Source organism: Mustela erminea, chromosome 9, assembly GCF_009829155.1.
Source record: "Mustela erminea isolate mMusErm1 chromosome 9, mMusErm1.Pri, whole genome shotgun sequence".
Taxonomy (NCBI): Eukaryota; Metazoa; Chordata; class Mammalia; order Carnivora; family Mustelidae; genus Mustela; species Mustela erminea.
The window spans coordinates 98438291-98510379 of record NC_045622.1 but is presented as its reverse complement, the minus strand read 5'-3'; the positions used below and the strand labels follow the sequence as shown (position 1 = coordinate 98510379).

Below are 72089 nucleotides of genomic sequence, written 5' to 3'. Positions count from 1 at the left end.
AGATCAGGAACAAGACAAGGATGCCCACTCTCACCACTCTTGTTCAACATAGTATTAGAAGTCCTAGCAACAGCAATCAGACAACAAAGAGAAATAAAAGTTATCCAAATTGGCAATGAAGAAGTCAACTCTCTTCGCAGATGACCTGATTCTTTATATGGAAAACCCAAAAGACTCCACCCCCAAACTACTAGAACTCATACAGCAATTCAGCAACGTGGCAAGATGCAAAGTCAATGTGCAGAAATCAGTGGCTTTCTTATACACTAACAATGACAATAGAGAAAGGGAAATTAGAGAATTGATTCCATTTCCTATAGCACCAAGAACCATAAGATACCTGGGAATAAACCTAACCAAAGAGGTAAAAGATCTGTACTCAAGGAACTACAGAACACTCATAAAATGAATTGAAGAAGACACAAATAGATGGAAGACCATTCCATGCTCTTGGATCGGAAGAATAAACATTGTTAAAATGTCTATACTGCCTAGAGCAATCTATACTTTTAATGCCATTCTGATCAAAACTCCACCAGTATTCTTCAAAGAGCTGGAGCAAATAATCCTAAAATTTGTATGGAATCAGAGGAGACCCCAAATCACTAAGGAAATGTTGAAAAACAAAAATAAAGCTGGGGGCATCACGTTACCTGATTTCAATATTTATTACAAAGCTGTGATCACCAAGACAGCATGGTACTGGCATGAAAACAGACACATAGACCAGTGGAACAGAATAGAGAGCCCAGATATGGACCCTCAACTCTATGGTCAACTAATCTTTGACAAAACAGGAAAAAATATACAGTGGAAAAAAGACAGTCTCTTCAATAAATTGCGCTGGGATAACTGGACAGCTATATGTAGAAGAATTAAACTCAACCATTCTCTTACACCATAAACAAAGATAAACTCAAAATGGATAAGAGACCTCAACGTGAGACAGGAATCCATCAGAATCCTAGAGGAGAACATAGGCAGTAATCTCCTCGATATCAGCCACAGCAACTTCTTTCAAGCTATGTCTCCAAAGGCAAAGGAAACAAAAACGAAAATAAACTTTTGGGACTTCATCAAAATCAAAAGCTTCTGCACAGCAAAGGAAACAGTCAAAAACACAATGAGGCAACCCATGGAATGGGAGAAGATATTTGCAAATGATAGTACAGACAAAAGGTTGATATCCAGGATCTATAATGAACTCCTCAAACTCAACACACAAGAAACAGGCAAACATATCAAAAAAATGGGCAGAAGATATGAACAGACACTTCTCCAATCAAGACATACAAATGGCCATCAGACATATGAAAAAATGTTCATCATCATTAGCCCTCAGGGAGGTTCAAATTAAAACCACATTGAGATATCACCATACACCAGTTAGAATGGCCAAAATCAACAAAACAGGAAACAACATGTGATGGAGGATGTGGAGAAAGGGGAACCCTCTTACACCATTGGTGGGAATGCAAGTTGGTGCAGCCTCTTTGGAGAACAGTGTGGAGATTCCTCAAGAAATTAAAAATAGAGCTTCCCTATGACCCTGCAATTGCATTCCTGGGTATTTACCCCAAGGATACAGATGTCGTGAAAAGAAGGGCCATCTGTACCCCAATGTTTATAGCAGCAATGGCCACAGACGCCAAACTATGGAAAGAACCAAGATGCCCTTCAAAGACGAATGGATAAGGAAGATGTGGTCCATACACACTATGGAGTATTATGCTTCCATCAGAAAGGATGAATACCCAACTTTTGTAGCAACATGGACGGTACTGGAAGAGATTATGCTGAGTGAATAAGTCAAGCAGAGAGAGTCAATTATCATCTGGTTTCACTTATTTGTGGAGCATAACAAATATGGAGGACAGGGGTATTAGAGAGAAGGGAGTTGGCATAAATTGGAAGAGGAGGTAAATCACGAGAGACTATGGACTCTGAAAAACAATCTGAGGGATTTGAAGTGGTGGGAGGGTGGGAGGTTGGGGTACCCGGTGGTGGGTATTATAGAGGGCACGGATTGCATGGAGCACTGGGTGTGGTGAAAAAATAATGAATACTGGTTTTCTGAAAATAAATAAATTGAAAAAATTAAAATATATATATATATATATATATATTTTTTTTAAGAAAATATAGTGTCAACAGCTCAATAACTGTTGGAAAAAGCACCATTCTTGGCTTTTTGAAATAGCACCAATAACTACAAACATCAACATTTAAATACATTTGATCCTAAGATTTCACTTTTAAAAACTCATGCTTTAACAATTTCAAAAGAACTTTATTGTAGTTATTGGCTATAACAAAGTAAAATTAGTAAAATATGACACGGACTAGAAACATGAATTTTGCTGTATCTTCAGAAAGAAGATTTAAGCACGTTGAGTAAGCTGAGAATGTTTTACATCTATATAGACTAGTATGGAAAGATCTTCAGGAGACTGAGTCGTAAATGCAAAAGTTATACATGTAGACAAAAACACACATATATTTTATTACCAAAGATTACTAACTGAATAATCTTAGAACAGAGACTCTGGTGTGGGATGGGTAAAAGTTTATTCTACAATGTTTCTCACTTTGTATGGATTCAATTTTTAATATTTACTACAACCTATTATAATTTCTTTATTTAAAAGCAAAATACACTAAGAATTCCATATATCATGCAAACAAAATAGAATAAAGAGAGTAGTCTACAAAACATTCAGGATGTTAACTAGTGCTGTAAATAGAACAAAAATAAAACAGGAGTCTAAAGGGCTAGTATCCAAAATATATAAAGGACTTATAAAACCTAACACCCCACAAAACACAAAAGCCCAGTTTTAAAATAGGCAAACTACAGGAATGAATATTTCTCTAAAAAAAATACAGATGTCCAGCATGAAAATATGTTCATCATCACTTACCTTCAGGGAAATGCAAGTCAAAACTACAAATTAGATATCACCTCACACCTGTTGGAGTGGCTAAAATAAAAAACACAATACAGTGTGGAGATTGCTCAAGAAATCAAAAATAGAACTTCCCTATGACCCTGCAATTGCACTCCTGGGTATTTACCCCAAAGATATAGATGTAGTGAAAAGAAGGGCCATCTGTACTTCAATGTTTATAGCAGCAATGGCCACAGTCGCCAAACTGTGGAAAGAACCAAGATGCCCTTCAAAGGACGAATGGATAAGGAAGATGTGGTCCATATACACTATGGAGTATTATGCCTCCATCAGAAAGGATGAATACCCAACTTTTGTAGCAACATGGACGGGATTGGAAGAGATTATGCTGAGTGAAATCAGTCAAGCAGAGAGAGTCAATTATATGGTTTCACTTATTTGTGGAGCATAACAAATAGCATGGAGGACATGGGGAGTTAGAGAGGAGAAGGGAGTTCGGGGAAATTGGAAGGGGAGATAAACCATGAGAGACTATGGACTCTGAAAAACAATCTGAGGGGTTTGAATTGGCGGGTTGATGGGAGGTTGGGGTACCAGGTGGTGGGTATTATAGAGGGCACGGATTGCATGGAGCAATGGGTATGGTGCAAAAATAATGAATATTGTTAAGCTGAAAATAAATAAAAATTAAATTTAAAAAAAAACAGACTTTAGGAGAGCCAGAAAAGAAATAATTCTAATAAAATGGAATATGATGGTGAAAGCCTGAGGCTGCCAAAAGCCAAGAACAAGGCAGTTAACTTGAGATTCTTTCAGAACAAGAAGCAGGGACCGGATTGCTTGGGCCTGGTTGATAGGAAAGAGGTTTTAATTTCTTTCCTAATAAACCTTAGAAAGCTAAAATTAACCCTCAATAAATATTTGTGTGATAAAAAAAAAAAAAAAACACAAGAAACACACGTTGGCAAGGATGTGGAGAAATAGGAATACTCATGTACTGTTGCTGAGAAAGCAAACTGCTATAGCCTTTTAGGAAACAGTATGGCAGTCCCTCAAAACAACCTAAAAATAGAATTAGCCAACAATCTAACAATAGCACTAGAAGGCATTTACCCAAAGAATACACACTAATTTAAAAAGATAAATCCATCCCAACATTTGTACCAGCTTTCTTTAAAATAGCTAGATTATGGAAGCTTCCAAGTGTGTGTGTCTGTGTGTGTGTGTGTGTGTGTGTGTATTACTCGAATATAAAAAACAAACAAACAAACAAACAAAAAACAGGGAAATCTTGAAATTTGCAACAACATGGATGGAACTACTAAGTATAATTCCAAACAAAATAAGTCAGTCAGAGAAAGACAAATACCATATGACTTCACTCCTATGCAATTCAAGAAACTAAATGATGAGAAAAGGGAGGAGAGAAAGACATCAAGAAACAGACTTTTAATTATTGAGAATAAACTGATGGTTACCAGGGAATAAGGGGCGTGGATTAGATAGGTGATGGAGATAAAGAAGTGCACTTGTTGTTGTGAGCACTTGGTGATGAATGGAACTGCTGAATTACAATATTGCACACATGAAGCTAATAAAGCACTCTATGTTAAAAAAAAAAGGAACCCAAAGAAATATAAAAAAATAATAATGAGAATATAAGTAAAAAATTAAATATAACAACTAATTAAAATTAACGTAACTATAAAAATTCATCAATATCCAACACATAGGGAGAGTAAGAGTTTACTCATGATGACCACTATGTATAGAACTGTTAAAACATGCTATTGTGTATGTGACAATAGCAAAACACTGTATATTAATTTAACCAGAATGAAAAAATTAAAAATAACAATTCATGTAACTATAAAATTGCATTTCAAATTATTCAGTCAGACTATAAAGGCATTTAAAGCAAAATGGATCTTAACATTTGAGGTGATTGGCTCTAATGATAAACTACGATCTTGACGATGCATTTATTTGCTATTTGATATGACATTTCTCTTCCAGACATCTTCATGGAATTTGTCATCTCAGAATTTCTCAGAGTGTAGATCAGTGAGTTCAACATGGGGGTTATGACTGTATAAAACACAGTCAATGATTTGTCAGTAGGGAAGGTCTTAGCAGGTTTTGCATACATGAAAATACATGGGATGAAGAAGACCACACAGTGATGTGGGAACCACAATGATGTGGGAGGGCTTTCCACCTCCCTTCTGAACTAAAGTTCTTTAGAGGGTGCAGGATGACACCATAGGAGATGAGCAAGAGCACAAACACAATACTGCAGATCAGTCCACCATTGGCCACCGCTAACAGGCCGGCTGCACACATATCAGTATAGACCAGTTTCAATAAGGGGTACATGTCACAGAAAAAATGATCAATGACATTGGGGCCACAGAATGGGAGCCCATAAATAGTGCTAACATGAATTACTGAATGCAGAAAACCTCCCACCCAGGACACTGCCAGCAGCATAACACACACCCACTGCCTCGTGATCACCAGATAATGTAAGGGCTTGCAGATGGCCACGTAGTGGTCATAGGCCATCACTAGCAGAAGAAAGACGTCTGAGCCACCAAAAAGATGATCTATAAAGAGCTGGGTCATACAAGATTGAAAGGATATGGTTCTTTTCCCAAAGAAAATCTCTGAAATCAATCTGGGGGAAATACAAGAGGAATAAATGACATCCATAAAACGTAAGTTAGCAAGAAAAAAATACATAGGTGAGCCCAGGGTCTTACTGACACTTACAGTTACCACAATGAGCAAATTGCCCACCACTGTGAAAATATAAAAGACTAAGAACATAACAAAAAGGATCTTCTGTTCCTTTGGATCCTGGGTAAGGTCCAAGAGGACAAAGTAAGTTATGTTGTTTGGTGGTTCCATCTAGTCTGCATAGGAGCTGACTTCTCATGTTAGAAGCAGGCTGATCTACAAAACAAGAGAGAAAACTTTTTTTTTTTTTTTATAAACATGTATTTTTATCCCCAGGGGTACAGGTCTGTGAATCGCCAGGTTTACACACTTCACAGCACTCACCAAAGCACATACCCTCCCCAATGTCCATAACCCCACCCTCCCTTCTCCCAACCCCCCTCCCCCCAGCAAACCTCAGTTTGTTTTGTAAGATTAAGAGTCACTTATGGTTTGTCTCCCTCCCAATCCCATCTTGTTTCATTGATTCTTCTCCTACCCACTTAAGCCCCCATGTTGCATCACCACTTCCTCATATCAGGGAGATCATATGATAGTTGTCTTTCTCTGCTTGACTTATTTCGCTAAGAGAAAAAACTTTTAAATGTATTTTAAGATTAATTTTTTATTGATTCATTCAATTAAAGAATGTGGCGGGAGTACCTGTTTGTTGTTGTTGCTGTTGTTGTTTGTTTTGTTTTCATTTTATATTATTCTATTTCTTTTTAGTGTTCCAGAATGCATTGTTTATGCACCACACCCATTGCTCCATGCAATATATGCTCTCCCTAATACCCACCAATAGAAGTACCTGTTTTTGTCCGATGTTTCATAGAGGTGATTCCCAAATGAATAAGCCATGGTTTCCTACATTCAGTGATAGCATACATAGTAATCACCAATGTTACAAGTGTCATTATAAAAACAGTTGCACATTGTAAAGTTCAGAGGTAGGAATATGCCAAACAAAAGCATCAGAGAAGTCTCCCCAGAGGAAGAAATGCTTCCACTGAGTTTTAAAAGAAAAAGTGGAAAGACAAGAAAAGAGGACAAGGGAATGCCATGAAAAGGTACACAGTTTATAAAGTCACAAAAGGGAAATACTTGAGACTGATTAAAGGTAACTGACATTTTCAAACTGAGTGGCTTAAATTAGGAGTGAAAGATCACCACCCTGGATTGTCTTCCCTCACTGAGACTTCTTTCTTGGGATCTCTGGCTGAATATCCCTTCTTTTCCTAACCAAAAATGTAGAACCTTTCCAATGTTGGGTCTCTCTCTTAATTTTCAAACTTCACATATGCAACATCTTTAACTCTGAACATCTCCAATTCAATATTAATTCAGAACTAATAAGACTAAGTTTTTAATTTTTAGTAACAAACACAGGTGTTCCCCATCTAACTAAATGATAATACCTTCCAGGTCATTACTCAGACAAGAAATATCACAATGTTTTTCACACCTTTCTTGCTTTCATGTCACATATTTGTATTTTTAACATATCTTACTAAACCCCATTTAAAATAGTTCACAAACTTGATCATTTTCCTCTGACTATGAATTCTCCAGCCCACTAAACTAGCCTCCTGCCACATCTCTTCCCTTTCATTCTGGCCTCGATCAATTTATTCTCATAAGGCAGCTCAAATGATCTGTTTATAAGGATGATTTTAATCACTCCACTGCTTACAATGCTTACAGTGGATTCCAATCACACACTCACACCTTAATGAATCACATTTCCTATTTACAGTAAGAAGAACTGTAGTCTTCATTTCATAGTTGAACAGACTGAGGCTCAGAGCATCTTCTTTTTCCTAGGTCACTTATTTTTAATGGAATGGAATGGAAACCTAGGTTTCCTTTATTTCAAAGTAATTTAACTTTTATATAATTAAGAAAAATACACACACTTAGAAGCCTGATTCCCAATATTTACTGTTAGTCTTACCTTATGACGATACATCCATCCACAAGTTGAAGGAAGACTTTTTAATCATTCCTGGGACTGGAATTTTTCCTTTATCCAGTATGATAAGAGAGTGCAAAAGGCTGCATTTCTACCTGATGGTATACTTTATTCCATTTGCTATCAGTCCATTTTCCTCATGGGGTACATTTTATATCTTTGGTTATCAGTCCATTTCCCCCCTGATTATTCAGGACATTGCTTTTATTTGCACTGTAGATTATATAAAAAAAATTCCATGGTCCACACAGAAAATAAGAGTTTACTACCTTTGGATAATTTATCTAAAAGACAAGTAATCTAATTTTACATAAGAAGATAGCAACCAGCCATTTCCAAGGAGATTGTTCTCGGGTAACTTCTTCCCTACTAACTTCAAAATAGAAAAATAATGTTCACTTGGTTCGTTCTCTCATTCTATCCTATTGGTATGACCACACCATTTGAGTTCAAAATTTGAAAAGAGATGTTCTTGTGCTTTTTTGGGAGATGTGCTTTCAGCCTAGCAAAAACCACCTAAAAATTTATCAGCTTAACCCTTAAGAGGTTAACATCTTCTTCCCAATAGGGAAAGAGATCATGAGACATTTCATCCCATCTGACCACAAATGTCATTAAGTCAGAGTTGGAAATTGTCCAAGACTGATTCTTGCTTAAATTCACTAGAAATTTCACAAGTGTTTTAAAAATATCTATACATAATAGTACTACTAGACCAAATCACATAATTAAGGTCTAATGGATGTAGCATGAAGAAAAAAATAGGTTTGGAACAATTATGATACTATTGCCAGGCATGAAAAAAAACCAACCAAATCATTTTACTACAATGAGGATTATTTTATCATGCATTTCCCCACTTGTCATAGCAAGGTCTCCTTTCATTTTACTAACACTCATTTTATTATCAGTCTTAAAGTGTGAATAGATACATTAAATACTTATTTACTAATATAGATGTAATAAGTATTAAATTACTAATTATTGTTTTTATATTAGAGCACATATTTAATGCCAGGAACCATGCTATGAGTGCTGACACAATAATTAATAAACAGGGGATAAAACACATGTAAAGTCCTTCCTGCATGGATTTTATTTCTCATATAGTCACAGAAAATATAAGAGAACAATTGAATAAAATAAGTATAGTCTTCCTCAGATGACTACTAAGAACTAACCTAATTAGTAGAAATTAGGTTAGTAGAATTAGTAGAAATACATGGCCAAGTATATTATTTGTCCTAAAAATACTAAAAATAAAACTCAGTAAAGTTAGGAAACTACAGTGTCCTTTATTTAGAGTATTAGGTTACTGTTCATGTCCCTGGACATTAACCTTCTCTTTGCCAATTAATACAAATGCTGTAATTTAATTTCCTGAAAGACCATGACTGATTAATCTCTCAGGTAGTATAAATCTTTACCTGTTCTGTCATTCAAAATGTATCCCTAGTAGTGCAATTTCTGGGTCATAGAGTAGCTCTATTTTTAATTTTTTGAGGAAACTCCATACTGTTTTCCAGAGTGCCTGTACCAGCTTGCATTGCCACCAATTTGATAAGTGGATTCCTTTTTCTCCATATCCTCATTAATGTTTGTTGTTTCTGACGTGTGCTACTAAGTATTTACCCAAAGGATACAAACATAGTCATCCAAAAGGGCACATACACCACAACATTTATAGCAGCAATTTCCACTATAGCCAAAGTATGGAAAAATCCCAGATTTCCATTAATAGATGAATAGCTACAGAAGATGTGGTATATAAATGAATGGAATATTATGAAGCCATCAAAAATGAAATCTTGCTATTTGCCATGATGTAGATGGAACTAGAGGGTATTATGCTAAGCAAAATAAGTCAGTCAGAAAAAGATAATTACCATATGATTTCACTCATATGTTGAATGTAAGAAACAAAACAGAAGATCATAGGAAAAAGGAAGGAAAAATAAGGTAAGATAAAATCAGAGACAGAGACAAACCATAAGAGACTGTTAACTATAAGAAACAAACTGAGGTGGGTGCCTGGGTGGCTCAGTGAGTTAAGCCTCTGCCTTCAGGTCAGGTCATGATCTCAAGGTCCTGGGATCAAACCCGGCATTGGGTTCTCTGCTCAGCAGGGAACCTGCTTTGCCCTCTCTTTCTCTGCCTGTGTCTCTGCCTACTTGTGTTCTCTCTCTCTGTCAAATAAATAAATAAAATCTTAAAAAAAAAAAAAAAAAAACAAACTTAGGGTTGCTGGAGGGGAAATGGGTGGGGGGTGGGGTAACTGGGTCTTGGGCATTAAGGAGGGCACCTGATGTAATGAGCACTGGGTGTTATATGCAATGATGAACCACTGAACTCTATCTCAGAAACTAAGAATGCACTATATGTTAATTAGTTGAGTTCAAATAAGTAACAAAAATAAAAATTAAATTAAATAGAAAACATATCCCCAAGGCCTCTTCCTACCCAATGGAAGGGATGTTCTACTTTTCCCCAGCATCATCCCAGAAAATTGGACCATTTGACATGTTTGTGCAAGCAGTGAGGGATGTCTATACACAGGAAAACTATCAAGGAAAAATCTAGGGGATGAACAGAACCTCCAACCTGGGCAGGCCATTGTATCAGGAAAATAAACCTTCCAGTTATATGTGCAGACACAGCCTATGGCTTTCCACATCACTACTGATTTCACTGAAAGAGAATGTAAGGCCATTATAGATTAACTTATTAGAATATTTGGAACAAATTCAAAAATTAAACTGTTCTGAATAGTATTCTCCCCTAGAACAAAGACTAGAGAAAAAAAGACTATGTTCTTGCCAAGAAAGAGTGGCAGACACCCAAATATGTGTCTTAGAACTCTTAGACTAAGTCACATTATTAAGGTCTAAAGGATGTAACATGAAGGGAAAAAATAGGTTTGGATCAATTATGAATTATTGCCAGTCAAGAATGAAATACCACCCAAAGCATTTTAGTTAAGTGACGATTGAATCATCATGTATTTCCCCACTTGCCACAACAAATTTTCCTTTTGTTTCATTTAACATTCATTTTATTATCGACCTTGAAGTGTGAATAGATATATTAAATAATTATTTACCAATATAGATGTAATAATTATTCAATTATTAATTGTTGTTTTATATTATAGAACATATTTAATGCCAAGAACCATACAATGACTAAGGACACAACAGCTAAGAAAATGGGGGGGAAATCGCATGAAAGATCCTTCCCATATGGACCTTATTTTTCATGGAGTTACACAATAAATATAAGGACAATTGTACAAAGTAAGAATAGTTTCTTCAGATGACTATGTAAAAACGAGACTAATTCATAGAAATTAACTTGGCCAAGCCTATTATTTGCCCTACTTTTTTTTTTTTTTAAATCTCAAATTAGTTATTTCAATGTATCTCTCCTTGGTCCATACAATTAGGCACCCAAAAAGTCTTTTACTTATATCATTAGGATAGCATTCATGTCCCTGGACATTGTCCTAATTAGATAATTGCTGGAATTTAAATTCTGGGAAAATCAATGACTGAACAATCTCTCAAATAGTAGGAGAAATTTTTACCTGTTCAGTCATTCAAAATGTATCCCTAAGGCGACTTCTTCTCTAATAGAAGGCATGTTTCTACCTTTCCCCAGCTTCACTTCAGTGAATTGGGTCTCTGCAGATGTTTGCACAAGCAATGAGGGATGTCTATACACAAGATAATATATGAAGGAAACATTTAGAGGGTTAAAAGAAACTCCAGCCTGGGCAGACATTTGAATTTTCAGAAATATCTTGGACCATTGAATCAGGAAAATAATCCTTTCATTTATATGTGCAGACACAGCCTATGGCTTTCCAAATCATAACTGTTTTTCAATGAAAGAAATTACAAGACCATTCCAGATTAGATTAGAATATTTGGAATAGATTCAAATAAAGTATCCTTCTCTGTACAGTGTTCTCCCCTAGAACAATGACTAAAGAAAAAAAGACTAGTCTTTTGCCAAGAAAGAGTGGCAGAAACCCAAATATGTGAGAAATCTCTAATTTGAACAGAAAAAAAATGTTAAATTATAAACTGAGTTTCTTATGACAAAACAATTTAATTAAGGCGAATGACATTGAAGCCACAGTAAAAGGAAAACCAGTCTGTTTCACCTATCAATCATGTCCTCAGCCAAGGAAGTCCTGTCTCTAGCTGTTAGCATTACTATAAAGAGTCCCTGAAGTTCAGAGGCAGAAGGCCTTAGGATGAGGGAAGTTACTGAGGTTGAATTTGCAATTCACAAAAAGATACATAGTCACAGTTCTGTAGTTCTGTGTTGGAATGGATGCAGTTGAAGGTTGGATGTGCGGAGAGGTGAATCCAAGGCGATATTTAGGAAGATAGACTGCATTGGGGGAAGGAGCCTCTGCGAGCCAGCTGCCAGCAAGAGATGAAGCAATGGAGCACAAAATTGGAACTTTTACAAGTCTGCACCACTGAGGTATGCCATTCTAGTGGCTAAGCATGGGATGGAATCCTCTCTGGGACAGTGTGGTCTCACGACCCTCAGGGTCACAGAACAACTGGGGGTGCCTGAGAGCGGCAGAGCTCCCAAGTTTTGGAGCGCAGAAGCTGACTGCAAAGATGGAGCCTAGGAGTGGGTTCTCAGCTTGGGGCTGCCATACACCATGATGTACAGCACAGTTGGACCACTACTCTTTGAGCCCAGAGACCCAAACACCAGGCAACCCAGGGAGTCCCCCTTCCTCCCCCAGAGGAAGGGCACAGAAGTGCACTGCAGGAATCTGCTGGGTTTGGAGACTCCAAATGGGATCATGTGCCAGAGATAGAAATGCTCGGTTATAGGCCATACGAGCACGGATTGCAGCTGGAGACCAGAGAGAAAGGAGGGATTAACTGCTTTTCTCTGCAGGCTGACTGAGGAGTAATGCACCCCAGCTCTTGGTGCCTTCAGGGCCAGAGATTGGGAGGATGCCATTTTCATTCCTGTTACCCAAAGCTGTACAGAAAGCTTGCAGGGAACAATAGCTACAGAGAGCAAATCTGAGGAGAAGAGAATACTTAGTGTGGTCCCTGGAGAGACTTGAGAATCACTGCAACAGGCTGCTCATCCATAAGATTAGCAAGAACATCCAGCCAAGACCAACTTTACTGATCAATGAGAACTGCTAAACTCCAGCAATATGCTGTAAGGGAATACAGCACATGGAATTCATGACTTTTTTCTTATAATTCTTAAGCCTTTCAAAGTAGATTTTCTTAACTTTATTTTTTTCTGTTTCTTTTTTTTCTTTAATTTTTCTTCTTTCCTATTTTAACCAACATCTTATCTTATCAATTCCTTTTTTTAAATCTTTTTTTAATTTTCATTTTTATACTCATATTCTATCCCTTCATTGTATTTAAACTTACGTTTTATATATAACTATATAAGCATAGATTTAGACTTATATTTATACAAAAACATAAATATAGAAGTATATATTTTTATATAAAAGTTTCTTTTTTTCTTTCTTTAAAATACAGTTTCTTCTAACAGACCAAAGTATACCCCAAATCTAGTGTACGGTTTTCTTCTAGTCTCCAACCTGATCATATTCTCTCTTTTTTTCTTTTTTCATTTGTTTTCCTTCTTTTTCAACAAACTTAGCTCATCCATTCCTTCTTTAAAATCTTTTGTAAATTTTCATCTTTATAGTCATATTTGATCCCTTTAACATATTTACCCTTATTTTTGTACATACATACAAGGTTTATATCTTTAAAATTTTGGGAGGCAGTTATTTCTAGCAGACCCAGATACACCCAAAATCTAGTGTGTGGCTCTGTTCTATTCACCAGTCTGATCATATTTATTTTTTCCTTTCTTTTTCCCACAATTACAGGGCTCTTCTGATTGGTGTACTGTATATTTTTTTTGGGTCATTCTTACTCCTAGCATTTTTTTCTCTCACTCATCTATTCTTCTCTGGACAAAATGATGAAATGGAAAACTTCACCTAAAACAAAAAAAAACAAAAAAAAACAAAAAAAAAACAAAAAAAAAAAACAAGAGGCTGAGAAAAAGAGAGATAAACAACTACTGGGTCACTACAGGAGAATTCAAGAGAGAAGAAATACCATAAGACAAATCAATATTACAATCATTGGGATCCCAGAAGAAAAGAGACAGAGGCAGAAGGTATAATGGAGCAAATTACAACAGAGGACTTCCTTAATTTCAGGAAGAAAGTGGGCATCAAAATCCAGGAGGCACAGAGGACATTCCTCAAAATCAATAAAAATAGGTCAGCACATCTTCTAATAGTAAAACTTACAACTTTCAGTGACAAAGAGAAAATCCTGAAAACAGCTCAGGACAAGAGGTCTGTAAAATACAACAGTAGTAATACTAGATTGGCAGCAGATCCATCCACAGAGACCTGGCAGATCAGAAAGGACTGGTATGATATATTTAGAGCACTAAATAAGAAAAATATGCAGCTGTCATTGAAATTAGATGGAGAGATAAAAAGCTTCCAAGACAAAAAATTAATAAAATAATTTGTAAACACCAAACCAGCCCTACAGGAAATATGAAAGGGGTTCTCTAAGCAAAGGGACAGCCTAAAAGTAACATAGACCAGAAAGAACAGAGACAATATACAGTAACAGTCACCTTACTGGAAACACAATGACACTAAATTCATAAATTCATATCTTTCAATAGTTACTCTGTATGTAAAGGGACTAAACACCTCAATCAAACCTCAATCAAAACCAAGATGCCCTTCAACAGATGAATGGATAAGGAAGATGTGGTCTATATGCACTATGGAGTATTCTGCCTCCATCAGAAAGGATGAATACCCAACTTTTGTAGCAACATGGATGGGACTGAAAGAGATTATGCTGAGTGAAATAAGTCAAGCAGAGAGAGTCAATTATCATATGGTTTCACTTATTTGTGGAGCATAACAAATAGCATGGAGGACATGGGGAGTTAGAGAGGAGAAGGGAGTTGGGGGAAATTGGAAGGGGAGGTGAACCATGAGAGACTATGGACTCTGAAAAACAATCTGAGGGTTTTGAAGGGGCTGGGGTTGGGAGGTCGGGGTACCAGGTGGTGGGTATTATAGAGGGCAAGTATTGTATAGAGCACTGGGTGTGGTGCAAAAATAATGAATACTGTTATGCTGAAAATAAATAAAAAAATAAATTTTAAAAAAAGACACGGTATCAGAATGGATAAAAAAACAAAACAAACAAAAAAACAAACAAAAACAAAACAAAACAAAACAAACAAGACCTATTGATATGCTGTCTGCAAGAAACTCATTTCAGACCCAAAGATACCTCCAGATTTTAAGTGAGGCAGTGGAAAACAATTTACCATGCTAATGGACATCAAAAAAAAAAAACTGAGGTGACAATCCTTATATCAGATAAATTAGATTTTAAAATAAAGACTACAATAAAAGATGAGGAAGGACACTATATCATACTTAAAGCATCTGTACAACAAGAATACCTAAGAATTTTAAAAATCTATGCTCCAATATGGGATCAGCCAATTATATAAACCAGCTAACAACCAAATCAAAGAAACAGATCAACAATAATACAATAAGAGTAGGGGAATTTAAAACACCCCTCACTGAAATGGACAGATCATCTAAAAAAAAAAATCAACAAGGAAATAAAGGTTTTAAATGACACACTGGACCAGATGGACATGTATATTCAGAACATCCCATCCCAAAGCAACAGAATACACATTCTTCTCTAGTGCACATGGAACATTCTTTAGAATAGATCACATCCTGGGTCACAAATAAGGTTTTAACCAGTACCAAAGGACTGGGATCATTCCCTGCATATTTTCAGACCACAATGTTTTGAAAATAGTATTCAATCACAAGAGGAATGTTGGAAAAAACTCAAATATATGGAAGCTAAAGAGCATCCTATTAAGGAATGGGTTAACCAGGAAATTAAAGAAGAATTAAAAAAAAATATGGAAACAAATGAAAATGAAAAACAACTGTTCAAAATCTTTGAGATGCAGCAAAGGTGGTCCTCAGAGAAAAGTATATAGCAATACAAACCTTTCTCAAGAAACAAGAAAGGTCTCAAGTACACAACCTAGCCTTATACCTAAAGATCTGGAGAAAGAACAGAAAAGAAAGCCTAAACCTAGCAGTAGAAGAGAAATAGGAAAGATCACAACAGATCTCTGATCTCTGCGCATAATATGTTCTTACAACTGTATTTCTTAGGTATTGGTTGTGATTACTCCTCTTTAATTTGTGGTTTTACTTATTTGGGTCTTTTCTTTCTCCTTGATAATTCTGACCAGGAGTTTATCAATCTTATTAATTCTTTCAAAGAACCAGCTCCTACTTCTGTTGATCTGTTCTACTGTTCTTTTGGTTTCTATTTCCCAGAAGGTTGCCCCAGAGCAGAAGGTTAGAGGGTTGCCCTTTCTCCACATACTTGTCAACATGTACTGGTCCCTGTCTGTTAATTTTCGCCATTTTGACTGATGTTAGATGGTATCTTATTGTGGTTTTAATTTGCATTTCCTTTATGATTAGTAATGTTGTGCAACTTTCCATGTTCTTCTTGGCCATTTGTATGTCTTCTTTGGAAAATGACTATTTAGGCCCATTGCTCATTTTTTAATCAACTTTTGTTTTGATTTGCATTTTCTATTTAGTTGTATAAATTCCTCATACATTTTGAATATTAACCCCTTATGAGGTATATGACTTGCAAATATATTTTTTTTTTCTGGTATTATTTAGCCTTTTTTTTTTTTTCCCAGCATAACAGTATTCATTATTTTTGCACCACACCCCGTGCTCCATGCAATCCGTGCCCTCTACAATACCCACCACCTGGTACCCCAACCTCCCACCCCCCGTCCCTTCAAAACCCTCAGATTGTTTTTATTTTATCTCATTCCACAGGTTGCCTTTTCCTTTGGTGCCAAAGTAGTCTGTATTTAGAACTTGAAATCCTGAACTTCAAGATCATGTCAGGATGGGATGAGATCTTCACTGGCCTAATTCCTTTTGTGTCATCCTTCTGGGAGCCCTGAATTGCCATTTTACAAGTCTGACTTACTCATTGGAGAGATAGGTTACATGGAGAAGGAGCCAGAAGATTCCAGCCTTCTAGCCATCTCTGCCAAGGCACAGCTCACATGAGTAAAGTCATCCTAAACACTCCCTAAAAGCCCCTAATCAGCTGAATACTAGAGAGGAACCTCAGTCCATGTCACATGGAACAGAATAACAGAATGGTTCAGTCAAGCCCTCCCAAAATTCATATGTAGTTAGACAAAGACTTGTGTATGGCAAGATATAGTGCTGTATATAATCAGATACGCTGTGTGTGATCATATCAAATACTTATATATACACATAAGCATTCATATGGGGAGTCAGATACTTATCCATATGTTGTTGGTAACAGACTTCTCTATGTTCACATATAGAAACATATATGAAATTGGTTATATACCTACAGATTATTGAACAATGTACCTATATATAACCTGTGATTATACAGAGCTACGTGAGGTCAGATAGAGATCTCTGTGGTTGAATACCTACTTGTGTATTGTCAAATGTAAGCCTATGAAGTTTTGCATGCAAACATACAAAGATGCCTTTGAGTATTGTGCTATAATTCATGCCAGCAAAACACACTGAGCCCTTTCTGATCAGCTAATTGGACAAGCTGAGGGTTATGGAAGGGAAGTTCAGTGGGGGGATGTGATAACTGGGTGATGGGCATTAAGCAGGGCATGTGATGTGAAGAGCACTGGGTATTATATGCAACTGATAAATACATCTGAAACTAATGATGTACAATATTTTCACTAATTAAATTTAAATTTAAAAAAAGAAAATGTGAATCAAATGCAAATAATACATACTACTTTTTTTTTAATTAATTTTTTATTTTTTATAAACATATATTTTTATCCCCAGGGGTACAGGTCTGTGAATCACCAGGTTTACACACTTCACAGCACTCACCAAAGCACATACCCTCCCCAATGTCCATAATCCCACCCTCTTCTCCCAAACCCCCTCCCACCAGCAACCCTCAGTTTGTTTTGTGAGATCAAGAGTCACTTGGACATGAACAGACATTTCTGCAAAGAAGACATCCAGATGGCCAACAGACACATGAAAAAGTGCTCCATATCACTCGGCATCAGGGAAATACAAATCAAAACCACAATGAGATATCACCTCATACCAGTCATACTACTTTTTAATTAATAAAACCAAAAGTCAAGATTTATGTACATTCTATGGAAATGATTACAAAATTTACTGAGACATTGATCAAGCCTTCACAATGTATGTCTCATTCTGTATGGGAAAACAAGATATGAAACATGCCATTTTCCTCAAAATCAATGTGGAAGGTCATGAAATTCTAAGTATAGATTTACGAGAAGGTTTCAAACTTCACAAAATAATCTTAAGGTTTATCAGGAAAAATAAATATTTAGAAATTGCAAGAGACTTGAAAAGGCTGAGTAGTTAAGAGAGATTAGTCCTACAAGGTATAATACACCTTAAAATCCTTGACTACTGACATAGAATGTTAGTGGTAGGGTAGAATGTTAGTGGTAGGGAAATACACCAAAGGAAAAGAAGGAGGAGAAGGAGGAGGGAGCAGCACAGGAGGAGGGGAAATGGACCACAAATCCAATACACTAATTGTATAAAATTTAACATATTAAATAGAAAATTTTAAATTATTGCTAAAATTAATAACCTTGGAAGATTATTTTTTCCTATTTAAGGAAAACAGGCTTAGATTTGTCTTTATTACAAACAAAAGTAAATCCTTGATCACGTAAAAGGAAAACTTTTTTGGGAGTTATTTTTATTTTTTAAAAAGATGATGAAATTTATAAATTCACCAAAAGAAAATAAATGAAATTTTCCAAGAGTGATGGGATAGAAGAAATCAAAAGAATATGGGAACATCATTATAGAAAACACCCATAATTAAAACATAAATAAGTTAAATGTTTTAAGCAGATATCAAAGAAGACTATTGTAGCAAATGTACATATTTAATGTAGAAAGAGTTCATAAAAATTCATCAGTAAAAACTCTTCAAGAGATCAAGAATTCAAGAATGCAAGTAACTGACAAAGTTGATGGAGTGGATTCTATGTCATACATTGTGCAAATACAGAGTATAAGGAAGGTTAAGTAACTTTTCATGGCTTAAAGGAACTTATAGAATAATTAACACAAAATAATGGTACAGATTTGGAATTAACTAAATGTCTAAGTCCATTTGGGCCACTTCAACAGCATACCACAGACTGATTGGCTTCAACAAAAGTCATTTATTTCTCACAGTTATGGGGTCTGGGAAGTGCAACATCAAGACACTTGCAGATTCTATATCTGGTGAGAGCTTGCATCCTAGTTCATAGATTACTGTCTTTGCTGTGTCCTTGTATTGCAGAAAAAGTAAGTGGGGTCTGTGGTCTCCCTCTTTCTCTCTCTCTCTCTCTCTCTCTTTTAGGTAATTTATGTTGCTTTTGTTTAGAATAAGAATGTTTCATACAGTTCTTTAACAGTGAATTTGTTTTATCATTCATAGTATATGCTTATGTTGAAATTACTATAGATTTTTTCTCTTTTTTTTTAAATTTTATTTCTTTTCAGTGTTCCAGAATTCATTGTTTATGCATTACACCCAGTGTTTCATGCAATATGTGTTCTCCATGGTACCCACCACCAGGCTCACCCAACTCCCCATCCCCTTCCTCTCCAAAACCCTCAGTTTGTTTCTCAGGGTCCACAGTCTCTCATGTTCGTCTCCCCCTCCAATTTCCCCCAACTCCCTTCTCCTCTCCTCCCAATGTTCTCCATCTTATTCCTTATGCTCCACAAGTAAGTGAAACCATATGATAATTGACTCTCTCTGCTCGACTTATTTCACTTGGCATAATCTCTTCCAGTCCTGTCCACGTTGATACAAAAGTTAGGTATTCATCCTTTCTGATGGAGGCATAATACTTCATTGTATATATGGACCATATCTTCTTTATCCATTCATCTGATGTCACAGTTTGGTGACTGTGACCATTAATACCTATGAACACTGGGGTACAGATGGCCCTTCTTTTCACTACATTTGTATCCTTGGTGTAAATATCCAGTAGTGCATTGCAGAGTCAGAGGGTAGCTCTATTTTTAGTTTTTTTGAGGAATCTCCACACTGTTTTCCAAAGTGCTATACCAACTTTCATTCCAACCAACAGTGTAAGAAGGTTCCCCTTTCTCCACATCCTCTCCAACACTTGTTGTTTACTGCCTTGTAAACAACACATGCCTTGTTGCTTTGTTTTGTTGACTAGTGTCTCTTTTTTAAAGAGAGAGTAGTCACATTCAGAAGAGCTCTACCTTTATGACCGAATCAGCTCCCAAACACCCCACCTCCAAATATCATGTATTATAAAGAATTTAATGAACTTAATGCATTTTGGAGGGAACACAAATATTCAGTCTATAGTAACATCCAAAAGTAGTTGACCTAATGATATAACTTCTGTTTACTATTATTTAATGATAATGTCTTATTTGGGAAGACTTTGAGATGACATAAGAAATTTCCATAATTATTTTCACAATAATTGATATAAGTTGGGATATAAAGTTTCTCATACACTGAGACTTACCAGTAAAAAGTCTCTATTCCCCATAGCCAGGGCACCCCATGAATCCAGACTAAATAAGGGAGGCAGAAACATGAGTTTCTTTGATCACATCTTCCTATACTATTGGAGTCAAATAACATTTTCTTTCAAATTTCATTCAGAGAGAAGGAGACTTACGAAAGAGATCTCTGTTGAAGAAATCAATATATATTGGGGCACCTGGGTGGCTCAGTGGGTTAAGCCTCTGCCTTCGGCTCAGGTCATGATCCCAGGGTCCTAGGTTCGAGCCCCACATTGGGCTCTTTGCTCCCCAGAGAGTGTTCTTTCTCCTCTCTCTCTGCCTGCCTCTCTGCCTACTTGTCTCTATCAGCTCTACAGAGCTCTATCTGTCAAATAAATAAATAAAGTCTTTAAACAAACAAAGAAATCAATACATATCATGACCTCAATATTAATATAATCTACATTCCTTTAAGGGGAGAGGTAAAAGTGGCATGCCATATTGTCAACATCTTTCTTACAAATGATATCACCCAAAATATCTGGTGTCAGGTTGTGTATTGCATATTTGAAGCTCATGAAGTATGGATTATGTTAATTCCATATGCGAAATTAAGGTCTAAGGTCCCTAAAGAAGGCTATGAAACACTATAAACAACATAAGAGATGGAGATACTGAAAAATGGCAGAAATATTATCAAATATCCTAAACTACAAGGGAAGATTAATGGACCATCTCAATAAAAATATAACACAAAACAAAGGTGCTCCCCATGAGGAAATAATAGAATTCCCCAATTAGAAAAATAAGTAAATCTTACTTATCATATCCAGTCTTTTGTTCAGATATTTTTCTTACCTTAATTTCTTTATCATTAATATTATAACTTGGAAGTAGAATTCTTTTTCAATCCTATTAGCTAAGCAATATGAACAAAATTAATACTTCAAGTATTAAGTATGAGTTGTCTTTGTATGGGAGAAGTGCACTAAGTGTTTATGCCCCATTTCTGAAAATCTTTCTCTGAAATATATAATGAGCACTATTAATTCTGAAAAAGAAAAATTGGGCAAAAGAGAAGCATGTGAAAATTTTCCAGTAATGAAAATAAAGGTAGAATATCTATTATAGCAAAACTCATCATATAGAACACAAACCTATAGTTTCAATAGAAACATTTTATGCCCAAAAGCTACAGACCTACTTTCCTAACAAATTATGAAAATCTTAGAAATCTTTTTTGATCATTATAATATTTACAATTTAAATGCTTTGATCATACCCAATTTCATTAAACCTGAAGAGAAATTCATTACAAATAAATAATCCTTTCCTAAATGGAGTAACTCTTCATTGAAAAAAGGTGAAAATTTCTCTTCAGCATCATTTTCTTCTTTGGGTCCACAGCTTTTTCATAGCATTTTTCATCTCTCCGTTTCTCAGAGTATAGATCAGAGGGTTTAACATAGGGGTGATAACTGTGTAAAATACAGCCAAGGATTTATCAATGGGTAAAGTAGAAGGAGGTCTCACATATGTAAAAATGCAAGGGACAAAGAAGAGGACCACCACTGTAATGTGAGAACCACAAGTGGATAAGGCTTTGCGCCTCCCTTCCTGACTAAGAGTCTTCAGAGAGTGCAGAATGACCCCATAGGAAATGATTAAGATTGTGAAGATGACCACACAGATTGCCCCATTATTGGCAACTACAGTGAGACCAATAAGATAGGTGTCAGTGCAGGCAAGTTTTAATAATGGATACATGTCACAGATAAAGTGGTCGATGACATTGGGACCACAGAAGGGAAGGTTGTAAGCAAAGAGAAGTTGAACAATAGCATGCAGAAAACCTCCAACCCAGGCCAACAGCAGCAACAGAAAACACACCCGTTGATTCATGATTGTCAAATAATGCAAAGGTTTGCAGATGGCCACATAGCGATCATAGGCCATGGCCACCAGGAGCAAAATCTCAGCACCACCAAATAAGTGCTCTATAAAAAGCTGGGACATGCAAGCTTGTAAGGAAATGGTTTTCTTCTCATAGAGTAAGTCTATAATCATATTTGGAGTAATTGTAGTAGAATAAACAGCATCCATAAAAGATAAGTAACCAAGGAAGAAGTACATAGGGGTATCCAGGGATGGGCTGACCACCACAGTCACCACAATGAGTAGGTTGTCCACCATCGTCACAATGTAGATGATCAAGAACACAACAAATAGTATTTTCTGACCTTGGAGGCTCTGGGTGAGCCCCAAGAGGACAAACTCAGTCACATTGTTCCTGTTTTCCATATGTTCTTTTGAATCTCCTTTTCTTACAGTTCAAGAGAAAATTAGCTATAAATATAATGATTATGGTGAATTCCTGAAATCTAACACAATCTGTTTATTCATTTACCTACTAGGCATTATAGTTTCTTATGTTCAGTACTTTCAGAAATTACAAGAATACAAGATGAATGAAAACATTCTCCCTAACCTCACTCAGACAGATATAAGTCACTAAAGACATTGTGGGAAAAGGACAAAGTAATAAATAAATGGAGGGGCACAACCAACTTTCCAACTGGAAGGTAGTAAAATTGTACATGTAGTGAATTCTTCATATACAAATTTTTAAAAGCATTGTTTTAATCAAAAACTACAGCAAGATTTGTATTTACTTCCCAGTTAACACAAGAGATGACTTTCTAACTTCTAGAATCCTCTTAACTCATAAATTAAATTGATACATTTTATGATATCAAAACATCTCAAGGACTTTGAAAAGACACCATGACATCAATGGATAAAAATAGATGGGGGGAAAAACTTGCATTTCAAAGGACATACACAATGTTAATATCAAAATACACAGAGCTTTAAGCAAATAAAATACAGAAGAAAAAGAAACCAATGGCAAGTGGCTAAATCACATAGAGAAGCATTGATAGGAATAGCTAACAGTCATATGGTATGATGTTGAAACTCATCTGTAAACAGAAACATAGGAACTGAAGTAAGAGCTTGATTATGAAAGTGTGACCTTGAATTCTTCAAAATCACTCGTTCAAGTTTCTGGATGCTACAGCATCCTCTAAACTTTCACAGATCAGCAAACAATGCTCAGAGAACATATCAATTGAAACCATCTGTAGAATTAGAAATATCTTGCCCATTAAAATATCCCTAAGCGTGAAACTAGTTTCTAAAAATACTGTTAGAAAAGTACATTTATTCTGTATCTTTATAAATAAAAATCACCAAAAAGAGTATTACAGAACTGAGCCAATTCCCATATATTCTAATAGCCATAAAGAATCCCTAATATAGCTGATTATCAGATTCACACAGCAGATCTTCTAAAAGACTGAATCCCAGAACCACCAAGATGTAAAATATAAAGTCTACTTTGGAATCCCACATCTAATTACACTTCCCAGGTGAAACAATTTTCAATTCAAGGTTGCATTCCTTCTCCCTTCTCTTTTGTGCACTGATACCATCTCTGTGCACACAGACCAAGAAAACACATGCATCATCACAGGATCTTGAACTGTTTCCATGTGAACAATGCTTTCTGTGTTTGCAGAAAGTCTTATTCATTTCAGTCTTCCAGAAAATGGTTACCTCAAATTTCTGTGATTTTCAAATGAACAGAAAGGCCCTATAACCTAAACAAGTCTAAATACTGGCTGTGAACATAGGGACCCAACATCTTCATTGATAGCAGATTTGTCTCAATAACAAAAGAATGTTAAACTAATATTTTGAGATTAAAAAAAAAGAAGAAGGTCGAGTGGGCACCTGGGCAGCTCAGTCAGTTCTATCTTCCTTCTGCTCAAGTCATTATCCCAAGGTCCTAGGATGAAGTCCTAAGTAGGCCTCCTGGTTCAGAGGAGAGGTTTTTTGTTTTTTGGTTTATTTTTTGTTTTTTTTGTTTGTTTGTTTACTTTGTGTGTGTGTGTGTGTTTTCCTCCCTCTGCCTCTGCACCCCTCCTTGTGAGTTCTCTGTCTCACTCACCCACTAGCTCTTTCTCAAACAAATTTTTTTAAGATTTTATTTATTTATTTATTTGACTGATAGAGATCACATGTAGGCAAGGAGGCAGGCAGAGAGAAGAGGGGGAAAGCAGGCTCTCTGCTGAGCAGAAAGCCCAATGTGGGGCTCAATCAGAGGACCCTGGGATCGTGACCTGAGCTGAAGGCAGAGGCTTTAACCCACTGAGCCACCCAGTTTCCCCATCTCAAACAAACTTTAAAAAAATATATATATTAAAAAATAAAAAGTTTAACTTCACAGGAGAGAAAGTTGTGAATTGTTAGAAAAGTTTATGTGGTCATGTGGTCAGTTATACTGGTCTGTCTTCACAAAGCATAGTTAAACCTTGGATTCCCTGTATGGAGAATAATTTCATATACATACTTCATTATGCTTTGAGTCCTTCCTTTCAATTCCTGATAAAGCCGGTCATTGAACACTAATCCAAATACTCCTAGGTCGAGACAATGGTGTGTAAACAGTTTATCTGCATTTGAACTACAACACAGATTGTTGAGTCATTGAACTGGTACATTTCCAAGACTGATTCTTCCCTAATTAAATTCATTGGGATCTTCATCATAATTGTGAGGGTAGACCTGCATCTCCAGAGATGCCACAAGGATAATAATCATGTACAACAGAACTTAAACTTTTCCTCTTGGGGAGAAATCACAAAAGAACTTGAGATTGAATCACCAAAATAGAAATGTCCAGTGTGGACAGAAATGAAATATGTAAAAACTCTATTCTTTCAAGCATGACTTTCAAAATAGGCATAGCTGTTCTGGTTACACTTAAGCTATGTCTTTGCACACAGACACCTAAACTGACTTCCAGGGCATCACAAAAGTAAATTGTGTATGACCCATTTAAAAGTTGTCTCAAATGTGGATAAAGCAAGATTCTCTCCTAAGGGAAGAGTCTTGAATTTGTCACATAGGGCACACAGACAATATGATAGAACCTGTGTTAGTATGGGAGTGGGGAGGGAGAAAATACTGTGGGAGGTTTCCACTTTTCTCAGAGTGCTCAGAGAATGTTCACCAAAATACACACTACACTTGGCTGAAAAACAAACTGCAATGCATTTTAAAGGGCTTAAATCATACAGGATATGTATAATGAAATTCAACAGAAATATAACACTGTTTCCCAATTATTTACAAATTAAACAACATAAATTTAAATTACCATAAATTAGAGAAGAAATATCAGTGAATAGTTTTTATTTATTTTTATTTTTTAAGATTTTATTCATTTATTTGCCAGAGAGAGAGAGATAGCATGCACAAGCAGAGGGAGCAGCAGGTAGAGGTAGAAGCAGAATCTCCACTGAACAAGGAGCCCAGTGAAGGACTAGATCCCAGGACCCTGAGATCATGACCTGAACCAAAGGCAGATGCTTAACTGACTGAGACACCCTGACATCTCAGTGAATAGTTTTTAAAATAAAGTTTCAACAGAAAGATAATGAAAAGGGTGTGTGTGTGTGTGTGTGTGTGTGTGTGTGTGTGTCTACAGGGTGTGGTTAAAGGAGTGCTTAGAAAGAAATGGATAGCTGTAAATAGAAGTATTAGGAACCAAGAGACATTACATGAAATGAATTCAAGCCTCCATCTTAAGAACCTGAGCAAGGAAACCAAAATAAACCCAAATAACATTGGGTAGAATGGAAATACTAAATAAAAGATAAAAACCATGGAGTGAGAAATTAATTGAATAAAAACTGGAATGCAACATAGAATAGAGAAAATATATAAATCCAGGAAATTGTTCTTTCGAAGATTCATAAAACTGATACATTCCTAGAAAAATGGATTAAAAAAAAACTAAGAGAAAGAACAAAGGATAAGAATCAAGAATGAAGAGAGCTATATCCCTCCATTCTATTGATCTGAAAAGGATAACAAAAGAGCATCATAAATGAATTTATGCCACCTAAGAAAGTGGAGCTCTGTTATGAAAGTTACAACTTTCTAAAGAGACACAAAAATAATTAAAAACTGAAATAATCTGGGGTGCCTAGCTGGCTCATCAGTGGAGCATGTGACTCTTGATCTTGAACTCTTGAGTTCAAGCCTCATGTTGGGTATAGAGATTACTTAAAAAAAAATAATAATATTTTTTAAACTGAATAATCTAACACTGTTAAATTAATTAATCAATTAATTAATTAATTCTTTAAAATCCTTCCCCTCCTAAAACAAAAAACTTCACTCGCATACAAATTTATCAATTATCCCATATAAAAATTAATCAAACCATAGTACCAATCTTAAATAAATATGTTCAAGAATAAGGAGAAATTAAAATACTCCCTGACTCATCTTATTCATCCAACATAACCCTTACACTTGGAAACAAGAACATCACAAGAACAATAATCATACCAATCATCTAAAATTTCCCTATTCAAAGACAAAATAGTTTCATACCTAGAAAATCTCAAAGGATCTATAAAAAGAGTTACTAGAATTAATTAGTGAGTTTAGTAAGGTCATAAGATACACACATGATCCAAAAAAAAATTAATCATGTATCTATAAACTAACAAAAAACAACTTGAAATTGAAACTTTAAAATGTGCCATTTAAACTAACAATAAAAATCATGACCTCCTTAGGCATAAAATGCATAAATATATGCTGTAGAATACTTAAACTACAAAATATTAATGAAAAATGTCAAAGGAAAAGTAATTACTTGGAGAGATATAACACAGTCAGGAATTGGAAGTCTCGTTACTGCTAAAATCTTAGATCTCCTCAAAATGATATATTGATTCAATGCAACGCTCAACAAAATCCCACTAATCTTTTATGTGTTATAAAAATAAGTTCATCCAAAAATTTATCTATAAAGGTAAAAATAACAGGATTCCCATGTGGCTGGTTGGCTAAGCATCTGCTTTCAGCTCAGGTCATGATCCCAAGGTCCTAGAATCAAGTCCAGTTTCAGGCCCCTTGCTCAGTGAGAAAACTGCTTCTCCCTTTGCCTGATTCAGTTCCAAGGAAGATAAAATTGACATAGTGGTTAATTATGGCTAACTCTTAAGTCAAGGGAGTAATTAAAAAAGATAACTCCAAAGAGACAAAAAGGTGGAAATACCATTCCATGCTCATGTATCGGAAAAATAAACATTGTTAAAATGTCTATACTGCCTAGAGCAATCTATATTTTCAATGCCATTCCAATCAAAATTCCACTGGCATTTTTCAAAAAGTTAGAGCAAACAATCCTAACATTTGTATGGAATCAGAAGAGAGCCCGAATTGCTAAGGAAATGTTAATAAAGAGAAACAGAACTGGGGGCATCATGTTGCCTGATTTCAAGCTTTACTACAAAGCTGTGATCACCAAGACATCATTCTACTGACAATAAACAGACACATAGACCAGTGGAACAGAGTAGAGAGCCCAGATATGGACCCTCAACTCTATGCTCAAATAAACTTCGACAAAGTAGGGAAAAATATACAGTTGAAAAAAGATAGTCTCTTTAATAAATGGTGCTGGGAAAATTGGACAGCTATATGTAGAAGAATGAAACTCGACCATTCTCTTACACCATATACAAAGATAAACTCTAAATGAATAAAAGACCTCAACATGAGACAGGAATTCATCAGAATCCTAGAGGAGAACATAGCCAGTAACCTCTTCAATATCAGCCACAACAACTTCTTTCAAGATATGTCTTGAAAAAAAAAAAAAAAAGATATGTCTTGAAAGTCAAAGGAAACAAAAGAAAAAATGAATTTTGGGGACTTCATCAAGATCAAAAGCTTCTGCACAGCACAGGAAACAGTCAACAAAACAAAAAGTCAACCTACGGAATGGGAGAAGATATTCGCAAATGACAGTACAGACAAAAGGCTGATATCTAGGATCTATAAAGAACTTCTCAAACTCAACATGCACAAAACAGATACTCATGTCAAAAAATGGGCAGAAGACATGAACAGACACTTCTCTAATGAAGACATACAAATGGCTAACAGACACATGAAAAATGTTCATCATTCCTAGCCATTAGGGAGTTTCAAATCAAAACCACATTGAGATACCACCTTACACCAGTTAAAATGGCCAAAATTAGCAAGACAGGAAGCAACATGTGTTGAAGAGGATGTGGAGAAAGGGGAACCCTCTTTCACTGTTGGTGGGAATGCAAGTTGGTGCAGCCTCTTTGGAGAACAGTGTGAAAATTTCTTAAGAAATTAAAAATAGAGCTTCCCTATGATCCTGCAATTGCACTACTGGGTGTTTACCCCAAAGATACAGATGTAGTGAAAAGAATGGCCATCGGTACCCCAATGTTTATAGCAGCAATGGCCATGGTCGCCAAACTGTGGAAAGAACCAAGATGCCCTTCAACGGAAAAATGGATAAGGAAGGTGTGGTCCATACACACTATGGAGTATTATGTCTCCATCAGAATGGATGAATACCCAACTTTTGTATCAACATGGATGGGACTGGAAGAGATTATGCTGAGTAAAATAAGTCAAGCAGAGAGAGTCAATTATCATATGGTTTCACTTATTTGTGGAGCATAACAAATAACATGGAGGACATAGGGAGATGAAGAGGAGAAGTGAGTTGAGGGAAATTGGAGGAGGAAGTGAACCATGAAAGACTGTGTACTCTGAAAAACAACCTGAGAATTTTGAAGGGTCGCTGGGTGGGAGGTTGGGGGAGCCAGGTGGTTCAAAATCTACAAACATTTATTTAAGAGATGAATGAGTTCTGGGGCACCTGGATGGCTCAGTCAGTTTAGCCTCTGCCTTTGGCTCAGGTCATAATCCCAGGATCCTGGGATCAAGCCCCTCATCAGGCTCCTTGCTTAGTGTGAAGACCGCATCACCCTCTCACTCGGCCCCTACCTGCCCCCTGCTCATGCTCTCTATCTCTCTCTTCTGCTAACTATTTCAAATATATAATTTTTTTTCAAAAGATGAGTAAGTTCTAAGGCTCTAATATACAGCATGGTGGCTCTACTTAATAATACTGTATTGTTTACTTGAAATGTGCTAAAAGTAAAATTTACATGGCCTTCATGAAGTGAAAAAAAATTATGTGAGGTAATAGATGTCCTCATTAGCTTCGTAATGATAACCACTTCACAATGAATAGATATATCAAATCATCACACATTGCATCTTAAATATATACAATTTCGATTAGTCAATTATACCTCAAAAAGCTAGAATAAAAAAGAATTTTATACTGTAGATTCAATTTATATAACATTCTGGAAAAGATAGAATGATAGGAATAGAAAGGGATCAGCATTTGTCAGCATAGGGTTAGAGGCTAGGGTAGAAGGGGACTACAGTGATGCATGGGGAATTATTTGGGGTGATGAAACATTTATACATTGGTTTTGATGTGGTTACATAACCGTATGTGTCAAAATGTGCAGAAATTAGACTAAAAAGGATGAATTATGTACTATGAAGATTACATCTTATATAAGACTGGGAAAAGGCAGATTTTCTACATTGAAACAACAGACACTTGGAAAGTAGAAGATAAGATTCTATTTGCAAAACAACTTAAAATAAGTTTACTCAAAAAAACTAAATTTACAAAGAAATATACTGGGTCTATATAAAAACCAAAAAAGCTTCTTAGGTGAAAAGAACTACCCAGCTTTTGGATGAGAATTCTTAATTCTCTAAAGCTATTAACTATTTCTAAATCAAATCATACTGAAAACACAAAATAAACATAACTTTTACTAGAGTGGCCTATTAAAATTTTATTTTCAAACATAAATATGTTTAAAGAATAAATACGGCTCTGATAAGGAATGGTAAGGAGTACTAAGCTTTTCACATATTTAAGTGTCTTACAAATTAAGTGTAATTTCATTATGTCTTAAACGGTAGGAAAAAATAAGTATATACCTCAACAAATGCCCACCTAGAAAAATAAATAAAATTTAATCCCTAATTAAATGGTTACATCAAAGTGTAGATAGATCAAAAACTTAGCATAAAATATTAAACCATGGGACAATTAAACAATTAAATGTTGAAAATCATGTGGAAGAATATTTTTAACATTGAAATAGGGAAGTCTTTCTGAGAAAGATACAAAGGTCAAAGAAATAATAGATTTGATTATGGGGGCACCTGGGTGGCTCAGTGGGTTAAAATCTCTGCCTTTGGCTTGGGTCATGATCCCAGGGTCATGGGATTGAGCCCCGCATTGGGCTTTCTGCCCAGGGGGAGCCTGCTTCTCCCTCTCCCCTCTCTCTTCCTGCCTCTCTGCCTACTTGTGATCTCTTTCTCTCTGTCAAATAAATAAATAAAATCTTTAAAAAAATAGATTTGATTATGTATATGTAAAATATTTCTACATGACCAAATATATTCAACACAAAATAAGAACATCCAAACTAAATCTTAGGCTAGAAAAATACTTACACATGGTGAAAGGGATAATGTCTTTAATGCATGATTAAGTCATAAAAATTCATATGGAAAAGAGCAACAATCAAACAAAACATGGAAAAGTCAATAATAGATAATTTACAAAAGATGAATACAAATAATTTTAAGCATGTGAATCAAATTCAATTATATTTTCTGAATTTCAATTACAGTAAAAAATGAAATACAATGTTTTTAACAATCAGAATCTCAAATACTATAAATATTCATCGAGAACTTGTTGAGAATGTGCACAAACTCTAAACTGAGGGATGTATCGTAGTTTGGTACTTGCTTATGGATGGCAATTTGGCAATAACTGTGAACGTCAATGATTTTAAATATACCTACCAATTGGTCAAACAATTGCACTGCTAAAAACTCATAATTAGAGAATCTGTAAAAGACTTCACTACAAAGCTATTTATCATAGAAAAAGAATCAGGAAAATGTGACAAATACTGGAAACACTAATTTAACTATATCTTTATTAAGAAGTTTTAGGCAGGGGCGCCTGGGTGGCTGGCTCAGTGGGTTAAGCCTCTGCCTTCAGCTCAGGTCATGGACTCAGGGTCCTGGGATCAAGGCCCACATCGGGCTCTATGCTCAGCTGGGAACCTGCTTCCCCTCTCTCTCTGCCTGCCTCTCTGCCTAATTGTGATCCCTCTCTCTGTCAAATAAAAGAATAAAATCTTAAAAAAAAAAAAAAAAAGAAGAAGTAGTTTTAGGCAGTAGGAGTAACGTAAGTATGAGTTACATCTATATACCGGTATGGAAAGATTTTCAGGAAGCGAAGTAGTAAATTCAGAAGTTAGACAGAAAGGAATACACATACATGAAAATATGATTTTTGTAAGCAAAGATTATTAATTGAACAATCTTAGGAACAATAGCAATCTCAGTACAATGATGCATATGGAAGAACAGGGAGACTCTGGTGAGGGACAGATAGGATGTTCATGCCACACCATTTCCTTTTGGTAAGGATTCTATTTTTAAGATTTATTTTATCTATTTTTTGCCTAGGTATATCTTAAAAAGTAAAATGTTACACAAAAAAACTTCATATGAAAAGAAATTAAATAGAGAAGATAGACTATATAAAAGAAATATTTTAAAAATGAAAAGAATAAAGATAAAAGACAAGAAACTGACCAAAAATAGAATTATGAATGAGATAAAAAGTAACAAAAGTAAAAGTAGCAATTAATTATGAATTAGTGTAACTCTATAAATATTTGACTCTTTCACTGCACATTATTTGTTGACTATGACTGCAAATGCATTTACAGTAAAATGGACTTTAACATTTGAGGAGATTGACACTAATGTTAAATTGCTTCATTCATGATAGATGATGCACTTACTTATTTCATAGCATTTGTCATCTCAGAATTTCTCAGAGCATAGATCAGTGGGTTCAGCATGGAGGTTACAACTGTATAAAACACACTCTATGATTTGTTAATGGGGAAGGTCTTAGCATGTATTACATACATGAAAATACATGGAACAAGGAAAAAGACCACCACAGTAATGTGGGAACCACAGGTCTGGAGGGCTTTCTGCATCCCTTCTAAACTAAAGTTCTTTAGAGAGTGCAAGATGACACCCTAAGAGATGAGCAAGAGCACAAACACAATAGTGCAGATCATCCCTCCATTAGCCACCACTAATAGGCTAATGACATATGTGTCAGTACAAACCAATTTCATTAAGGGGTACATGTCACAGGAAAAATAGTCAATGATATTGGGACTACAAAATGGGAGCCCATTAATAGTACTAACTTGAATTACTGAATGCAGAAAACCTCCAATCCAGGACACTACCAGTAGCACAACACATACCCACTGCCTCATGATCACCAAATAATGCAAGGGCTTACCAGATGGCCACATAACGGTCATAGGCCATCACTAGCAGAAGGAAGACCTCTGAGCCACCAAAAAGGTATTCAGTAAATAGCTGAGTCATACAAGATTAGAAGGATATGGTATTTTCTGCAAACAACAAATCTGAAATCAATCTGGGGCAAATGCAAGAGGAATAAGTGACATCCATAAAATACAAGTTAGCAAGAAACAAGTACATAGGTGACCCAAGGGTCTTACTGACGGCTATAGTCACCACAATGAGCACGTTGCCCACCACAGTCAAAATACAGAAGAGCAAAAACATAACAAGAAGGAGCTTCTGTTCCTTTGAATCCCGGGTGAGGCCCAAGAGGTCAAAGTAAGTTACACTGTTTCTTAGGTCCATCTAGTGTGGTTGGGAGTGACTTCTATTAGAACCAGGTGATCTACAAAACAGGAGAGAAACTATTTAAATGCATTATAAGGTTAATCTTTTATTGATTCATTCAATTAAGACAGTGTGTAAAAGATTGTGGCAGGAGTACCTATTTGTGTCACAGACATTGTGATTTCCAAGTTGAACAAGTTGTGGGTTCCTACACTCAACGATAGCATATATAATAATATTCAATAAAATAAGTGCCAATATAAAGGTAGTCACACAATGCAAAGGTCAAGGGTAAGAATATATCAACCAAACAGCAATCAAAGAAGGTTTTACAGAGGAAGCACTCCTTCCTGAAATTTAAAGGAGAAGTGGAAGGACAAGAGGGCAAGGGAATTGCATGTAAGTGTGCACAGTTTATACTTGAGACCCATTTAGGGTAACTGATGTATTCAAAGTGAGTGGGATAAATAGGAATGGAAAGTCACTGACCTGGATTGTCTTTTCCCTCACTGAGACCTCTTTCTTAGGGTTTTTGGTTGGATATGCCCCCTTTTCCTAACCAATAAATGCATCCAAAGTACTTCAGAGTTTCTCTCTTCTTTAATTTTTAAGCTTTATATAGGGAACTTCACCAACGATAGATATTTCCAACTGGATACCAACTCAGTACATACAAAAGTATTTTTTTAAATCTCACCATAATTATAGGGTTCTACATTTTATTAAATGGTACTACCTTCCATGTCATTGCTCAGACAGGAAATATCACTGTGCCTTCCATACCTTTCTTGTTCTCATATCACATATTGATACCTTTAACAAATCTTATTATCCCCCGTGAAAATAGATCACAAACTTGGTCATTTCCCTTCTCTCCACACTTCTTCTGGCCTACTGCACAAGCCATCTCCAATGTCCTTTCCCTTTCATTCTATCCTCCACCAGTTTGTTTGGATGCAGCCCAAATAATCCCTTTTGAATCTGATTCTGATCTGATCATTCCCTGATCACAACATCTAGAGTGGATTCCAATCTCTCAATCATAATTTAATGAATCACGTTTCATATTTCCAGTAACAGGAACTATAATTCCCATTCTGTAGTTGAACAAACTGAGAATCTGAACATCTAAATAATTTTCCCAAGTTCACCCTAAGTGATAAAACTAGAATTTGAAATGGTGCTCACATTATCTCTGCCTTTGGCTAACGTCATGGTCCCAGGATCCTGGGATCAAGCCCTGCATCAGGCTTTCTTCTCAGCAGAGAGCATGCTTCCCTCTCTTGCTCTCTCTGCCTGCCTCTCTGCCTACTTGTGATCTCTGCCTGTCAAATAAAATCTTAAAAAAAAAAAAAAAAAAAAAGATAGTCACACAATTGCAAAGCCTGGCTTCCACTATTTACTGTTAGTTTTACCTTGTGTAGGCATATCCACAATCTGAAGGAACATGTTTTACTCATTCACAGGGACCTGGAATTCTTCTGTCATCCAGGTTGATAAGAGAGGACAAAAAGCTGCATTATTACTTGAGGATATATTTTATTTCATTTGTCTATCCATTGTATCCTTGGAGTTTTCTGATTATTTAGATTTCACTTTTATTTGCACTGTAGATTACTTCATAGGAATTCCATATTCCACACAGCAAAACAAAGATTATCACATTAGGAAAGGTATCAAAAACAAAAACAAAAACCACTACAACGACAAAACAACAACAACAACAACAAAAAAAAAAAAAAAAAAAAAAAAGACAAGGAAATCCTATCCTTACATAAAGAGATAGCCACCAGGAATTTCTCAAAGAGACTTTTCTCAAGCAACTACTTTGTTACTAATTTCTAAATAGAAAATACCATTCAAGCAGAAAGAGTCAATTCTCATGTGGTTTCATTTATTTGTGGAGCATAACAAATAGCATGGAAGACATGGGGAGATAGAGAGGAGAAGGGAGTTGGGGGAAATTGGAAGGGGAGGTGAACCATGACAGACTATGGACTCTGAAAAACAATCTGAGGGTTTTGAAGGGGTGGGGGTGGGAGGTCAGAGTACCAGGTGGTGGGTATTATAGAGGGCACGGATTGCATGGAGCACTGGGTGTGGTGCAAAAATAATGGATACTGTTATGCCGAAAATAAATAATAAATAAATAAATAAATAGATAGATAGATAGATAAATAAAAAGGAAAAAAAAATACCATTCAGTTCGTTAGTCCTTCTCATTCTATGGTTATCGGTTTGACCAGAATTCACTTGAAATTTCAAGAGGCTTCTCATTTTTCATAGGTAATGCTTTAAGCTTATGAAGGACCTTCTGAAAATTTTATCAGTTCTTTAGAGCATAGTGTCTTCTTCCCTATAGGGTCAAAGATCAGTAGACTTTTCTTCCTTTCTAATCCCATTTATCATTAAGTCCTAGAGTTAGAAAGTGTCCAAGACTGATTCTTGTTTAATTGCATTTACTGGAATTTTCACAAAAATCTGAAAGTACATTTAAATGTAAAGATAATACTAGACTAAATCATATAATGAAGGTCTGAAAGACATGACATGGAGAAAAAAAATAGTCTTCAAACCATTATCAGACCTTTGCCAGTCAAGAATAAAATTTCAGCCAGTCATTTTTTCTGGTAGAGATAATATTATCATTTATTTCCCCACTTATCAGAGTAAGTTTTTATTTATTTATTTATTTTTAGATTTTAGTTATTTGACAGACAGAGATCACAAGTAGGCAAGTAGGCAGAGAGGCAGGGAAGGGGAGGGAGGAGTGAGCAGTATCCCTGCTGAGCAGAGATCACATTGCGGGTTTTGATCTCAAGATTCTGGGATCATGACCTGAGTCAAAGGCAGAAGCTTTAAGCTATTGAGCTACCCAGGTGACCCCATAGTTAGTTTTCCTTCATTTTATTTAATACTGAATCTATTCTGTCTAAAAGTGTGGTTACATATATTAAATATTCACAAATTTAAATGTAATGTCTATGCAAGGTTTTGTTTTTGTTTTTCAGTTTTTTTAATTATTTTTTTTAGTATTTTTTTAATGGAATATCTATGTTAACAAGAAATGTGTTATGAGTGAGGATACAGCAATTAATGAACGGGGAAAAAATCACAAACAAGGTCTTTTCTGCAGGAACCTTATATTCTCATAATAAAGTCAGTAAATAAAGGAACAATTTGATAAACTAATTACAGTCACCATCTAATAAGAGAGAAAAGAAAGTACTCAGGGAGAATTCTTCTATGGAGAAGGTGATCAGAGAAGGCCTTTCTTCAAATGTCATGTTAAAGCTGAGTTGTAAAGGAAAGAGAGTGGCTACCACAGAATCACTGTTATAGGTAGTAAAATTAGGTAAACATTCTAATTAACTTGTTCTCCTTTCACTGACGGCATGACCTATATGTAGAAAAAGCTAAATTTTTCACAGATATTTTTATTCCAATGGTATTGTGAAATGCAGTGGTGCGCATGGACACTCTTTTTCTTGATTAGAGTGGAAAAGCTTTCAACGTTTCATGCTGAGTTTGGTGTTAGTTGTGGATCTATCATATATGACCATTACTATATTAAGTTACATTCCGTCTATGAAAGTTTTTTTTAATCAAGAAAACATGGAATTTCTGTTGCTACCAATTAATAATCCATAGAGGATTAAGAAAACAATCTTTTACCTGAACATCAAAAAAAAACAAAATACTTAATAATAAGCTTAAACAAGGACCCAAAAGTCTTCTATGCTGAAAAACTGTAGTATAGTTGAAAGATATTCTGGAAGACACAAATAAAAGGGAGGGAAAACATTCATGAATTTATATGGTTCATGCTATTAAGTTGTCAGTGTTAGTTAAAGTGCTCTACAGATTCAAAGCAATTCCTACTAAAATTAAAAAAAAAAAAAAGTTTTCTTCCAGAAATAGAAAAATCCATCTTAAAATTCAGATGGAAAATCAAGGCATGCCCAGTAGCCAAATAATCCTGTGGTAACAAACAAACAATTGGAAGACTTCCTGGTTCTAAAAATAACTAAAAAGTACAGTAATCAAAACTTTCTGATATCGGCATAAAGGCAGACACAACAATGGAATAAAATACAGATCCTAGAAATAAACCTTTGCCTGCATGTTCAAATGATTTTCAACAGATAACAGAGCATTCATTGGGAAAGGACAGATGATTCAAAAAATAGTACTGTGAAACTGGACATCCACATGCAAAAGAATGAAGTTCAACCTTTAATCACATACACCATACACAAAAATTGAATCAAAATGGATCAGAGACCTATACTACCACCTAGAACTATGAAACTCTTAGAAGAAAACTTCGTAATTTTGGATTTGGTAACGATTTCTTGGGTAGGACACCAAAACTACAGACAAGAAAATAAAAAAAACAACCTCATGAATTACACTTTATCAAATTAAAGAACTTTTCTACATCAAAACACACTATCAACAGAGAGAAAAGGCATCCCACAAATGAGAGAAGATATCTGAAATTGATTTGTTTGATAAGCTGCTGGTATCCAGAATACGTAACAAATTTATACATCTTAAAAGCACACATAACAATAAAAAGAAGAAGGAGAAGAAGAAGAAGAAGGAGGAGGAGGAGGGGGAGGGGAGGAGGGGGAGGGGGAGGGGAGGAGGGGGAGGGGGAGGAGGAGGAGGGGGAGGAGGAGAAGGAGAAGAAAGGAAGGGAGGGAGGGGGGAAGGAAGGAAGGAAGGAAGAAAGAAAGAGAGGAAGGAAGGAAGAAAGAAAAAAAGAGAGAGAGAAAAAAAAGCATCCTGATTAAAAAAGAGCAAAGGACTTCAACAGGCATTTCTCCAAAGAAGATATGTGATGCCAAATAAGCACATGAAAAGATGCTCAATGTCACTAATCATTAGGGAAACACATTTCAAAACCATAATGCAATAATATTTTACACAAAACAGGAGAGCTATGACCACAAAATGTTAAAATTGTGACACATGTAAGACAGTGTAGAGATCAGAACAACTCTCCATTGCTGGTGGGAATGCACAATGATGTAGTTGCTATGGAAAATGCTATGATACTTCCTAAAAAAATAAGCAGAAAAATATATGAGCCACAATTCCACTTTGTGGTATATACACAAAATAATGGACATCACAGTCTCAAATAGGTACTTCTATACCCATTTTCATGGCAGTATTATTCACAGTAGCCAGAAAGTAGAAGCAACCAAAGTGCGTTCAAAGTGTTGTAAATGTATGAACAGAATGAGGTATATTCACAGAATGGATTATTATTCACTCTTAAAAAATGAAGGAAATCCTGACATGCGTTAAAACATACATATCCTGTAATTCACTCTGCCAAGTGAAATGAGACAGTCACAAAAAAACAGATATTGTATGATTCCATACACATAGGTACTTAAAGTAGCCAAATTCACAAGCAATAAGAAAACAGAATGGTGGCTGCCTAAAGCCCAGAGAGAGGGAATGGGGAATTAATGTTTAATGAGTTTGGAATTTCAGTATGGGAAAATGAAAAATCTCTGGAGATGGATGGTGCTGGTGCCCACATTACAAAAGTCAATTAATTTAATTAACCATCATGACATCACTGAATTGACATCATCATTGAATTGACTCAATGCCACTGGACTGTACATTTACAAATGTAATTTTACTTTAAAATTTAATTTAAAAAGTAAACATTTAATTAAAAAAATTTTAAATATGATTTTTGTTATTTGTATTTTACTACAAGATAAAAACTACTTGAAAAAATAAGTTGCCTTTATTAACAGGTGAATTATGTCAACATAAACTACAGCACAATGGCTAGAGTATATATACACATCATTGGCTTTACATTCACCTGTTGATGGTACATATAAAACCCAACAACTAAACAAGTAAATTCAAATCTCCAGAGCTATGTGTCCTGACAATCTGCTTTGTGCAAGAAATCTAACTAATCCTCACAGGACATTGAACTTTGACCATGAACTAGACAATAGGTAAATCTAAACAGGATATTTTTATAATGACAAATAATCCCCCTCTGGATCTGTCTTCCCAGTGCCTATATGTCAAAATCAACATACTTTGGACAAATACTATTCATGTGCTTCTGTACAAATTATCTTCTTTTCTCATTCCATTTAATAGACAAATTTATTTTAGGAAGTGGTGGATATCTCTCAAAGTTACATCTTCTACTTCAGAACTTCCTCATGGCATTTTTCACCTCCAAATTTCTGAGTGCAGGTTTAAGTTTAACAAGGGAATCACTATGCTATACAACCCAGTCAGAGCTTGATCAGTGGACAAGGTGGTGAATGGGTGCAAATACATAAATATGCAGGACACAATACTAAGACCACAGCAGTGACATGAGAGACAATGCATGGATTTGTGTATCCCCTCCAAGTTACAGGTCCTCAGTGAGCATATGATGAGCAACTAGGAGGCCATCAAGATGAATATTTGCACAAGCAGATGAACCCACTTTTGACAGAAACAGAGATACCACAGGTATGAGTGCCCATGCAGATGAGTTTCAGCCAAAGGTTTATGTCATGCACAAATGGTCTATGACAATGGAGCCACACACAGGCAGGCACACTGTGAAGAGAACCGAAATGGTTGCAAGGACAAAGCCTCTAGCACATGCCAACTGAAAGAGGAAGACATATCCCTGTCACTTGTGATGATTTCATAGTACAGAGCTTTACAGATGGCTGCACAGATGCTCAGCAAAGACTTAAGTCACATACTCCCTGAAAGAGATGGTTTTTCTTACAGCAATGTGCCAAGTAGCATTTCGTGGTAGGTGGGGTGGGGGCAGTGTCATGGATGAATAATAGCATATATTTAGAAGGGATGAGTCACATAGGAAGAAAATGGAAGCAGTGCCCAAGGTCAGGAAAGATGTCCTGTTGAAAGAAAACCCCTTTCATGGATAAGAGTTTTTAGTAGGCAAAAGGTGTAAACTCTTCCTAAATTAATCCTCCTAAAATGAATCTTCTTAAAAATAGTAATTGTTTTTTTCTTTTAACAACTAAACCATGATAAACTTATTGAAATTCATTGTAAGCTTATTTTAAATGTTAAATTTATTTATCTTAGTTAAATGCAAACTAACTATACCATTTTACACTTGATTTGGAAATGTAAATATGCAAGACTATGCATAATTCTGAAAAAGGAGAGTAATGAGGGACTATTAGTCTTATCATATATCAAAATGTGTTATATATCAAAGCAATTATATTACATATCAGTTGGAACATGAATAAAGAGACCAATTGAACAGAATTGAGTCCTGAATCAGATCCAAATATATATGGGTAGTTAAAATATAATAGTCAAGATTTTAAGTTAATGATACAAAGAAGATTATATAACTATTAAAAAAACCCTAAATTTTAGAATAGCAATTAAAATTCTATCCCTCTTTAGCTCCTATATCAAATAAAATGCTTATGATGCAAAAGTTCTAATGTATGATATACAACATCAAAAATGTTTTCTTTTTTAAAGAGTTTATTTATTTACTTGACAGAGAAAGAGACAGAGAGAGGGAACACAGCAAGTGGAGTGGGAGCGGAAGAAGCAGCCTCCCTGCTGGGCAAGGAGCCCCATGCAGGGCTCAATCTCAGGACCCTGGAGATCATGATCTGAGTCAAAGGCGGATGATTAATGACTGAGCCAGCCAGATGCCCCAACCTCAAAAATGTGTTGTTGTTGTGGTTGTTTTTTAAGATTTTACTTATTTGACAGAAAAAGAGTTCACAAGTAGGCAGAGAGGCAGGCAGAGAGAGAGGAAGGGAAGTAGGATTTTTGCTGAGCAGAGAACCCAGTGCAGGGTTCTATCCCAGTACCCTGGGATCATGACCTGAGCCAAAGACAGAAGCTTTGACCCACTGAGCCACCCAGGCACCCCTCAAAAATGTTTTAAAAATTAAGTAATTAGGTACTAAAATACAGTTGAAGAATATTTTGGTATGACTGAAAAGCCCTTAAAAGAAAAAAAAAAAGTTAAATGAATGAGAAATATTTTTCTATGCCCAAAGCATTCTACATACTCTTCAAAAATTAAAAACATACCACTAGCCAGAAAAGATCAATGATTGAATTAAAAATATATAAGTATTAATAGATGATCCATAGAAAAAGAAATACAAATCATAGATAAGCTCAATAATATGAAAAAGATTATAATTTAATCATTGTCTTAAGCTATAAATATTTATCAGGTATGGTTTGTTAAGAATGTGGAACAAAATCTCTGACAGACTTCGAGAGGCAGTTTAGCTACTGCTACAATCCAAGGATGACGGTTTGACAGTAACTATGAATACTGACATTTAACTATCTGACCATTGTTTCAAATACATATATCAACAATTCCACTCCTTGGAACTCATACTTGCACATGTTCACAAACATAATTACTGCAAAAATTTTTTTGTGGAAAAACATTAGTAATAACATGAACAGAAATTAATACATTTAATTTAGTAAATGTTTATCAGTGAGTAATATGGAATAGAAACAAAAAACTTAATGATCTGTATGGACTGGTATGGAACATTTTCAAAATGCGGCAAAAGATTTCCCTTATATGTGAAAACTTTAAAAACAAGCAAACAGAAACCAGAAATGGGTTCATACATACGGAGAACAAATTTGTGTTTGCAAGAGTGGAGGTGGATGGAGGGATAGGCAAAATAGGTGAAGGGAATGAAAGACTCACAATTTCAATGACAAAATAATATGTCACAAGAATGAAAAGAACAGGGACACCTGGGTGGCTCAGTCAGTTAAGCATCTGCCCTCATCTCAGGTCATGATCCCAGGTTACTGGGATCAAGCCCTGCATTGGGATCCCTCCTCAGCAGGAAACCTGCTTCCCCCCTGCCTCTGCCCCTTCCCCCTGCTTTCTCTCTCTCTCTCTTTCTCGCTCCCTCTCTCTCTCAAATGAATAAGTAAGTAGGGGAGAAAAAACATGAGAGACTGTGGACTCTGAGAAACAAACTGAGGATATTGGAGAGGAAGGGGGGAGGGATGTGTGAGCCTGGTGGTGGGGATTATGGAGGGCACGTATTGCATGGAGCACTTGGTGTGGTGCATAAACAATGAATTTAGGAACACTGAAAAAATTAAATTTAATTTAATATTTAAAAAAAGAATGAAACAGTCAAAAGCAATGTATCAGCATTGTATGGTAACACATCAAAACTGGATTTATCCACATCACACTGGATAAAAAAGAAAGAGTTATAGATATGTTGTCTGCAAGAGACTCATTTTAGGCCTATCACAATGAGCATCTCTTATTGTATGTGATTGTTGACTCCCTATGTTGTATACTGACACTACTCTAATGCTGTATGACAATCATACTTCAATTAAAAAATTTAAAAATAAATAAAACTATCTTAATTTAAAAGTTTAGTTTTTTTAAAAAAGAAGTAGTATAATAAAGGCAAACATTTATATACCCAGAGAAAAATTCACATACATATACTTAAATCCAAATGCATTTGTAAAGTTGTTACTTTAGGAGTCTTAAACAGATTAAGTGGCTAATTCAGGAAAGGGACTAGAGACCATGCTGAGAGAGAAGTATGCAATTTATGGCAAAAGAATAGGAGACTTTAGTTTCATCTGGTTCCAGGAATTCAACTAGATAGCTATGAAATCATCCTGAAAACCTCTGAACTCAACCAGAGATCTAAGAAAAGAATGGCTCCAACTCTGCAAATAGAAGAGTGACAACTGTCTGCAAGGTTTAAGAGGTGCAGAGAAATAACCCTAAGGTGACGTATGGGGCAATAGGCCGCAAGGGGATGGACCCTCTGTCAGCCAGCTATCAGGAGGTGATATAGCAGCAGAGTGCAAAATCAGAACTTCTAGAATTCTGCTCCAATAAGGGATGTTGCTCAGGTGGCTAACCTGGGGTGAAACCCTTGCTGGGACAATGTGGTCCCAAGACCCTCAGGGTCACAGGAAGACCAGGGGTGCCTGAGCATGGCAGAGTTCCAAGGAATAGGAGTGGGCTCTCATCTCAGAGTTGCTATAAACCATTAACCATGGCACAGTCAGGCAAATTCTCTCCAAACAGGGGCCCAACAAAGAGCAGAAACGGCAAGACTCCCCTTCCTCCCCCAGGAGGAGTGGTGCAGGAGACACTGCAGGAGTCTGCAGAGTTTCAGACTCAAAACAAGGCCATGTGCCTGTGATAAAACACTGGTCACAGGCTGGGGAGTTCAGAGGGTAGCCAGAGACCAGAAAGACAGGAGTGATTGACTGTTTTTCTCTGAGGGTGCACTGAGGAGTGAGGTCCCAAGCTCTCAACTCCAGGGCTACACATAGGGAGACCCATATTCATGCTCATCTTCCAAAGCAGCATGGAAAGGCTTCAAGGAACAAAAGCCACATAGAGCAAACTGGAACAGGTTACTTATCCTGGCCCCCTGGCAAGGGCAGTGCAATTCCTCTGGGGGCAAATACACTTGACAATCAAAGCAACAGACCCCTCCCACAGAAGATCCTCAAGAATATCCAGTCAAGACCAATTTTACTGATCAATGAGAAAGGCAAAACTCCAAGGCAGGGGGGAAACAGCATCTAGAATTCAGGGCTTTTTCACACTAATTCTTCACCCTTTCAACTATATATATATATTTTTAATTGTATTCTCTTTCCTTTTGCAACCATTTTCTTATTTTATCAACTCATTTACCTTTTTTAATTTTCATTTTTATACATATAGTCTATCCCTTCATTGTATTTAATTTTATTTTTGTATATATGTTCTTCTTTCTTTACACTTTTGATATGTACTTTCTTCTAACAAATTAACTGAAACGCACTCAGGATATAGTGTATTGCTCTGTTGTATTTACCTGTCTGTTTATATCCTTTCTTTTTTTCCTTTTTTTTCCCCTTGTCTTTTAATTTTCTTTTCTACAGTTATATTCTATTCTTTTGTCACATTTAATCTTATTTTTTTGTATATATATATATATATATATATATATATACACACATTTTTCTTTCTTTATAATTTTGGGAGTTTTCTAACAGACCAAAGTATACACAGGATTCAGTATATTGTTCTATTCTGTTCATCTGTCTGATTATATTCTCTATTTTCTTTCTTTTTTTTTTTTATTTTGGTTCGATTTGGGGTCTTTTCAGAATTGTTTAATGCATATTTTTCTGGGGTTGTTGTTTCCATTTTAATACTTTTTTCTCTCATTTATCTATTCTTCTCTGGAGAGAATGACAAGATAGAAATCTCACCTCAAAAAAGAACAAGAAGAAGAACTGACTGCCAGGGTCCATATCAGTATGTACCTAAGTAAGATATCAAAACTAGAATTCAAAATACCAATTATAAAGATACTAGCTGGGATTGGGAAAAAAAAATAGAAGACAATAGAGCATCCCCTTCTGGAGAAATTAAATAACTAAAACCTAACCAAGTTGAAATAAAAAAGGCTATTAATGAGATGTAATTAAAAAATGGAGACTCTAATTGCTAGGATGAATGAGGCAGAATAAAGAATTAGCGATACAGAAGACAAAACGATGGAGAATAAAGAAGTTCAGAAAAAAGAGACATAAATAACTACTAGATCATGAAGGGAAAATTCTAGGAAAAGGGACACCACAAAAGAAACAATATTAGAATAATTGGGATCTGAGAAAACGAGATAAGGGGGGGCAGAAGGTACATTGCAGCAAATTATAGTGGAGAACTGCCCTAACCTGGGGACAGAAACAGGCATCCAAGCCCAGGAGGCATAGAGGAGCCTGCTTAAAATCTATAAAAACAGATCAACACCCTGACAAATAATAGTGAAACTTACAAATCTCAGAGACAAGGAGAAAATCCTTCAAGTAGCTCAGGACAAGAGGTCTGTAATATACAAGGGTAGAAATATTAGATTGGCAGCAGAACTCTCCAGAATCCTCGCAGGCCACAAACGATGGGCATGATATATCCAGGGTGCTAAACAAGAAAAATATGCAACCAAGAATACTTTATCCAGGTAGGATGTCATTCAAAAGAGAGGTGATAAAAACTTCCAGGACAAACAAAAACTGAAAGAATTTGTGATTAGCAAACCAGCCCTACAGGAAATATTAAAAGGGACCCTCTGAGCAAAGGGAGAGCCCAATAGTAACCAGAAAGGCAGAGACAATATACAGAAATGGTCATGTTACAGGTAATACAATGGCACTAAATTCCTATCATTCAACAGTTACTCTGAATGTAAATGGGCTAAATGCCACAATCAAAGGACATAGGGTATGATATCAGTTGGATAAAAAAAGCAAGACCCACAGATATGTTGTCTGCAAGAGACTCATTTTTGGCCCAAAGACACCTTTGGATTTAAGGTGAGGGGGTGGAAAAGTATTTACCATGCTAATGGACATCAAAAGAAAGCTGAGGTGACCATCCTAACATCAGAAAAATTACATTTTAAACCAAAGAATGTAATTAGAAATGAGGAAGAACACTATCATAATTATAGACCCTTTGGTCTATCCAACAAGATGGTCTAACATCTGTAAATATTTATGCCCCTAACAAAGGAGCAGCCAATTATATAAGTCAGTTAATAACAAAAGTAAAGAAAAACATTAATACTAATACAATAATAGTATTACATTATTATAATAACAATAATACTAATACTAATACAATAATAACATCCCCCTCATTATAATGGACAGATCATCTAAACAGAAGACCTACAAGGAAACAAGATTTTGAATGACACACTGGACCAGATGGACTTCACAGATATATTCAGAATGTTCCAACCAAAAAAAAAAAAAAAAAATCCACATACTCCTCAAGTACACATGGAGCATTCTCCAGAATACATCACATCCTGGATCACAAATCAGGTCTCAACCAGTACCACAAGACCATGAACATTCCCTGCATATTTTCAGACCACGGTGCTTTCAAACTAGAACTCAATCACAAGAAGAAAGTTGGAAAAAACTCAAATACATGAAAGCTAAAGAGCATCCTACTAAAAAATGAATGGGTAAACCAGGAAATTAAAGAAACATTAAAGGAAAAGTCATGGTAACAAATGAAAATGAAAACACAACTGTTCAAAACCTTGGGATTCAGCAAAGACAGTCCTAAGAGGAAAGTATGTAAGAATACATACCTTTTTCAAGAAACAAGAACAGTCTCAAATGCGAAACCTAACCTTACATCTAAGGAACTGGAGAAAGAACAGAAAAGAAAGCCTAAACCCATCAGGAAAAGAGAAATAGAAAGATTAGAGCAGGAATCAATGAAATAGAAACCAAAAGAACAGTAGATAACAAAACTAGGAAGTGGTTCTCTGAAAGAATTGATAAGATTGATAAATCCTAGGCCAGATTTATCAAAAAGAAGAGAGAACAAACTCAAATAAATAAAATCATGAATGAAAGAGGAGAGATTACATAACACAAAAGAAATACAAACAATTATAAGATCATATTATGAACAATTATATGCCAAAAACCTAGGTAATCTGGAAGAAAAGGATGTATTTCTAGAGACATATAAACTACCAAAACTATTTGAGCATTTTATCCCACTGTTTAAGGTTTGCTTTTTTATTAACTTTTATCTATTACACATCAATCTTCCTTATAAAAACAGAAGTGTTACACTTTTTATTTTATATCTAAGGCAAGAGAAATTTAATGAGCAAAACATTCCATGAATCATTAAATATCACAAATAATATAATAAATATAATTACTTTATTATTTTAAGTTTTTTTAATTCTTTATTTGAGAAAATCAGAGAGAAAGCAGGGTAAGGAGCAGAGGGAGAGAGAAAAGCAGACTCCACATTGAGCAGGGAGCTTGACCCAGGGATCATGACCCTGAGATCATAACCTGAATCCAAACCAAGAGGCAGATGATTTAACCAACTGAACCACCTTGGTGCCCCAAAAAGGATTACCTTAAATGACAAGAATATAATGAAAATAATGCTAGTTATCAGAAGAAACTTGAAAATACAGACTTATTAAAGCTTAGTAAAACCATATAAAAATTTCTCCACTGATTTTTATCTATTTTTGAATCCTTGCTATAAAGGCATTACAATGCCTTTAAATGAAGTCTTATAGGTATTATGAACCTTACATTCTGGCAGGAAGGGAAACTGTTATTATAACACAATCATCTAGGTCATCTTCAGTTATAATTAACTTAAATTCTTTGGAAAAAAATGGAGCTCACAATCATTTTAGGAATACTTCTGCACTCTCAGAAAATGGGTCCAATGTAAAGGAATTTTCCTTGTGGTAGATAATACACTTATCAACTAAAAGATATAACATTTCTATTCCAGAGATTCTTCATAGCATTTGTCATCTCAGAATTTCTCAGAGTGTAGATCAGTGGGTTCAGCATGGGGGTTATGACTGTAAAAAACACACCCAATGACTTGTCAATGGGGAAGGTTTTAACAGGTCTTACATACATGAAAATACATGGAACAAAGAATAAAATCACCACAAGGATGTGGGAACCACAGGTCTGGAGGGCTTTCCGTCTCCCTTCTGAACTAAAGTTCTTTAGAGAGTGCAAGATGACAACATAAGAAATGAGCAAGAACACAAACACAATAGTGCACATCATCCCTCCATTGGCCACCACTAACAGGCCAATGACATATGTGTCAGTACAAACCAATTTCATTAAGGGGTACATATCACAGGAAAAATGGTCAATGATATTGGGACCACAGAATGGGAGCCCATAAATAGTGCTAACTTGAATTACTGAATGCAGAAAACCTCCCAACCAGGACACTACCAGCAGCACAACACACACCCACTGCCTCATGATTACCAAATAATGCAAGGGCTTACAGATGGCCACATAACGGTCATAGGCCATCACTAGTAGAAGAAACACCTCTGAGCCACCAAAAAAGTGCTCTGTAAATAGCTGAATCATACAAGATTGGAAGGATATGGTATTTTCTGCAAACAACAAATCTGAAATTAATCTGGGGCAAATGCAAGAGGAATAAGTGACATCCATAAAGGACAAGTTAGCAAGAAACAAGTACATAGGCGAGCCCAGGGACTTACTGACTGCTATAGTCACAACAATGAGCACGTTGCCCACCACAGTCAAAATATAGAAGAGCAAGAACATAACAAGAAGGACCTTCTGTTCCTTTGGATCTTGGGTGAGGCCCAAGAGGACAAAGTAAGTTACATTGTTTCTTGGGTCCATCTAGTCTGGATGGGAGTAACTTCTATTAGAGCCAGATGATCTACAAAACAGGAGAGAAAGCCTTTAAATGCATTATAAGGTTAATCTTTTATTGATTCATTCAATTAAAAGATTGCGTAAAAGATTGTGGCAGGAGTACCTATTTGTGTCACAGACATTGTGATTTCCAAGTTGAACAAGTCAAGGTTTTCTATACTTTCTACACTACACTCAGTTTTCTACACTACACTCAAGGTTTTCTACATAACAGTATTCAGTGAAATAAGTGCCAATATAAAGAGAGTTACACAATGCAAAGGTCAGTGGTAGGAATATATTAATCAAATGGCAAACAAAGAAGGCTTCCCAGAGGAAGCACTCCTTCCTGGGATTTAAAGGAGAAGTGGAAGGACAAGAAGGCAAGGGATTCCATGCAAGGGTGCAGAGTTTATAAAGTCACAAAAGTGAAATACTCAAGATCCCTTTAAAGTAACTGATACACTTCAATTGAGTGGAGCAAATTAGGAATAGAAAGTCACTGCCCTGGATTGTCTCTTCCCTCACTGAGATTTCTTTCTTAGGGACTTTGGTTGGATATGCCTTCTTTCCTTGACCAGTAAACATGAAACCTTTCCAATGTTGGGTCTCTCTTTAATTTTTAAACTTCATATATGCAGCATCTCCAACTCTGAACATCTCCAATTGGATAATAATTCAGAAATTATAAAACTAAATTTTTAATTTTCAGCCACAAAGGTAAGTGTTTGCCATCTGACTAAATGGTCCCACCTTCCAAATCACTTCCCAGACAAGAAATATCACCGTGCCTTTCATGCCTTTCTTACTCTCATATCTCATATTGATACCTTTAACAAATCTTATTAGACCCATTTGAAATAGATCACAAAGTTGGTTATTTCCCTTCCCTCCCCACTTCTGGCCCACTACACTAAACATCTGCATTGTCTCTTCCCTTTCATTCTGGCCTCCACCAATTTTTTTTCTCCTAACACAGCCCAAGAGACCCTTTTTAAATCTGATAGTGATATGATCAGTCCACTGCTCACAATATCTACAGTGGCTTCTACTCACTCACTAACAATTTAATGAATCACATTTCATATTTACAGTAATAGAAAATATAATCCCCATTCCACGGTTGAACGAACTGAGACTCTGAACATCTATTTTTCCTAAGTTCACCCATTTTGAAGTGACAAAACTAGAATTGGAACCCAATTTTGTTTTATCTCAAAGTGATCTAACTTTTATATAATAAAGATGCTCACACAATAGCAAAGCCTGGTTTCTGCTATTTACTGTGAATCTTACCTTTGGAAGACAAGTCCACACCCAAGGAACACTTTTTACTCATTCACAGGAACCTAGTCTTTCTGTCATCCAGTTTGACAAGAGTGGACAAAAAGCTACATTGTTATTTGAGGACATATTTTATTTCATTCAATTTTCTGTCCATTCTCTCTGTGGAGTCCCCTGGTTATTCAGAAGGTTGTTTTTATTTATATTGTAGATTACTTCCTAAGAATTCCAGGTTCCACAGAGAAAAACAAAAATTTAGCACATTAGGATAATTTATCTAAAAGATAAGGAAATCCTATCCTTACATAAAATGAGAGCAACCAGACATTTCCAAGGGAGATTTTTCTCAAGTAATTTCTTTCCTGTTAATTTCTGAATAGAAATATCATTCCACTCTTTATTCATCTTCATTCTGTCTTTTGCTTAACTCAAATTGGCTTACCTGGTATTTTTAAGAAAGATTCTTGTGTTTTTCATTAGCTAATGCTTTAAACCCAACAGAAACCACCTCAAAAATGTGTATCAGTTTTTAGGATCAAGGAACACTGGACATATTATCCCTTCTGGCCACATTCCTCATTAAGTCCTAGAATTGGAAAGTGTCCAAGAGTGATCCTTCCTTAATTAAATTCACTGGGAATTTCCACACACACACACAAAACAAAACAAAACAAAACAAAAAACTTTAAAAAATGTCTCTGTAAAGATACTAGGAGGCCAAATTACATAATTAGAGTCAGAAAGATGTAACATAAAAAAATAGCTTTAGAACCATTGTAAGACTACTGCCAGTCAAGAATAAAATTTTAGCCCATTCAGGCTGCATTAGGGAAAAAGAATTTCATGTATTTCCCCACTTGTCAGAGCAAGTTTTTCTTTCCTTTCATTTAATAGTAAATTTATCCTGCCTTAAAATGTGGTTAGATGTTCTAGATATATGTTTATATATAAAATAACTATTAAACTATTAATTTCTTTAATTTGAAGTGCCAATCTACTGCCAGAAACCATGCTATGAATGGGGACACAGTAATTAAAGGAATAGTGGGGAAAATTATGCAAAAGTTCCTTCCCGCATTGACCTTATATTCTTATAAGAGTTAGACAGCAAATATGGGGACAATTTACTAAACTAAATATAATCTTCACCATGGCTAATAATACAGCAAACAAGGCAGCAGCAAAAGCAGAAAAAGGTGACCAGGGAAGCCCTTTCTTCAAAGGTAATGTTTAAGCTGAGATATAAAGCTAGTAGCTACCAACAGAAACACTATTTAGGTAGCAAAATTAAGTAAACGTTCCAAGTAATGTGTTCTCACTTCATTGATGCCATGATCTATATGTAGAAAGGCTAAAATTTTCACAGGGATTTTTATTCCAGTGCTATTGTGAAATAGAGTGGTGAGCATGGACACGCTGATCTTTTTCCCGACTATGGTGGGAAAGTTCTCAACCTTTCCATGCTGAGTTTGATGTTAGTTGTGGCTTGGTAATATATGGCCATTATTATATTGAAGTACATTCCTTCTATACCAAATTTGTTGAGAAGTTTTGTTTTGCTTTTTTTTTTTTTACATGAAAACATATTAAATTTCTTTGCCACCATTTAATAATCCATAGAGGATTAAAAAAACAATTTATTTTACTAGAACATTGAAAAGAACAAAATACTTAAGAATAAGCTTAAACAAGGACCCAAAGTGTTCTATGCTGAAAAACTGCACAGTGTTGTTGAAAGATATTCTAGAAGACACAAATAAAAGGGAGGAAAGACATTCATGAATTTATATGGTTCATGCTACTAGGTTTTCAGTGTTAGCTAAAGTGATCTATACATTCAAAGCAATTCCTACTAAAATTTAAAAAGTAATGTTTTTTCCAGAAATAGAAAAATCCATCCTAAAATTCAGGTGGAAACTCAAGGCATGCTAAGAAGCCAAAATAACCCTGGGGTAACAAACAATTGGAGGACTTCCAGGTTCTAAAATTAGCTACAAAAGTATGGTAATCAAAACACTACTTCACACCCAACAGGAGAGCTATGACCACAAAATATAAAAATTGTAACACGTGAAAGACAACGGAGAGATAAAAAACAACTCCCCATTGTTGCTGGGAATGCACAATGATGTAGCTGCTATGGAAAATGCATGGTACTTCCTAAAAAAAATAGCAAAAAAATATTATATGAGCCACAATTTCACTTTGGGGCATATACACAAAATACTATGTGTTTATTATGTATATGTAACGTATATGTAATGTATATGTATATGTAATGTAATGTATATGTAATAATAGGTATTTCTATACCCATTTTCAGGCAGTTATGGAGAGGGGAGGGATTGCTGATTGGACAGAATGGTGAGAGGGAGTGGAGCACACAGGAATACACACAAGAATCAAAGCCATTGGAATGGATAATTAGAGTGGCTGATTTTGGTAAGTTTTTGCAACCAATGGGCCTCAACCACTGGAGTTTCAGAGGTCCCTGGGCTTGGCTAGGACAGAGATCTGAGGATGTTGCCCTACTCCTGTAGATGAGGCAGACAGGTAACCTGGCCAGACAGCACACTCTGAGGATCATGTAGAGGACATGGGGAGATTTTTTTTTTTTTAAGATTTTTTATTTATTTGTAAGAAAGAGAGAGAGAGAAAGCACGCAAGCAGGCAGAGAGGCAGGCAGAGGCAGGCAAAGAGGCAGGCTCCCTGCTGAGCAAGGAGCTCGATGCGGGACTCAATCCCAGTAACCTGGGATCATGACCTGAGCTGAAGGCAGCGGCTTAACCCACTGAGTCATCCAGGTGTGTGGGGGGGGGGATTATTTTTATCTTTTAGTGCATATCTCTGAGAGATTGAATTGCCTCTCTGGGGACAAAAGACTCCGTGATGGGTCCGTGATCAAAGGATCACGGGAGCCTGATCAAAGATCCGTGATCAAAGAAGCGCTCTGACTTAACAGGCCCTTACACTCTGCAGGCTCCCTTTCCTTTCTCCGCCCATAAGCAAAGGCACAGAGACACCTGCTAGATGTGGCTACACTGGACACTGGCCCTTTAGCCTGCATTTCTCTAAATCTCATGCCCATGCATTCTGTCATAATTTTCCTTCTGAATTAAACCTGCAAGAGTCCCAGCACAGTGAGACCATCCTCCAGAAGGATAAGTGAAGGTTCTCACCACTCCAGGTCCTAAAAACTTTGAGTTTGAAAAGACGGAAAGCTTGGCTGGGCTAGAACCAAAGGTGAATTGTGCTGCTCTAGGCAGGCAGGCAACCCAGAGATGGTGTGAAATGAGATCTAGAAAACACTGGGACACGTGAGGGAAAATTATTTGCTCCTCTTAATGTGCTTTTGTGAGAGCAGCAAGCACGGACTCGCCTTTCTAGGAACAAAGAGCTTGCTAGTGCCATTTCCCTCCCTCACCCCTCAGCATTGACCAGCTTCAGTAAACAGCACATTGCCAGCACTGGCTGCCTAAACTGCTTACACCAAGTCTCCTCCTCTGTACTCTGCCAGTAATACTTTTCCTGGGTAAGTGTACCTAAGGACTAGTGCAGCAAGTCCTTTCCCCAGAAGACCCTGAGAAACCCCTGCATTCACCATGTCTACTGACCACAGAGTTCTTCAAAGTTTCACTTATAGTGGAAATATCATCAGGTCTCCTTTAACAAGCAGACCAGATATTACCTAGTTAAAACTTGCCACACTCTGACCAAGGACCAAAGAGTCCCCTCTGCAGGCAAATAGAACCTTTACATACAATTGACCTGAGAAACAGAGCAGCCAAAGCACATTAGCAGAGTACATGCAACACACTTCAAAAACACTTCCTGAAGCATTAGACCCTGGCCATTATTTGACCTCTTCTACTTAAAGCTATTACTTTCAGGAACAGGAAACATAACAGACTTTCCTAACACCAAGAAGAAGCAGATACCTAGTCAAAATGCCAAGATGAGGAAATTCATCCCAGAAGAAAGAACAAGAAGAGGTCACAGCCAGGGATCTAATCAAAACAGATATGAGTAATAGGCCTGATGCAGACTTTAAAGCAATAATTATAATGATACGAGCTGGGCTTGGAGAAAAGCATAGAAGACATCAGGGAGACCCTTACCACAGAGATTAAAGAGCTAATTAACCATCAGGCTGAAATGGAAAATACAGTAACTGAGATTCACAACTAACTGCATGTAATGGCCGCAAGAAGAGAAGGAGCGGAGACCTGAATAAATGATATAGAAGACAGAATTACGGAAGATAATGAAACAATAAAAGAAAGAAAAAGTAAAATGTTTGGATGACTGGGACTCATATGAGTCCCAGAAGAAGAAAAAGAATGGTAACAGAAGGTTTATTTGAGAAGATTATAGCTGAAAATTTCCCTAATCTAGGGACAGAAACAGACAGCCAAAGTCAGAAGACACAGAGAACCTCCATCTAAACAAAAGCAGGCCAACGCAGAGATATTGCAGTTATATTTGTAAAATATTGAGATAAAGATTAATCCTAAAAGCAATGAGAAAAAAGAAGTCCCTAACTGACAATTGGAGGGGCAATAAGGTTAACAGCAGTGCTCTCCACAGAAGGTTGGCAAGACTGAAGAGAGGGAAATGCTATATTCACCATGCTGAATGGGGAAAATCTGCAGCCACGAATACTCTATCCAGCAAGGTCATCATTCAAAACAGAAGAAGAGATAAAGACTTTCCCAGACAAACACCAAAGCAGTTAATGACCACTAAACCAGCATGTGTGAAATATTAAAGGAGACACCTTGACTGGGAAAGAAAGACCAAAAGAGACAAAAACTAAACAAAACTAAAGAAACAGAAGAAATTTCCATAAACAATGACAAAATAAGAAATAAAATAGCATAATACATACGTATCAAAAATTACTCTGAAGGTAAATGGAGTAAATGCTCCAAACAAAAGACAAGGTGTCAGATGGATTAACAACAGAACAAAACTAAACAAACAAACAAAAACCCATAAGACCCATATATATACTGTTTACAAGAGACTCATCTTAAACCAAAAGACACCTCCAGATTCAAAGTGAAGAGGCAGAGAACTATTTACATGCTAATGGACATTGAAAGAAAGCTAAATTAGCCATCCTTATATCAGATAAATAGGTTTTAAACCAAAAAGTTTAACAAGACAACAGTGACACTACACCACTAAAGGGGTGTATGCAACAAGAAGATGTAATGGTTCTAAATATTTATGCCTCCAACTTAGGAACAGTCAAATATGTAAACCAATTAATAACAAAATTAAAGAAACTCATTGATGATAATACAGTAGTAGTAGGGGACGTTAACACCCCATTCACAGCAAAGGAAGGATCATCTAAGCAGAAGATCAACAAGGACACAAAGGGGCCTTGAATGACACACTGGACCAGAAGGATATCACAGCTATATTCAGAGCATTCCATCTTAAAGCAGAAGAATACACATTCTTCTCGAGTGCGTATGGATCATTCTCCAGAATAAATCACATACTGGGTCATAAATCAGGCCTCAACTGATACTATAGGACTGAGGTCATACAATGCATATTTTCAGACCACAACGCTAGGAAACTAGAAGTCAATCACAAGAAGAAATTTGGAAAGACCACAAATACATGAAGGTCAAAGATCATCCTACTGAAGAACAAATAGAACAACTAGGAAATTAAAGGAGAATTCAACAAATACATGGAAGCAAATGAAACTGAAAACACAACAGTTCAAAACCTTTGGGATGCAGCAAAGGTTGTCCTAACAGGGAAGTATGTAGCAATACAAGCCTTCTACAAGGAGCAAGAGAAGTCTCAAATACACAACATAACCTTACAGCTAAAAGAGCTGGAAGCACCAGCAAATACAGCTTAAATCCAGCAGGAGAAGAATAAGAATAAAGATTAGAGTAGAAATCAATGATATAGTAATTTAAAAAAAACAGACAGACAAACAAAACCCAGAACAGTCCTTGCCTAAGGCCCAAGGAGAAGGAATGTGAAATTAATGTTTAATGAGTGTGGAATTTCACATTGGGAAGATGAAAAAGCTCTTGTGATGGATGGTGCTGGTGCCTGAATTACAAATGTCAATTAATTTACTTAATCCTCATAACAATGTGAATTGACTCAATGCCACAGAAACTATGTGAATACAAGTGATTAAAACTTCATTTTGTTGTTGTTGTTGTTATTTGGACTTTACTACAAGTTAGAAACCATACCTAAAACCTAAGTTGAGGAGAGCCTGGATGGCTCAGTGGGTTAAAACTTCTGCTTTCAGCTCAGGTCATGATCCCAAGGGTCCTGGGATCAAGCCCCACATCGGGCTCTCTGCTTGCCGGGGAGTCTGCTTCTCCCTCTCTCTCTGCCTGTTTCTATGCCCACTTGTGATCTTTGTCTGTCAAATAAATACATAAATAAAATCTATAAAAAATTAAAAAAAATAAAAATAAAAATAAAAACTAAGTTGACTTCATTAATAGATGCAAGGTGCCAGCAGAAACTACAGCACAATGGCTAGAGTATATACACATATCATTGGCTTTAAACATACACTTGTATATAAAGTAGGTATGTCATTTAACAACAAAACTTGTAAATTAAAATCTCCAGATCTGTATCCTGACAATCTGCTTTGTAAAATAACTCTAATACTCACAGCACACTGAACTTTGACCATCAACTGGTTAATACATAATCCTAAATAGGATATTTTTTATAATGGTAAATGATTTCCTCCCTGGACCTTTCCTCAAAGTTCCTATATGTCAAAATAAATATACTTTGGAAAAATAGTGATCATGTGCCTCTGTACCAGTTACCTTCTTGTCTTTATTTTATTTAATATACAATTTTTTTAAAGATTTTATTTGTTTATTTGACAGACAAAGATCACAAGTAGGCAGAGAGGTAGGCAGAGAGAGAGGAAGGGAAGCAGGCTCCCTGCTGAGCAGAGAGCCTGATGCAGGGTTTGATCCCAGAAACCCTGAAATAAGGTTTGATCCCTTGGGATCGTGACCTGAGCCAAAGGCAGAGGCTTTAACTCACTGAGCCACCCAGGCACCCCAACCAAACAGCATTTTAAGGGTCATTGATGAAGAACAGCAGATATCTAGATGGGGTGAGTTCCACAGGCAGAAAATGAAAGCAGTACCCAAGGTCATGAAAGATGACTTGTTGAGTGAAAAGACCCACTCATGGATAACAGTTCTTATTACTAGAAAGCTTCCTAAATTAGGGGTGTCTGGGTAGCTCAGTCGGTTAAGCATTTGCCTTCAGCTCAGGTCGTGATTCCAGGGTCCTGGAACTGAGCCCCACATCAGGTTCCCTGCTCAGTGGAGAGTCGCCTTCTCCCTCTCTGTCTGCCCCTCCCCCCATTTGTGCTTGCTCAAACTCGCTCTCTCTCAAAATGAATAAACCTTAAAAAAAAAAACTTCCTAAATTAATCCTAAAGTGAATCTCCTATAAATGATACATGACTTGTTTTGTGACTGAACTATTGTAAACTTCTTTTAACTTTCAAGTTATTTTAATGTTAAACTTATTTATCATATTTCAATGTAAACTTATTATTTTATTTTATACTTGTTTTCAAAAGGTAATATGGGAGAACAGGCATTAATCTGAAAAGGAATAATAATGAGAGACTGCTCATCTCATGATGTATGTGATAACATATGTAAAACAAATGTGTTATATATAGGTTAAAATAAATTTAAAACAATTTAGGTATAAAACAAAAGTCAGTTATTATTTTTAACAGGATTCAATTTAAGAAGATCAATTTAGGAAGGGTTTACAGCTTTCTAGTACTGAGAATTGCTATCCATGACTAGGTCTTTTCATTCAACAAATCATCTTTCATGACCTTCAGTACTGCTTCCATTTTCTGCCTGTGTGAGTTATGCCTTCTAGATATCTGCTGTTCTTCATCTATGACTCCTGAAATACTGCTTGGCATTTTTCTGTAAGAAAAAACATCTCTTTCAGGAGGTGTGTGACTTAAGTCTTTGCTGAGCATCCATGTGGTCATCTGCAAACCCATGTGTAACACAAATATGTTATATATGAAAGCAATTATGTTGTGTATCAGTGGGGACATGAACAAAAAGATGAATGAAACAGGTGTCCTGATCTGCATCCAAATAAAAATAAGACTTTAGAATATAATAATCAGGATTCACATAAATGGCAAAAAGAAAAGTGTGCAAATGTTAAAAAAAAACCCTGAAATTTAGAAAACTGACTATTCCTCCTTACTTCTTCAACTCCTATATCAAAAAAATTCAGATGGGTCTAAAATTTTAATGTAAGATATACAACCTCAAAAATGCTTTAAAAATTAACTGCTGAAAAGTCCATGGTCACCAAACTGTGGAAAGAACCAAGATGCCCTTTAATGGACTAATGGATAAGGAAGATGTGGTCCATATACACTATGGAGTATTATGCCTCCATCAGAAAGGATGAATACCCAACTTTTGTAGCAACATGGACGGGACTGGAAGAGATTATGCTGAGTGAAATCAGTCAAGCAGAGAGAGTCAGTTATCCTATGGTTTCACTTATTTGTGGAGCATAACAAATAACATGGAGGACATGGGGAGATGGAGAGGAGAAGGGAGTTGAAGGAAATTGGAGGGGGAGATGAATCATGATAGACTATGGACTCTGAAAAACAACCTGAGTGTTTTGAAGGGGCAGGGGGTGGGAGGTTGGGGGAGCCAGGTGGTGGGTATTATGGAGGGCCCACCTTACATGGAGCACTGGGTGTGGTGCAAAAAACACTGAATTCTGTTACGCTAAAAAGAAATTTAAAAATATATAAAAATTTAAAAAATAAAAAAATAAATTAACTGCTGAATTCTGGACCACTGAAATTTTTAAAAAAGAAAATTAAAAAAGAAATTAACTGCTGAAAAACAGTTTAAGAATATTTTGGTATAAGTGGGAAAATCTTTTAAAGATAAGAATGCAAAACAAATTTAATTATTAAATTTTAAAAACATTTTTTGCATGCCAAAAGGATTCTAAAGACAATGCAAAAGTTAAAGGTACATCACAAGCCTGAATGATAATTGCTACATACACAACAATAATGGGATCCTTTCCTCAGAATGTAGTCAATCATAAAAATCACCATAGAAAAGATCAATGATGGAATGAAATAAATAAAAGCATTAATAGGCAATTCACACACACAAAAAGAATATAAATTACATTAAGGATAAACTTGAAATATGAAAAAGATTACATTTTAATCAGATTATTTTATGCCATGAATATTTATCAGGTATGGATTGTTGAGAATGTGGACACACTCTCACAGACTGTGAGAAGCAGTTTAGCTACTAATACGATCTCAAGCATGACAGTTTGACAATAACTATGAATACTCACATTTAACTATCTGACCATTGTTTCAAATACATATATCAACAATTCCACTCCTAGGAACACATTCTTACACATGTTCACAACATACTTATTGCAAAAAAAAAAAAATTGTAGGAAAAGTTTAGTAAAAACATGAACAGAAATGAATACATTTATTTTAGTAAATGTTTATAAATGAGTAATATGAAGTACAAGAAAAACTAAGAGATCTTATGGATTATTATAGAATATCTCCAAAATGTTGCAAGAGATTTCACTTATATTGGAATTAAAAAAATAAGTCAGACAAACAAAACCCAGAAATGTACTCATACGTACAGAGAACAAACTGGTCATTGCCTGAACAGAAGGGGATGAAGGGATAGGCAAAAGTAGGTGAAGGGGATGAAAAGCACAAAGTTTCAGTGATAAAATAAATATGTCACAAGAATGAAAAGGACAGCAAAAGAAACACAGTCAAAAATGTGGCAACTTTGTATGGTAACATCAAAACTATACTTTTCATGACGAGCATCTCTTAATGTACAGGATTGTTGACTCACTATGCTATATTCCTGAAACTACTGTAATGTTGTATGATAACTATACTTCAGTTAAAAAATTAGAAATAAGCAAAACTATGCCAACTTAAAAGTTTATTTTAAAAAAAGAAGTTGCATAATAAAGGCAAACATTTAAATACACAGAGAAAAAATTACATACATATATTTAAATCGAAGTGAATTTGGAAAGCTTTTACCTCATGAGTCTTTAACAGATCAAGACTAACTCTGGGGAAGAGGAGTAGAGACCACACTGAGAGAGAAGTAGGTAATTTATTCAATATTGTTTCCAATTGTGTAAGATCTGCTCTTGTACTCTTATTATCCATTACACCTCAATTTTTCTTATGAAAACACTTATTTTATATCTAAGACAGCAGAAATTTAATATACAAGACAGTCTATACATCATTAAATATTATAAAATTTATAATAAAAAGATTACCTTGAATGACAAGAATCTAATGAAAAATGATACACATCTCAGAAAACAAATTTTAAACATAATTTAATTAAAAATTATTGTAATCATATAAAAATTTCCTCACTAATTCGATGCCCATTATTAACTCCTTGAGATAAAGGCATTACACCTTTCTAAATAAAGTGATCAATAAGACACTGCAGAACTTTCATTCTAGCAAAAACGGAAATGTTATTGTAGTACAATCATCCTGTTCATTCTTTAATTAACTTAATTAATTTGAAACAAAGAGACTCTGGATTATTTTAAGAAGACTTCTGCATATTTAGAAAATGGGGTCCAATGTAAAATAATTCTCTTCATGGTAGATATTACACTTATCGACTAAAAGACATGATATTTCTTCTCCAGAGCTTCTTCATAGCATTTGTCACCTCAGAATTTCTCAGAGTGTAGATCAGTGGGTTCAGCATTGGGGTTATGACTGTGTAGAACACACTCAATGATTTGTCAGTGGAGAAGGTCTTAGCAGGTCTTGCATACATGAAAATACAAGGAACAAAGAAGAAGACCACCACAGTGATGTGGGAACCATAGGTCTGGAGGGCTTTCTGCCTCCCTTCCGGACTAAGGTTCTTTAGAGAGTGCAGGATGACACCATAAGAGATGAGCAAGAACACAAACACAATAGTGCAGATCATCCCTCCCCTGGCCACCACTAACAGGCCAATGACATACGTGTCAGTACAGATGAGCTTCAATAAGGGGTACATGTCACAGAAAAAATGGTCAATGACATTGGGGCCACAGAATGGAAGCCTATAAATAGTGCTAACTTGAATTACTGAATGCAGAAAACCTCCAACCCAGGACATTACTGCAGCACAACACACACCCACTGCCTCATGATCAGCAAATAAAGCAAGGGTTTGCAGATGGCCACATAGAGGTCATAGGCCATCACCAGGAAAGAAAGATATCTGTTCCACCAAAAAGGTGCTCTGTAAATAGCTGAGTCATACAAGAATGGAAGGATATTGTATTTTTCCAGATGAAGTCTGAAATCAATTTGGGGCAAATGGATGAATAAATGGCACCCACAAATGATAAGTTAGCAAGAAACAAGTATATAGGTGAGCCCAAGGTTTTACTGAGACTTACAATCACCACAATGAACAGGTTTCCCACCACAGAAAAAATATAGAAGAGCAAGAACATAACAAAAAAGACCTTCTGTTGCTTTGGATCCTGGGTGAGGCCCAAGAGGACAAAGTAAGTTACATTGTTTCTTGGTTCCATCTAGAATGCATAGGCGCTGACTTCTATTAGAAGGAAGTGATCTACAAAACAAGGGGAAAACTTTTAAATGCATTACAAGATTAATCTTCTATTGACTCATTCAATTAAAAGAATGTGGAAGGCGTAACTGTTTGTCAAATGTGTAATGGATGTTATAATTTCTAGTTGAACAAGCCATGGTTTCCTCTCCTCACTGATAGCATACATAATAATCACCAATGAAATAAGTGCCATTACAAAAATAGTCACACAATGCAAAGATCAGCGGTAGGAATATATTACCAAACATCAGTCAAGAAAGACTTCCCAGAGAGGCAACACTTTAGCTGAGTTTCAAAGGAAAAGAGGAAATACAAGAAAAGACAGCAAGGGAATTCCACACAAAGGTGCACAGTTTATAAGTCAAAAAAGTGAAATACTTGAGACCTATTTAGGGGAACTGACATATTCAAAGTGAATGGATCAACTAGGAATGGAAGATCACTACTTTCAACTGTCTTATCCCTCACTGAGATTTCCTTCTTATGGTTTTGATTGGATATGCCTCCTCTTCCTGACCAATAAATGGGAAAGCATGCCAGTGTTGTGCCTCTCCCTTAATTTTTGAACTTCATATACACAACATCTCTACCTATGGATATCTCCAACTGGATATCATTCCAGAACTTATGAAATTAAATTTTAATTTTCCACAATAAACATAGGAGTTTTCAGCCCACTAAATGGTACCACTTTCCACATCATTGCTTAGACAGAAAATATCACAGTGTCCTTCATGTATTTCTTGATCTCATATCGCAATACTGATAACTTTAACAAATCCTTTTAACCCCCTCTAAAATATATCACGAACATAATCATTTCCCTTCCCCCCTCCCTTCTCTCTCACTGCACTCTGGGTCCTGCCACATCCCTCATCTTGCATTCTGTCTTCCAACAGTTTGTTGTCCTGATGCAGCCAAATGGTCCTCTTTTAAATCTGATTCTAATGTATCACTCCACTGCTCACAATACTACAGTGGATTCCAATCACTCACTCAACAACTTAATGAATCACATCTTACATTACAATAACAGGAATCGTAATCCCTATCAACTTCTCCAATGTCACACAGTTTTGAGTGATAAAACTAGGATTAGAATCCATGTTTGCTTTATCTCAAAGTAATCTATATTTATATAATAAGGAAAAGTCATACAATTGCAAAACCTGGTGTCTGCTATTTTTTGCTTGTCTTACCTTGCCTAGTCATATCCACAACCTGAAGGAACACTTTTTACTCATTCGCAGGGATCTGGGATTTTTCTGTCATCCAGTTTGACAAGAGAGGGCAAAAAACTGCTTTATTACTTGAGGACATATTAATTTCAATTGACTCTCCATCTATTTCCTCCATGGAGCCTTCCAGCTATTATTTTTTTTTAACATTTGCATACTTTTCTTTTTGCTTATGTCTGTTAGCCATCTGGATATCTTCTCACCATTTCTTGACTGGATTATTTTTGGTATCAATTATCAATCAATTTGATAACTTCCTTATAGATTTTGAACACTAACCCTTTATCAGATATGTCACATACAAATATCATTTCCCATTCCAGAGTTTGCATTTTAAATTGTTTCCTTTGCTTGCAGATGTTTTTTGGTGAAGTCCTAATAGTTCATTTTTGCTTTTGTTTCCTTTGCCTCTTGAGATGTGTCTAGTAAGAAGTTAATGCATCAGAGGCCAAGGATGATGAGCAATGGTCATTGCTGCCCATGTTTCCCTCTGGGATTTTGATGGATTCCTGCCTCACATTTAGGTCTTTCATCCATTTTGAGTTTTATTTTGTGTATAGTGTAAGAAAGTTTCATTCTTCTGCACGTGGCTGTCTAATATTCCCAACAGTATTTGTTGAAGATACTGTCTTTTTTCACTTGGATATTCTTCCATGCTTTGCCCAAGATTCGTTGACCATAGAGTTGAGGTCCATTTGTGGGTTCTCTATTCTGTTCCATTGATCTGTTTGTCTGTTTTTAATGCAGGTACCAAACTGTCTTGATGATTACAGCTTTGTAATACAGCTTGAAGTCTGGAATTGTGATGCCTCCAATTTTGATTTTCTTTTTCAACATTCTTTTGGCTATTTGGGGTCTGAACCCACTGTTGACAGCAACAAAGAGACCAAGAGAATGAGTGTCTATGCAGATGAGTTTCAGCCAAAGGTTTATGACATGCATGAGTGGTCTATGACAGTGGAGCCACACACAGGCAGCCACACTGTGAAGAGGACCTGAATGGTTGCAAGGACAAAACATCTAGCACATGCCAACTGAAAGAGGAAGCCATATACCTATTACTTGTGATGATTTCATAGTTCATAGCACAGAGGTTTGCATATGGCCACATGGATGCTCAGCAAAGCCTTCAGGCACACACTTCCCAAAAGAGATGTTTTTGTTTTGTTTTGTTTTTTTAAGATTTTTATTTATTATTTGACAGACAGAGATCAGATGGATAATAGCAGATACTAGAAGGCATAACTCACACAGGCAGAAAATGGAAGCAGTACCCAAGGTCATGAAGGATGACTTGTTGAATGAAAAGACCTACTCATGGATAGCAGTTTTCAGTACTAGAAAGCTGTAAACCCTTCCTAAATTAATCTTCTTAAATTAAGTCTTCTTAAAAAATAATATTGTTTTGTATCTAAACTATTTAAAACTTATTTTTAATTATTCTTAAATTTACTTTAATTTGTCAATTTATTTTTTTCTGTTATGTTTTTCTTAATTTCTTTTCAGTGTTCCAGAATTCGTTGTTAATGCACGACACCCAGTGTTCTATGCAATACATGCCCTCCATTAATGTTAAATTTATTTATCTTATTTCAGTGTAAAACCATTTTTTATTTTAAACTTTTCTTTGAAATGGAAATATACAAGAATAGACATAAATCTGAATAAAAAATGAGGTATATACTAAATGTGTTACATATGAAAGCAATTTTATTGTGTACGAACTAGGACATGAATAGAGATCAATGAAACAGAATTAAATCTTAAATGGGATCCAACTGTACATGGAGCTTTAGATATAATAGGACTTCAAGTCAATGGCAAAAAGATTATGAAACTAATTTGAAAACCCCTGAAATTTAGAAAATTTAGAAAACCAACTAAAAAATCCATACCTCTTTAATGCCTATATAAAAATAAATTCTAGATGGATCAAAAGTTTCAATGTAAGTTATACAGGCTCAACAAAGCTTTAAAATTAAGAGCTAAAAAAGCAGTTGAATATTTTTGTATGAATGAAATAGGAAAAGTCTTTTTAAGGAAGATATAAAAGCCAGAAATAATTTAATATTAAATTAATAAGGACATTACTTACATGTCAAAAGCACTCTATAATGTATACAAGTATTAAAACACATCACAAGTTCAATTACAGAAAAATATCAAATACTTATACAACAGTAGAAGACTTCATTTCTTCAATAAAAGACAGTACTCACTAATATCAGTATGAAAAGATCAACAATTACACAAAATAGACCAAAAAATTAAAAAAAGATGCTTAACTAAATATATGAAAAGACATCCAAACTCAATAATATGAGAAAGATTGCAATTTTTCTGGTTGCCTTATACCATGAGAATATATCTGCGAGTGGTTGTGGAGAATATGGACAGAAGTACTTTCACAGACTGAGCAGCAGGGTAACTATTACTACAATATCAAGGACAACAGTTTGGCAATAACTATGAAATTTGACATTTAACTATCTGACCACTGACTCAAATACATTCCTAACAATTCCTCTCCTAGGAACTCATACTTGCACATATTCACAAACACACAATTATAACATTCTTCATTACTGAAAAAAGTAATAACATGAACAGGAATGGAGATATTTACTTTAGTTATATTCATAAGTGAGTAACATGGAGTATAAGAAAAACAAAGAGATCTATATGGACTAGTATGGCATATCTTCAAGACATTGCAAAAGATTTCACTTTTAAGTGGAATTTAATCAACACACCAAAACAAACAAAAAACAAAAACAGACTCATAAATACAGAGAACAATCTGCCTGCTGCCAGGGGGAAGGGAGTGGCGGGATCAGGGAAGTAGGTGAAGGGGCTGAAAGGTACAATAATGGGGAATAAAATAAATAATTCACAAGAATGAAAAGTATGGTCTACGGAGAATAATCAATATTATTGTAGGGACATTGGCTGGTAATGGATGGTAACAGATGAAAGCTACACTTTCCATGATGAGCTTTCGGTAATGTACTTTTTGGTTTATTGCGTCCCAGGCTTCTTTAAGAAAAAAGTGATGAGTAATGCAGGGATTTAAAAAAGAGCATCCTTGAACTTTGACTTCCCTTCAACTAGTCCCCCCAAACTCCCTGCCCCTACATCTTTTGTGTTCCCAAATCCTTTCTCAGTGAATGAAGAACTTGATCCCAAAACCCTGGGACAAACCCCAGGTACCTGTTCCTTAGCTCTCCCCCCTCATCTGACCCCCACCCCCATTCCCAGGAAGGGCCAGCACCTCAGTTTGAATGCATGGGAGAGCCCAGAGTGGTGACAGACACTGAGGGAAAGGGTCCAACCTCAGGGAAAGGAATCAAGGAGTATGGGGTAGTGGAGTGGGGGTTCCATACCATGGGGTACCCAGCTGGGCCCTGGTGCTGAAAGAAAGGAAGGATACAGGTATCCCTGAAAAAAGAGACCCAGAAGCCTCAAAATCCTCTCCTGGCCAATAGTCCCTGCTGATGACCATTGCAGAAGTACACTCAGACCATATCCTTCTCATGCCCCAGCTGTTGGGCAATGGGGCTGATCTGCACCTGGTGGGTTTCGGGCACTACAGGAGCATGTTCTCCAGGTTACCTCACACGGTTCTCCAGACTTGTTCACTTGCTCTTTCGGGCTAGCACAAGGGTCCCTGCTTTGTATATCTCCTGCAGATTTTCATTACTGTCAGCTTCCACCACCCACTTCTGTAGCGGGGGTGGAAACTTACATGTGTTGTAGAAACTGAGGTGCTGAGGCTCAAAGGGGGAGATAAGGTTATTTGGTGAAGCACCTTCCCAAAATAATCTTTACGGTGATCCCCCACATGGGCCTGGGTATATCCTAGAGTGATCCTCTTCTGCCTCAGGGGCTTGGAAAATCATTCTAGGTCTTTCTGCAGAACTTTGATATTCTGGGACTCTGCAGGGTTTTGCCCCAACTTTTTCTCTGCTCAGGGAAAGTATCCTTGGAGTTGGCTTACCACCTCAGCTCCTACATTTCCCTCCTCCTGAGAGGTCTCCAGGTTTCCTTGGAGCACCTGCTCCACCCTAACCTGATGTCCACAGTATGCTGTCCTTCTGCAGAACTCATATGGCAGGGAGGCATAGGGGAATCCCCCAATATTCCACATCTGGTCCAAACTCTGGTTCAATTCCTGAACCACCAGGAGGGTAACAGATGGTCAACCAGGTGAGAGGGTTAACCCAGTAGGGCTATAGCCCTCCTGGCCCATCCCTTCCACCCTCACCACCTTGTGGATACAAGAATGCCAAGTCAGAGGCTAGGCATCCTGACATGAGGAACAGAGGGAGCCCAAGCCAAGGGGTCTAGAAAAACGAGGGCTCTGCAAGGGACTGCTCAACACCTGTTTCCCTCCCTAATCCCACCGACTATCATAATGTTCATAACTGTTGAATCACGATGTTATAATCCTGAAACTAGTGTAATATTGTATGTGAGCTGTATTTCAATTAAAAATTGATCAATAGGGATGACTGGGTGGCTCGGTGGGTTAAGCCTCTGCCTTGGGCTCAGGTCATCATCCCAGGGTCCTGGGATCAAGCCCCGCATTGGACACTCCTCGGCAGGGAGCCTGCCTCCCTCTCTCTCTCTCTGCCTGCCTCTCTGACTACTTGTGATCTCTCTCTCTGTCAAATACATACATAAAATCTTTTAAAAAATCAATATACAAAGCTATTATAAAATTAAAAGTTTATTGATAAAAAGTTCTATAGGAAAGCATTTACATACACATTGAAAGACTCACACATAGATATTTAAATTTACACTTGCATTTGTAAAGATTATTAACTGATGAGTTTAAAGATACAGATCAAGCAACTGCCTCTGGGGAAGATAATTGGAAACAATGCTGAGAGTTAAACAGAACTTAATCCTACACTGTATCTCTTTTTGAAAGGCTTTAAATATTATTATTTTTATCTATTTTTGGCTATTACACTTCAATTTTTCTTATGTAAACTAAAAGTATTAGTCTATATATGTTTACGTAAAGCAACCAAAAATTAATATGGAAAACTCTACATAGCATTATTTTAAATAATATAATAAAAAGATAATTGATAGAATCTAACAAAAAATAATGCTGCCTCAGAAAAAATGTTTTCTAAAAGTTTTTAAATAACTAAAAATTAGTGTAATCTTATAAAAATGTCCTCAGTAATACATTACCTAGTATGGATTCCTTGCTATAGAGGCATTATACATTTCTAAGTGAAGAGACTGACAAGGTTTTACATTCGAGTCGCAAGGGAAACTGTTCATACTTTAATTATAATTTATTTAAATTCTTACAAGTAAAGGAAGTCAGAATCAAGCTTAAGAGGATTTCTACACTCCAAAGATATGGACTCTAATGTCAAATAATTCTCTTCATGGTGAATAATACATTTATCTCCTCAAAGATATAATATTTCTTCCCCAGAGCTTCTTCATAGCATTTGTCATCTCTGAATTTCTCAGAGTGTAGATCAATGGGTTCAGCATGGGAGTTATGACTGTATAAAACACACTCAATGATTTGTCTATGGCGAAGGTCTTAGCAGGTCTTACGTACATGAAAATACATGGAACAAAGAAGAAGACCACCACAGTGATGTGGGAACCACAGGTCTGGAGGGCTTTGCACCTTCTTTCTGGACTAAGGTTCTTTAGAGAATTCAAGATGACACCATAAGAGATGAGCAAGAGCACAAACACAATACTGCAGATCAGCCCTCCATTGGCCACCACTAACAGGCCAATGACATACGTGTCAGTACAGACCAGTTTCAATAAGGGGTACATGTCACACCAAAAATGATCAATGACATTGGGACCACAAAATGGGAGCCTATAAATAGTGATAACTTGAATTATTGAATGCAAAAAACCTCCAACTCAGGACACTACCAGCAGCACAACACACACCCACTGCCTCATGATCACCAAATAATGCAAGGGCTTGCAGATGGCCACATAGCGGTCACAGGCCTTCACCAGCAGAAGAAAGACCTCTGATGCACCAAAAAAGTGTCCTGTTAATAGCTGAGTCATACAAGATTGGAAAGATATGGTATTTTCTGCAAACAACAAGTCTGAAATCAATCTGGGAGAAATAGAAGATGAATAAATGACATCCATAAATGATAAGCTAGCAAGAAAAAAGTACATAGGTGAGTCCAGGGACTTACTGACAGTTACAGTCACCACAATGAGCAGGTTTCCCACCACAGTCAAAATATAGAAGAGCAAGAACATAACAAAAAGGATCTTCTGCTTCTTTGGATCCTGGGTGAGGCCCAAGAGCACAAAGTAAGTTACACTGCTATTTGGTGCCATCTAGTCTGCATTAGGAACTGACTTCTCATATTAGAAGCAAGTGATCTACAAAACAAGGGGGAAAACTTGTAAATGCATTATAAGATTACTCCTTTATTGATTCGTTCAATGAAAAGATTGTGGCAGGAGTACCTATTTATGTCACATGTGTCACAGACATTGTGATTTCCAAGTTGAATAAGCCATGGTTTCCAATACTCAGTGATAGCATACGTAATAATCACCAATGTAATAAGTGATACTATAAAAATAGTTGCACAGTGTGAAAGTCACAAGCAAACAGCAGTCAGAGAAGGCTTCCCAGAGGAAGCAACGCTTTAACTGAGTAGCAAAGGAAAACTGAAAGGACAAGAAAAGAAGGCAAGGGAATTCCATGCAAAGATACACAGTTTATAAAGTCATAAAAGTTAAATACTTGAGGCCCCTTTAAGGTAATTGACATATTTGAAGTGAGTGGATCAGACTAGGAATGGAAGGTTGCATCCCTGGATCGCATCTTCCCTGAGACTTCTTTCATATTATCTTTGGTTAGATATGCCCTCTTTTCCTGACCAATAAATGAGGAAGCACTCCAGTGTTGTGTCTCTCCCTTAATTTTTTTACTTCATATATACACATATCATCTCCAACTCTGGACCTTTCCACTTGGATATTAATTCAGTAGTTTTGAAACTGAATTTTTAATTTTCAGCAAGAAACAGTTATCCCATCTAAGAAAATGGTACCACCTTCCATATCATTGCTCAGACAAGAAATATCACCATGTCTTGTTCTTGTATTGCTTATTGATACCTTTAATAAATCTTATTAACCCCCTCTAAAACATATCACTAACTTGATCATTTCCCTCCCCGCACTAATTCTGGTCCACTGCACTAGCATCCCGCAACATCCTTCCCCTTTCATTCTGGCTTCCACCAATTTGTGGCCCTGATGCAGTCCAAACAAACCTTTTTAAATCTGATTCTGATTTGATCATTCCACTGCTCACAAAAACTACAGGGGATTCCATTCATAGGCTCACAACTTAAGGAATCACATTTCCGATTACAGTAACAGGAACTATAATCCTCATTTCAAAGTTGAGAAATGGAGGCTCAGAACATCTAGTTAATTTTTACAATCATTCATTTTTAAGTGATAAGCTAGAATTATAATCCAAGTTTGCTTTATCTAAAGTGATCTTTCATGTAATAAAGATACTCACACAATTGAAAAGCCTGGTTTCCACTATTTACTGTTAGTCTTACCTTAGGAAAATACATCCACAGTCTGAAGGAACACTTTTTACTCTCACAGAAACCTGGAATTCTTCTATCATCCAGTCTGACAAGAGAGAGTAAAAAGCTGCATTATTACTTGAGGGCGTATTTTATTTCATTCAGCTTCCTATCTGTTCTCTCTGTGGAGTCTTCCATTTATTCAGAAGGTTGCTTTTATTTGTACTGTAAATTACTTCCTAGGAAGTCCAGGGCCCACAAAGAAATAAAAAATTTAGCAAATTAGGAGAATTTATCAAAAATACAAGGAATTCCTATCCTTATATAATATATATATATCCTTATATAAGAAGATAGAAACAAGACATTCCCAAAGGAGACTTTTCTCAAGTAACTTCTTTCCTACTGTCTTAATAGAAAAATACCATTCAACTCTTTAGTCAACTTCATTCTGTCCTGTCTGTTTGCTCAGATTAGCTGATTTAATATTTTAAGAGACATTCTTGTGCTTTTCTTTCAGTAATTCTGTAAGCCTAACAGAACCCACCTAAATATATATATATATATATATATATATATATATATATAGTCAGTTGTTAGGAACATAACATCTTCCCAACACAAGGAAAGATCACTGAACATTTTATGCCTTCTAACCAAACACCTCATTAAGTTCTAGAATTGGGAAGTGTCCAAGACTAATTCTTGCTTAATTAAATTCAATGGGAATTTCCACAAAAACTTTAAAAAATATCTATAAGAGGAAGGTATTAGGTCAAATCACATAGTTAGGGTCAACAATGTGTTACATAAATAGAAAAATATCCTTAGAACTATTATAAGACTACCACCAGTCAAGAATAAAATGTCAGCCCTGCCATGTGGTGTTAGGGAAGATTAATTTATCATGTATTTCTCCACTTGTTATAGCAAGTCTTTCTTTCCTTTCATTTAATAGTCGATTTATGTCACCTTGCAGTGTGGTTAGATGTTCTAGATGTTTATTCACAGATTCAGACATAGTAATTACCCAATTTTTTTATTTTAAAATTTAAAATTTTAAATTTGGAACACTCATTTATTGCCAAGAACCATGTTATAAGTGAGGACACTGCAATTAATGAAATAGGCAAAAATCATGCAAAAGTTCCTTCCTTCATGGACCTTATATTCTTATAATAGAATCAGACAATAAATAAAGGGACAATTCAGCATACAAATCATAATCTTTTCAGTGCTAATAAGAAGGCAAACAAGGTACTCAGGGAGAGTTCTACTAGGAAGAATGTGATCAGTGAAGGCCTTTCTTCAAAGATGATGCTTAAACTGAGATAGTTGCTACCCTCAGAAACACTGTCGCAACTAGTAATTTTAAGTAAAAATTAAGTAAGTAAGTAAAATGATCTTACTTCACTGATGGCCTGATCTATCTGTAGAAATTGCTAAAAATATCACAGGGATTTTTATTCCAATGCTTTTGGGAGAAGGAGGGGTTAGAGTGGGCACTCTTATCTTATTCCTGACTGTGGTGGGAAAGCGTTCAACCTTTGCCTGTTGAGTGTGATGTTACATGTGGATCTGTCATATATGGCCCTTTATGTTGAGGTACATTCCTTCTCTACCCAATTTTTTGAGAGGTTACTTTTTTCATGAAAATATATTGAATTTCTCTCTTACCAATGAACTACCCAGAGAGGATTGAGAAAATGATTCCTTTTACAATAATATCAAAGGAAATAAATATTTAAGAATAAACGTGAGTAAGGAGGCAAAAGTCTTCTTTAGTGCAAAACTATAAAATGTTGCTGAAAGATAATCTGAAAGACACAAATCAATGGAAAGACTTTCATGAACTGATATATTTCATGTCATTAAGATGTCAATGCTACCTAATCTGATCTATAGATTCAGTGTAAACTCTCTAAAAAAAAAAGTTCTCTGAGAAATAAAAAATCCATCCAAAAAT

The 72089-nt window shown here is 36.0% G+C and overlaps 2 protein-coding genes and 5 pseudogenes across 2 annotated transcripts; all 7 read right to left on the bottom strand.

Moving 5' to 3' along the window:
- Nucleotides 1–4891: 4891 nt before the first annotated feature.
- Nucleotides 4892–5819, bottom strand: LOC116600324 (annotated as a pseudogene).
- A 15866-nt stretch (nt 5820–21685) lies between these two features.
- Nucleotides 21686–22603, bottom strand: LOC116599080 (olfactory receptor 4A15-like). Its single transcript, XM_032358752.1, has one exon. The coding sequence runs from the start codon at nt 22601–22603 to the stop codon at nt 21686–21688; it is 918 nt and encodes a 305-aa protein (XP_032214643.1).
- Nucleotides 22604–32142: 9539 nt separating this feature from the next.
- Nucleotides 32143–33037, bottom strand: LOC116600334 (annotated as a pseudogene).
- A 14328-nt stretch (nt 33038–47365) lies between these two features.
- On the bottom strand, nt 47366–48292 carry LOC116599505 (olfactory receptor 4A47-like). Its single transcript, XM_032359377.1, has one exon. The coding sequence runs from the start codon at nt 48290–48292 to the stop codon at nt 47366–47368; it is 927 nt and encodes a 308-aa protein (XP_032215268.1).
- Nucleotides 48293–60345: 12053 nt separating this feature from the next.
- On the bottom strand, nt 60346–61267 carry LOC116599506 (annotated as a pseudogene).
- Nucleotides 61268–65818: 4551 nt separating this feature from the next.
- On the bottom strand, nt 65819–66859 carry LOC116599502 (annotated as a pseudogene).
- A 1114-nt stretch (nt 66860–67973) lies between these two features.
- LOC116599504 lies at nt 67974–68903 on the bottom strand (annotated as a pseudogene).
- Nucleotides 68904–72089: the final 3186 nt, after the last annotated feature.

Bases quoted from the DNA above. Each gene is read 5' to 3' on its own strand.
- LOC116599080 (XM_032358752.1), bottom strand. From the start codon at position 22,603: ATGGAAAACAGGAACAATGTGACTGAGTTTGTCCTCTTGGGGCTCACC.
- LOC116599505 (XM_032359377.1), bottom strand. From the start codon at position 48,292: ATGGACCCAAGAAACAATGTAACTTACTTTGTCCTCTTGGGCCTCACC.